Below are 72,089 nucleotides of genomic sequence, written 5' to 3'. Positions count from 1 at the left end.
ACTCTTTTCTCACCACGCCAGATTCATGACTGTATCCTCTACTCAAACTATGTCTTCCTTCTCCAGACTCCTTCATGACTCCCTCATCTCCTCTCCAGATTCATGATTCTTTTCTTTAGACTCCAGCTTCACGACTCTTCTCTTGACTCCAGCTTCATGACTCTCTCCTTAAGACTCCAGCTTCATGACTCTTCTCTAGACTCCAGCTTCATGACTCCTCCTCTAGACTCCAGCTTAATGACTCCTCCTCTAGACTCCAGCTTCATGACTCTTCTCTAGACTCCAGCTTCATGACTCCTCCTCTAGACTCCAGCTTAATGACTCCTCTTCTAGACTCCAGCTTCATGACTCTTCCTCTAGACTTCAGCTTCATGACTCCTCTTCTAGACTCCAGCTTCATGACTCTTCCTCTAGACTTCAGCTTCATGACTCCTCTTCTAGACTCCAGCTTCATGACTCCTTCCTCAAGACTCCATCATTACATCTCCCAATTCTCAATGACGCGAGCAAATTTTAAAATTTTAAATCCCCCCCCCCACCTCGCCATTAACGACTCTCGACGCCCAACCCAACCGCACGCCCCGTAGAGCGTGTATATTTGACTTCATCTCTCCTGACATTTTCCACAACAAACATAGAGTAGCCGGCCCTGTAAATAGCCGGGGTTTCGGGAAAACATGTTTTCAATAGCTAGTCCATTCTGTCGCCGATCCGCCCGTATCAAAAGCCGCATTATCGCGGTGAAATTGGGTTCCTGTGGCGGAGGCTCTTTGAGGGCGTACATAAATTTTTGGAACTCACTCTAGACTTCACGTGAGCCCCGAATTTAAACGGTGTGCTCGAAAACTTTTTTTATCAGCAAAGCTGCGACGGGCTTGCCAGTTCTAGGGAAGGATGTTTTGGCTTTTTTTTTTTCAGTTGGGATGCAGGAGTAATAAGAATATACATTGACATGGGTTCATAAATTGAGGCTGTAGACGTGTATAAGGAATATGTTATGTAGAACATATAAACTGTCCAGTTAACAAATCTAGAGGCAATACATCAAACTTACATATATATGATATATATGATATATATGATATATATGATATATATATATATATATATATATATATATATATATATATATATATATATATATATATATATATATATATAATATATATATATATATATATATATATATATATATATATATATATATATATTATATATTATATATATATATATATATATATATATATATATATATATATATATATATATATATATATACAAGACTTAAAATATATAAATTAAATATGGATATAGTGCCGTTACTGATATATTTACCAGTGGTCAAGTTCAGCGTTTCTTTCAGGTATTTATCTGACCTCAACCTCTCCTCTTCTTTGCACGTCCAAAGCAGTCTCATCATCCACCCCACCCCGACATAAATAGAAAGCAATTTAATTTTAATTACGAGTTCTATACCTTAACCATATAGGCCTATACGTTAACTATCCCCCCTCAAGTGACCATTCTCATACCGTCCCCAGAGCAAATGTATGAAAGAAACGCTGGTCAAGTTCTCCAAATGTGTTCTCGCTCTGCTATGCCATCGTTAACATGTGGATACCGATTCGCCAAAGAGCCGACGTCAGATCACAGCCGCCTACCTGAGCTAAGGGCAGTAACTACTTCATTAACCCCCACACTTAAAAAAAAAATTATCTGGTGCTTAATACGTAATTAAATCGCTAATCACTATCATGTAATTACTTGCTAATCAAAGGCGACGTTAGAGGGTAAATATAATTTTAGGGTAAATATAATGCACTCGTATAATGTTTGATCATGTACACCCCTCCCACACACATTACCACATCATGATATAAAAAACATAACGATGCAACACATGTGTTGGTTTTTTTTTTCTTCTTTTTGTGTTTATTTTTACTCAGACCTCTCCCGTGAAACACATCAATACACATTAAAATGAGATCCAGATCTCCACCCTACTAGGCCACTGAAATGATTTTATCAAGGTACTAGCGAGTGTGTTGCCTCTCCAAAGAGTTTTTATCTACCCTGTTTCAATGTTACCAAAAAATCCGCTTCTTTTTTTTTATTTTTATTTTTAAAACCTTGTTTAAGGTGGAATCTATTTAGATTATGTGGATAAAAAATGTTGATTATGATTGACTGGTATGTAGTTTGTTGAAGAAGTTCACAAATTTCTTTATGATGTTGCGCGTGATATTTTTTTTTAGAAATTTGCATGCTGACGTAGATATACATGTGGCTAATGAAACTGAAATTCGAACTCTATTTCTGTGAAGTCCTATTATCTATTTCTTGTTAATCTAAAATAATGCATTGTAATTAATTTATAAAACATTTTTAACTGAGAGTAAGTACTAAACCTTACAGCTTTAATCCCATGAGAGCCACTAGGAACAAAGATAATTTTACATTTGTATGTGATGCTAACATTATACGGAACTAAGATAAAGTAGTTTTGTCCACCATTTTGTATACAAAGAAGGAGTATTTTAATTTTTAATTTCTGCGAATTTCTTCTATTAAGAATAGTTAGGTGGCTAATTCGACAAATTTGTTCATTGTTCTATTGTTCATAATTTCAATACAACAAATTATTTTTGTCTGACACCGATTGAAAACAAATTTAAAAAAAACGCTATGTTTCGAAACATGTATGTGTTCACACATTAAGACTAAATGCAAATGCTTATTGCCTTAGAATAATTTCAGACAAAGTTTTGTGAGTTTTTAAAAAGCCGGAAATAATTCTATACATAATTCTGTGAAAATTAGACATCCTAGGTCGTATTGTTAATATTTGTTAACAACCGTTATGCAACTAATCAATATTGCTGTCAGATGACATGACCGTAATGACATAAAGCAAATAAAGCATGATATTCAATGATGATTTTGGTGACATTAACTTAAGTAAAGCATGCTATTTAATAACAGCACATTGACGACAAAAAGCAAATAAAGCATGTTATTAAATGACATGACCGTGATGACACAAAGCAAATAAAGCATGATATTCAATGAGGACTTTAGTGACATTAACTTAAGTAAAGCATGCTATTAAATGACAAAACCTTGGTGGCATTGAAGCATCATATAAAGACTGCTAGCAAATGACCTTGATAACATTGAAGCACCATATAAAGACTGCTAGCAAACAACCTTCATGACATTAGTCAAGCACCTAATAGATTATTCTCGCGAACGACGAAAACTGGACCACAATAATCAAAAGTTACCGACATCTCTCATTTATTCCGGCCGTCCAACTTGACTTGCAACAGTTTCATTTATATTTGCAGACGACATTGACAACCATGCCGTTGGGACCTCGCAGTTGGTACAGCGGTGGGGGGGTGGGGGGGGGGGGGGGGTGGAGTCAGCCCTAATATCATTGCAGATGAATATTTTATTGAAATATCATCGCACGGACTGGCCCCCACTCGGAGGTTAGCCAGGGTGTTAAACCCATCTGTGATCGTTTGGTACTGGCTGATTACAACTTTAGAGTTGTCCGCCCGTGGTATGATATTTGGGTTCTCCGTCGCGCGACCCCGAGGGCTGAAATTTTTTGAACTATTAGCTGGAAATTTTATGTTACTTAAGTAAGCTGGGGTTTATAAGGTAAATGTGGGGTGTGGGGAGGGGAGTGGTGACGCGTGAGGATGGAAAGTGGTGGGGGAGGTTTGAGTTCTTAAATTTAATACTTTAATTTCCAAAGTTTATTTAGATATCCCCTGTCGTAAAATGAAAAGTAAATTTTTATGCTAAGATTTCATATTTTATACAATTAGAATAAGGGGTCGCCCATAAAAGACGTTACACGCCTTATGGGGGGTGGGAGGGATCCGGAGAGTCGTGACGATGTGTGACGAAAGGTGGGTGACGATACGCTTTGCAAGTCTAATTGTATGAATATTGTATTTGAAGCGTTTTTTTTTCCCAAACTAAAACAAAAATTGCAGTTCTGGGAGGGGGGTGGGCTGAGGTGTGACGTATTTTTATGGGGTGGGGGTATAACATTTTGTGACAATGTGTTACTATATGAAAGGGGTGGAAATTTTTTAAAAATATGGAATTGTGACGTCACTAATGGACGCCCCCCCCCCCCCCCCCTTAAGAAAATTGTATAAAACTACATCGATCCATCAAGAAACAAATAATTAAAAGTCTTAATTGATCATTCACCTGTGGAAAAAAAAGACATTATACTTCGTCGATCCAGTGACAACTCGTCTTAAAAATACTCGTCGCTTAACTGCTATACATCCATGTTAATTTAATTCAGACAGGAAAAAAAATAATAATAAATTCTCTCCCTTGTCAATATCGCTTCTCTCCCTTCACTCTCCCCGCCCATTAAAATAATGAACTGTTAAAAGACTCCACTGCCCGCTGTCAAACTCCGGGCGAGTAATGTCCGAACCGGACACATTAGACGTGGACACTGGCGGGGTGTGAGTCCATAAATGGACGCTGTCCACTGTCTCCGGCAGTTTGAGTTTTACAAAGTGTGAGGGGGGGGGGAGGGGGAGGGGGGGGGTTCAATTTCGCTGAATGGAAACTTGGCCCCGGCAAACAATGGCCGTCGTTCAAGTTTTAATCCGTGGGCCACACACGATTATGCATCTGACTAGCGAGGTTAATTAAAATTCGCTGGTTACTGGTGCAATGAGGTCATCGAGTCATTGTAATGAGATGGTGTTAATTAGGATTCTGTGTTATTGTAGTTCGCCGTGCGTTAAATTTAAGACCGGGATATATACATGTAACGCTTGTGGTTCGTTGATATACGACGCCTTACACAGCTTGTGAAAAGTGTGTGTGTGTGGGGGGGGGGGGGGGGGGGGGCTTCACGTGTGATTGTGTGGGGTGTGATGATGAGAGCTACGAAACAATTTTTACATTTTTTACATTTTTTTTTTTGTTAAAAAAAGGTTAATTTTTTAGAAGAAAGACTGGGAATGACTAATTTAGTGATGTCATTAATTAAACATAAATCAACCAGTCGTAATTGCTACCTGAAATTCTCAAGTCATTAATCGTACTTGAAACTAAAATTAGCACCCCGTCGAACAGTCTGATTACCAAAAAAAAAGGGGGGGGGGTCATTTTTTAAATAAAAATGTTTTAATTATTTTGTTAATTACAAAATTAAAATTGTATCCTTATATAGAACCAACATGTGCGTCAGTTAATTATTGATCACTCAGCCATGCAGCAATAAATTACCTAATAAAACTCCACACCTGTTGCGGAGTCGTAGAGGTAATCCGTTACAAAAACACGAATTATGCACAGGCGATTATCTTACACTTATACCATTGTAGTTATTGTAATGATTATAATAGGCCTGATTGTAATGATTTAAAAGGCCTTTTTGTAATGATTTCAATGCTTGATAGTAATGAATTTGTAAATAGGGCTTGATTGTTATGGACCTGGTTGTAATGATTGTAATTTACCTGATAGTAATGATTGTAATACGCCTGATTGTAATGGACCTGGCCTGATTGTAATGATTGTAATAGACCTGATTGTAACCAAGTCTGATGAGACAGTGTTGACGAGTGGTAAAGCGTCAGATAGTTCAACGTTATGCTCCAGTGTACAGTTTGAGTCTGTAGTATATCGCTGAGTCCACCCAGGCGATTTTGAGTACCTTACCATCGTAATTGGACATAGTACTGAGCACAGATTTTCCTTCATTTTCATCGATTAGACTAGAGGAACGCTACATCACCTAGAGTAATTGATCGTTTAATCTTATATAGTGTTTTCTTTTCTATTATTTTTGAACCCCCCCCCCCCTCCCCCATCACCACATTCTTTTATCGTACAAGATACAACAAGCAAATATATTTCACACCAAAAAAATCGCACATGCAACTATATATTTTAAAGTCTTGTTGAATAGTATACAAATTACTCCACATCGCAAAAAAAAAAAAAAAAAAAAAAAACGACATAAAGTTGAGTTACATTTTTACAGCATCGATTCTAGTAACCAAATACCAAACCTACCAGCCCGGCTTACACAATCCTTACAGCGCCACGCGTCTTACCTGTTTGTGTAATTATTTTTTCGCGCTGTATCAGTCACTCGCGATGCGCTAAATTAAATAACGAGTAAACACAGATAGGCTTCAAAGAGGAACAGTCACTATTCCATTCCCCACTCGCTGACTGCCTGTGTTTCATCCAAGACTGATTTCATTTACTGCGGCGCTGAAAATTGGTTTTGTGATTCTCACCTGACAAAAATAACTCTTATAAAATGTGTATATCTTCACATCCTGACTTCTAACGCTTACATTTTTCAGAATGGACATACATAAATGGCGAGTATTTGTTTAGGTTTATAGCAAAAAACCGAAATTCTTTAAGTCTCAAAGCCATCTCTATATATAGTCGTAGATTTGAGACCAAGTCAACACCAACATTTTATAATAGTAAATAGGTTTTTAACCCGCCAGTAAAAGTAAATTTCATTCATCGTGTATTTTGTTTTCACTAAACATACATTATTTTTACATTACTTTTAAATGAAACAATACATCTGAAAATAATATATGAACATGTAACTGTAAACAATGTAACGCACATTAGGTCGTGTACTCTCAGGAAGCTGTACATACACTGGTTAAACACTAACAAAAGCGATATATTACTTTAGTAGATGTCCGGTTATTTGTCGACGCGGCCGAATGGTAGAAAGTTTAGACGCTAGCCCAAAGGCTACGAGTTTGGATATCGGTCCGAGTCTGCAGAACGTCCCAGAGTTCACCCAGCTCGGATGGGTACTTGACTCATGTTGGGGAATGAAAGTTGTTTGGGTATAATGTTGACCACACCAAGCCTTTACGTGCGGAGGTCATGATGTATATAGATTTTACAGAAGACAAATACAGAATGCCCGATTCTTTGTGAAACCAATGTATTTAAACGTCAATGGAGGCGAGCGAGTTGACGAGATTCCTTCCATAATGTTGTTGACATGGAATAAAAACGTGCTTTTTAGATTTAGACCGTAAAAAAAAATATAAAAAAAAACTTAAGCCTAAAATTAATTTAGAAATTTTATATTTTTAGAATAAATGCTATAAAAGTTGCAAATCCAGAGAACTTGAAAATAATTTGTTGAGTTTAAGGCTACATTTCTATTTATTTTCATCAAGCCTAAGTTATAACCGGATGTTTCACTTTCGTAAGACAAATATTGATTGGCTGTACAGTAACTTAGTGATCGATAACTATTGGTTTACAAAACTTTGCAGATCAAGTTTTTAAATAACAATGCAAATTTAAAACCCCATGACCTAGTTTTCTATTTTTAGCTTACAATGTGTACAATAAAATCTATGGCGACCTATCCAATAGCAGGATGCCATTGTTTATGTCGCCATTACACGTGAAAACCAAATTGTTTTTGCTTTTTTTTTTTTATTTAGTTACCGAAAATATTATAAACATCAAATACATCCAATCTTTAGTAAAGTCCGAAAAAAAACCAGACAGGCAGGATTTTATAACCATATTAATTGTAACTACGCTGTGCATGATTTTTAAATGAATTTATACACCTCTCAAATACCTTTGAGACTTTTCTCGCTGGTGTCCATTCGCAATAGTAGACACTACAAGAGCAATTAAACGTCAGAAAATTAATATTTAAAAAAAAATTAGCATAATAATTTGCACAATATTACTATTAGAATGAGATTTATAAACTCGTTTTTCTCGAGATTTCGTTTTCTTTGGACATTTGTCCTCTATATAGTTTATGTGAGCTCTACTTCATCTATCCTAGGATCATTAGGTCTATAAAAGCAATGTTACTCAATTTTAGAAACCCACTTAGATGCCCAGCAATATGCTACATACAAAAGACGGTGCATTCACTGTTTCAGTATCCCTATACACAAGCCAAACCATTTCATCTAATCACTTCTTATTCTCGACCCTAATGTCCCTACCCGAGACTTCAACAGTGAAACTGAACCGCCAATGGCAATTTGCACTCGGAATCAGTCAAACAATCGGATCGCTAGGTGACTCGCCCCCCTCGTCCATTTACACCTCGCTGGTCCCTCGTCGCCCCATCACCATCATCCCAGATCGGTTCGAATCAGGGGTCCCTGGCTCAGATCACGTACAGGGAGGGTGGGGGGAGGGAGCTCTTTCAAAGACTAGCGGGGCGGTGACGTGGGAGTTGTTCTAGGTGATTAAGGTCATTTAGGTCACGTGAACGCGCGAGACTCTCACGAGGGCCATCTACCCCGGTTTTTTTCGTTTGATTCGATTCTATGATGTAGACGGTGGTCGTCTGTTTCCTGGAGGAATGCGACGTCGCCCCCCCCCCCCTCCCAGTGTTTCTCACCGCCCTTGAGTATGAGAGGACAGTTTGGCCCAAGAGAGATCATCAGCCCTCGATCCAATGTTAAACTGGTACGGGCATTAGTCTAGAATCTAGGATTCCTCTCACGTTTTAATTTTTGGCATTGCTCTCCATAATATTTTTTTTCTGCTTACAATAGCCTCACTCTCAGAACCCCCCCCCCCCCCCACACACACACACCCACACTACTCTCCCTGGCATCATCAGTCTGGCTTCAATGTTTTACATTTGTCGCCAGTATTTCGACACGTCCACCGTAATGGATGCCTCGACATACGAACAGATCAACAGAGCGAGGGGGTATTTGTCTAAATGTCTGTAATTACGACATCAATTGTAATTAGTGAACGGTTCAAATAACGAGCAGGTGTGATGGAGATGTTACGATCTAGATAGTGACAGTGGCGTAGGTGGGGTTTTGTTATGGAGTAGGGTTCAAAATGTTTTTCCATCTTATATATATATATATATATATATATATATATATATATATATATATATATTGCACAAAAGGATATTTTTAAACGAAAGCCATACATTAAATGGTCGACCACATTAAAATCGATGACATCAAAATGGGCTATTATGAGATGGTTCATTATAAGATAGATTGTTATACGGTGCTGCTTTTTGTTTGTTTTTAAAGATGGGCAGTTAATAATATTCTCCCTTAAGCTGCGCGGTTTGGCGGCAGCGTAGTGATTTTATACAATGTATATGTCCATGTATAAGACTTTTAGAACACCGCGCAGACAAAATACACTTTGCTCAGTACCCATTTCCCCCATTGATGGACATTGGCTGTTGAATGGTGGATTATTATACGTAGAATAATTAAAAGACATACGAAAGTCACTCTTCTAGGAGAGACAACTCCAAAATCAAACAACTGCTGCCTTGTAGTTTGTTCTCAGTGTTTCTTCCAGACTTTTTTTTTCTCCGCGGGGGGGGGGGGGGGGGGGGGGGGGGGGCACTTGAAATTTTTGGGAGGGCGGTAGACTTTCTTCGGGGGGGGGGGGGCGGACACTGTTAAAAGTATATATTTTCTATATAAATTATATAAATTTCATTTCGTTCGTGGGGGGAGGGGGGGGGGCTTCGCCCCTCCGAAGAGATGCCTGGAAGAAATTCTGTTTGTTCTTGGTTGGACAAAGGCTACAGAAGCAAATCCATGGCCTCAATGGCGCATAACCAGTTGACACGTATCCTTAATTGTGTTGGAGGGGGATCCCTTCCAAACACTAAAATTAAGAACGAAGAAGAAGAAGGAAAAAAGACTGACTTGTAATATGGATTATTATAAGGTAGATTGTTAAAAAAAAACAACTAAGCATAAAAACTAAAGCAAGGACAGCATTCTGTAAAATATTTAGGTACGAAAAATCAACTAAATTTCATGCTTCTTTGAACTTTTAACTTGACGCGCATTACAATGAGATTTTCGTGGATCATCAGCTCGGAGAAGACAGTCGACGCATTAACAGTACCGTAGAGACTCCAATAAACGCCTACTTCGGTGCTCGAGGTAGTAGGGAGGCTGTTGCGTCACTTTTAACTGAAGCCGAACTCCTTGCAATAAGTGCGCTGCGACTATTAAAAAGAAAAATAGGGCTCGGTGTGGGCATCGGTCACATTCCCATAGAGACACACAGTCGGTCAAGTCAAATCAAATTTCACGGCTCCCTTGTGGGGTGGGGGTTGGGGGGACGAGATGAATCAATCGGCAGTGATGATTGTCGTATTTAACTGATGTGCTTGTCGGTAATGGCGCGGTCCATTTGAAGACGGTGGGCTGAATTATTTTGAATGAATTATGACCTCGCCTTAATGTCTAATCAATTAACCTTTAACCTGCGGTCAAGAGATGGGTGCGTCCCGCCCCCTGCGTATGTCAAATTTTCCCCTTGGTTCTCTGTGCTTGGTGATTTCTAGGTTTTTATACACAATTACAGAGGTTATTTATTAATGTTATTAATTTTTATTCGCCCAAAATAATACGATATTAGCAGAAAATGTAGCATCCAAAGTCAGAATTTTTAATTTAAAATATTTAATGCAAGAGTTTTTGTTTTTGTTTTTGTTTCTTTTGTGGTAAAAAAAAATAAAAAGGTTCCAGTACAATTCGCTCGCTAAAAAAATTGCGTCTATAATAGCGAAATAGAGTTCGCTCATATATACACAACTGTAGTCGGTCTGTCTGCTGGCTAATGCTGAGCGATTGAGTTTTTTAGTTGTTACTATAAATAATTGACGCTACCTGGTCGTGTGTAACGACGTACGACTAGAAAGATATGGGGAGGGGGGGGGGGGGGGGAAGTGTTAGTTGTCACTATCACCTAGATTTGTAAAAAGTAAAATTGATTAACATAAAATTTCGCTTTCTCTAAACGCCTTTTCATTCAACTGTGATAAAGAGGCATACAAATACCTAATCATCACACAGCTGAATGAACGTTTTGTAAAGAAATTATTTCAATTTCTTAAAGAAAAAAAAACGTGTTAAGGGGAGGGGGGTTAACTGACATATGACGTCATTTAAGGTGGATACTGAATTTTTGAGACGATGTGAGATGAAGGGGAAGGGAGGAAGGTGGTCGAAATTATCAAAATATGACGTCACCTTTTTATCGATAGCCTCATACAATAATTACATCTGACATCGACGTATATAAGAATCGCTAATTAGGAGACCTTTCATTTCATTTTGGGGCAAGAAAGAAAGGCTATAGGTCTATATAATAAGCCTACAGTAATGGGAGGGGTGAGACTAGATTTCCGATTCCCTCCCAGGATCCGACCATAAATTTACGAACGTAAACTGTTTCTATTAATGTAAAAAAAAAGCACATAAATGCAATCGATCAATGAGCCCCCCCCCCCCCACACACACACACTCTCTTCTCCCTTGCAACCCCCAGTTACCGCCAACCATCTTTTCTTTGGATAATTACAAGTTATGTACTATAGACACTATATGAAATAATTAATGTGTACTGCGATATTCATTATATAAATGTAGAAAGCTTATAAATAAATCTAATAAATTGAGTAAGTAGCTAAATGATGTGATTTTTTAAAATTGGCTGTTAATTTTCTACTAATGAGCTTCTAATTAACGCAAGAGTAACTAGCATTCAGACAAATGTCATCTTTCTCACGAATGTCGGTAGCGTTTAGTTTTTTTAATATATTTTTTTAATTGTTATTGTATCGCGTCTAAATCAAAAAACCTCACACACAAAACGCTTCACAAAAAAAATAGTCCCGTTTTTAATCCGCGAGTTCCGGCCGAAATACCCACGTTTAATCCACGTGGTTTTGTATGGGGGGCGAGAAACGCCCCTTTCGACATGCCTCTGACAATAGAGTTATCGTTCCTTGGCCAGCGCGTTTCTTGTTGTCCCCGCGCGCTAAGCGACATCGCCACATTTCCCCCCTGATGACGTGCGTAGATTAATCCACTGATAAAACGGCTATAGAATTATTTGAGATGGCCAGATAAAGTTAAAACTTCATCAACACAATAAGGTATCATTCATCATATTACAAGTTACCTCCGAGTTTTACGACCAGTCTATTTTTTTTTTCCTTAAGGTCTCTTTTTCATGCGATGTTTATTATGTATTCGTTTTTTTTTTATTATTATTAAAATTCGAAAAGCAGGAACGACAACTCAAGCCTAGGAAAGACAACCGGCTTAATTTTTATGAGAGTAATTGTCGTGAGGCTAGAATAGTAGTGTAAAGTATATTATTCCTGATGGGTGTGTATGAAGTTTTTGCAAAGAAAAGATAAGTGAGGTGTGGCTAGGGTAGGCTTGAAACCATAGCCCTGTAATATGATATTTGGGAATGATATTAAAATATTAAAAAATAATTTTTTCCTCATGTATTTTTTGGAAGCTTTCAACGCCGTTAAAAAAAAAGAAAATAAATATAGGTGTTGTTCTTTTCAAAAGCGATGAAAGTAATGACAAAGGAAAGAAAATGGAGCATTGTGTGGGTTGTTTTATTGCTAGATCAAAGGTGGGAAAAGTGGTTTTTTTTAACTACATTTTGGCAGATCTAGCAAAAGTCAAGCCAGCGGATTTGGGTGGGTTACGGTATGCATGACGTCAAATTGTGCTCACAAGCTCGAAGTCCGGTCACGTGATAAAAAAAGATAATGGCTACCTGGTCCGTAGTTTAAATAACCATTTTTTTTTAATTGGGGAGGGGGGTGGGGGTAGAAGAAGGGGTACTTAATCTTCCACCGACCAGGTGTAAACTCAATGTTAAAAAATCCAATTAATAGTTGTGTACAAAACAAATACCTATGAACATCGTTCCCGCTAAGGGGAAAATGCTAGAGAGCACCGTGTATTTGGTGTGCGAGGTGTTCTAAAAGTCATACAAAAGGATGTATTTATGTTTAGTTATGTAAAAAATGTCTGCGCGATAGGTCCAAACTTATTGTGCGGCCGCGCAATCGCACAGCTTAGAGGGAACAGGGCGCATGAATTATCCTATTTACTACTCCCCCCCCCCCCCCCACACACACACTTCTTCCCCTATCCTCCTCCATTCATTTTCTATAATCTAAACAAGTATAATTTTATTCTTTTCAAGCTCAATACACAGACATTACATTTTTTGTTTTGTTCTAAATTTTCAAAAAGTGTCTTACCCCTCTAGCCAATTAAATACTTCAGTATTAGAACCCGTAACTTTTCAGTTTGGTGATTTTCAAAATCTCTAGCCCTCGAGCAAGTTAAATTGCTAAATACTCAAACACAAAAAAAAAAAAATATTAAAAATTAATTTGTGTTTGGTATTTCGCTGCTAATCCGGTTAATGTCGTGGTTAATCTTTGTTTTTAAACTCGCGGATTATAAGCCTAATAGAATGAATTGCAAATGAGTTGAAAAGACATTTATTATTGAACTGGTTATAAAGAATGTATGTTTATTTCTAGATAAAATAAATGTCACGGCCACTGATGTAAAACGAGTTTTAAAGTAGAAATAAGATTATTTATGTTCGGTGTACTTTATTTGGATTTTGCATTAAAAACAAACTTATTATTACTTTTAAATGTAATTTTGGTGAATTTTAAATTAGAAATAAAATTATTCATGTTGGGTGTACTTATGATGAATTTTGCATTAAAAACAAACTTATTACTTTAAAATGTAGTTGTGGAGAGTTTCAAATTAGAAATAACATCATTAATGTTCAGTGTACTTTTGGTGAATTTTTTAGCATTAAAAAAACGTATTATTTGTAAATGCAATTTTAATGAATGTTTAATAACAAATTAAAATATTAATGTTCAGTGCACCGTAGTTGAATTTTGAATTAAAAATGAAAGTATTAATTTTGTATGTATTTTTGGTGAATTTTAACTTTAAAAACACCGTTCATAGGCCAGCGGGTTTCTTGTCATATAAGTTATGTTTATTGTGAGAACTAATTGTTGTGTGAAAATTCTCCTTACTAGTGAATTTATGTGTCTATTACCCTATAGTGTAGCAGTATGATGGAGAGTGCAATTGTCTAGAGGTCTCATGGTAGGTAATAGAGTCCTACACCTTTTTGTTTTCTTTTTATATAAAGGACGTCATACACTTATAGTTACCTGGTTAGAATGATAAAGGACGTCCTACACTTTTTGGTACCTGCTTAATATCGGGGTAGGAAAAACTCTTATAGTTACCTGATGGATAGATAAATGACGTCATACTCTAATGGGTATCTGCTGAATATCGGGGTAAGTAAAGGACATCATACACTTATAGTTACCTGCCTGGATAGATACAGGACGTCATACGTGACTGCTTAATATCGGGGAAGATATAGGACGTCATACACTACCAGGCTGATATTCGGGTAGGTGAAGAACGCCCTTCAGTAGTAGGGACCTGGTTTATAATTGAGTACGGTAAAGGACGTATCTCAATAAAGTGGTAGGCCTCTCCTAATACAATTAAAAAACGTCAGTTGTTAACTTAATGGCTGCATAATATCGGGGAAGGAACGGGCAGCTAAGATTTTACCCTTAGAAAAACACAGCCTTATTCATTAATGTAGGCCTACTCTACTTCATTTGTTTTCTATAAGCCTCCAGTCCTTTTAACTGTACTTATGACCTTACTTTTTAAACTAAATTGACCGCACGTGAAATAAAGAAAATTGCCTATCTATTGTGCTTTTCCACTTTCTGAAAACATTTTATAGTCCCAAAACATTAATTAAACATGTGTATATCTAATCGGCTTACAACCTCTTATAAAGTTATCCATAACGTTGAATTATGCCAGCCCAATATTACTTGTACGCCATAAACTGTTGGACTCAATTTGTTTATGGTTTTGGTGTGTCTGAAGTTAGCTCCCTTGACACTCCGGCGAAAGAAAAGGGGACATGATCGGTGTATTGTAGCGGAAATCAATTTTCAACCTCATGGAAGGTTCCGCTAAATTGTGCGCAATAAAAGCCTTTAAAAAAATCATTACTTCAACGCGAATAGCCCCTGTGTTGTTTTTTTTTTTTTAATTTATTTTATCCTATATTTCCCTCTCGCCAGCCGGGGCATTGGTAGCGCGAGACTAAGCCACGCCTTTTCATTGGTTAATTTGACAGGCTCGCTCCTCCCCCTTAAGCGTCGGCAGGGCGATACCAAATCGGCCTCCAGCATGGCGCTCGAAAACCGGATCCCCACCGCTCCTGACGATCAAATCGTCGCCCCCCGTTCTGTCTGACACCTTGCCCTCCTCGTAGCTGCCAGCCCAACATCCGGCCGAGTCGGCTGCGGGTAAAACGTTGCCGTCTGCTACAACGTCGGGCTGGGTTGTTTTTGGTGTAATTTCCTCGCGACATACCTCGGTGTTGTTTCAGACAAGTGGATCCTGCCGGGAGTTTTCTCAAAGTTCCGTCGTCGTATTGTTTGTTGACTAGACCTATCTACTAGCATTGGAGAGTTGTGTCTACCCGCTGGTAAAGTACTACACAGGATCACCTTGTTGTGTTTGCATTTTTAATTTCTTGGATTTATTTTAAAAACAATTTAAAAAACTGGTAAAGCCTTTTATTCTACGTCTCTGTTAAGTCTGTAGTCATTGTTAGGTTTAATTCCAAGTTTGCTGTTGTCTATTAGGCCTTTTTGTGCTTATATTATAATGCCTTGAATTAATTTTAAAATAATTAGGCCTATATATTAATAACGCCATTCACTCTACGTCTCTATTAAGCCTGTAGTCATTGTTACGTTTAATTCCAAGTTTGCTGTTGTCTATTTGACCAATACAATAAAATAGTAGTGTCGCTAGTATGCCTATTTATAATGAATATTTCTCAACCTTTATTAAACAATAACCGACCTACCTAAAAAGTTTTGAACGAATCGTATTTCCGATGACTATTTTAAACTATTTTTAAAACGCGCTGTTGTGCAGATCTACATTATATCTTTTGATAAGTAATGTTCTAAACCAGCTCTTAATTAAGCATTTGATTTGATAATTAAAGTTGTTAAAAAATTACACAATAATTAGAGTTCACACTTACCTTTCTTACGTACAAGTCATTTTCTTAATTACACTTAACTTGAAGATGCGCATTTCGTCATCAATAAAAACATAGGATACATAAGCCGCCGACTCCTGTATAAGACTGTACACACTCTTTTATTGTGATTAGTTTATCATACATACAAACACAGTGGTAATTAATAAAACAAAAGCTTAGTAGTTTTCTTTGTTATGCAAAATGTAACAAGTTAGTTGCAATATTAATTTTACATATCGCATTTATTATTTTACTTTAAGATGGACGGTAATAACTTATATACATATATATATATATATATATATATATATATATATATATATATATATATATATATATATATATATATATATATATATATATATATATATGACCGGCGTATCGAGGCAGTGATTAAGATGTAAATCCCGATGAGATGATTACCTGATCAATGAGCTGACCGCAGCTATCAATCAGGGACGAATAACTCACATACTTCGCCGTCTTACGCCGTCAGTTTCATACGACAGGGTGACGTCACCAATAGCTTACCTTACATCGACATACGCCCCCACCCTCCCCATCTCTTACCTCTACACCCCACTCCTCATCAAACGGTTATGTGATTGACGTGGCATGCATTACCACTTGAAGGAGTTCAATCTTAATTTGATAAATACGTCTGTTGTCGAATGTGTCGCCCGCAAGACATTCCGTCATTTAGATGTCATGATTAACAACTCTGTCAATTACTTAATATAAAATCCGTGATTAACAACTCTGTCAATTACTTAATATAAAATCCATGATTAACAACTCTGTCAATTACTTAATATAAAATCCGTGATTAACAACTCTGTCAATTACTTAATATAAAATCCGTGATTAACAACTCTGTCAATTACTTAATATAAAATCCATGATTAACAACTCTGTCAATTACTTAATATAAAATCCGTGATTAACAACTCTGTCAATTACTTAATATAAAATCCATGATTAACAACTCTGTCAATTACTTAATATAAAATCCGTGATTAACAACTCTGTCAATTACTTAATATAAAATCCGTGATTAACAACTCTGTCAATTACTTAATATAAAATCCGTGATTAACAACTCTGTCAATTACTTAATATAAAATCCGTGATTAACAACTGTCAATTTAATCATGTAGATGACGTCATTAACAAATTTGTCAATCAAATCAAATGGATGCCGTGATTAAAAACATTGTCAATCACATCATATAGATGCTATGATTAACAACTTTGTGAATCACATCAAATTCATGCAGTGTCTAAGAACTTCGTCAATAAAATCAATCACTAATTATCGGAAGAATGATATTTAATTTATTCTTGAGTAACCAACTTCATAGTGCTACTTTTATCTCATTCTATATCCACGAAACAATTTAAAATGCTAAAAAAAAATTAAACGTGTATTATACTGTTAAATAGACACAACCAAAAGACAGCTATAAGTAAAACTATTTAAGACAAATACAAGTTTAATATATTTCATTGACTAGTTCACAGCGGCTAGAGTTGACAACATTAATGATCAAAAGTTGTATGTACCTAAATCGATTATTTTCTCAAACAAGGAGCTTTATTTTCGCCAAAACTGTTTTATTTATTTGTTAATGTTAAATTTTAAACATGCACTTTATACCTGCTTTTTACATAATTAGCTAACTAAACTTTAAAAAAAAAAGTTAAATACTCTAGTTTAAAGAAAGTTTAGCTTAATAGTGGTTAGCCAGACACATTTGACGTATTTGTAAATTGTATCACTAATGCTCACGAGAACGGTAGCTTCAATATGTTGGGTTTGGCTTGGATTAGGGCTAGTATTAATAGTTAAGCTTGGGGTTGAAGAAGTGTTATTGCTCGTATATTCATTGATGGCATATCTGTTGTTGGTATTTACCTTCTAATTCATAACAAAAAACGAATCAAGTAAATTATGTAAGTTTTAAAAAGTCAATATTGATTTGCTAAAATTCCGTTGTTTTTTTCTTAACACTATTGTGGCTACCAACAGTCCGCCTTCGGGAATAAATATTTTATATGGATGTGGCAAACTTATGCAAACACAGTAAGGCTAATTTATAAAACTACTTATACGAGTAAGGCTAATTTATATAACTACTGTATGTGGTTATAGCTGATTTACACACCTACTTTTGTATGATTATGGCTAAGTTGAACAACTACTTTATATGTGTACGGCTAAGCTATACAATTATTTTATATCGGTATGGCTAATTTAAAAAAACTATTTTATATAGGCATTGCTAATTTATACAACTTCTGTAAATGATTATTGCTAATTTATATGTCTTCTTTAATATAAGGATAAGGGTAACCAATACTTCAATATATATATATATATATATATATATATATATATATATATATATATATATATATATATATATATATATATATATATATATATATATATTAAATCTAGCTAACACAAACAGGCTGACAATCTAGCTAAAACAAACTCACTGCCCCCCCCCCCCTCCACCCCAACAAAAGAAACCATCGTTGTCCTTTTGTTTAAACCGGTCTTATGGTGCCAAGTGTTCTCAGCGACCCCCACCCCCAGCCTCCCCCACAGCCTCACCCCCTCTCTGTATTTTCGTGACATGTTTTCAGCTATTAGATTAAGGTCTTGACAAAAAAAAAAAAAAAAAAAAAAAAAAAACACATAAAAAATGTATTTCCCAGCGATGAGTATTTAATTACGAATTATAATTGTGTTAATGAAATGGGGGTGTTATGAAATACAAACGATCCCCATTGTGCTTGTCTGCACATAATATTCTTGTTTGGCTAATCTGTTATAGTTTGTTCGTTGTGTTATTGTATGCACACTGTTATTGTATACACTGTGTGTTATTGTATAATGTGTTAATGTATACATATAGTATTCATGTTTACAAATTCTGTTATAGTTTGGTCGTTGTGTTATTTTGTGCACACTGTTATTGTATACACTGTGTGTTCTTGTATACACACTGTGTTATTGTATACACACTGTGTTATTGTAATCACTGTGTTATTGTTTGCACATATAGTTCATGTCTGCACATTGTGCTATAGTTAGCATATAGGCCCATTATTATTGTGTGCAAACTGTGTTATTATCTGCTCATAGTATTCATGTATGCACATTATGCTATTATTAGCATACAGGCCTACCGTTATTGTAAGCTCACTGTCATTATTTGCACCAGTGTATGTTTATATTTAACTTTTAGACTTTCCGATTAAGTAAAAAGTTTGGAAAAAAAAATTACCTGCAGCATGCTACTGCATTAATCTAAATGTTTAAGAACAAAGATTAATTATTGTAATGACTTTTTAATCACACCACTACAGTTTTAAGACATAGGGCAGTAGGATTTCTATACCGTTAAAATGGAATTAGGAATTTTGAGGTTTCCTTAGATGCAACTTTAAAGCTGTATGATAAATCACTATTTGGTTTAACTTTGTTTACATTTACTATTCTAATCCGTAATTCCAACAAGATTCGTGCGAATTCTCTTTGAAGTTGCACAATTCTGAATAGTCGAATCTGTATAATTTATATTGTCCATTTAGTATAATTTCTATTGCAAGCTATGTTTAAAAAAAAAAAACAACTTTCCCAGATAGTTTTTAAAAAATGTTTATACATTAGAATACTTATGATAAATTCAGGAAAAATAATTTCAATTTTTAATTATAAATTTTCCATTACTGCATTGAACGCTTTTAAAAGTCTACAGATTAAAACACATCAATAACTCGTAGGTCGACTAATTATATTTCTATGTCGCATTATGACCTGAATTTTTACCGAAGTCAATTAATTATTTACCTTTTGTAGTCAAACAATGCATTATTAGCTTACACACTAGATCTAGGTGATGTTTGTTGGTTGGATCTATGTCTGCGGAGATTGTTATACAATATGAATCAAAAGTTTATTTTTACACGGTATCGATGTTAGGTTTAAAGTTTCAGGTTAGGTGGATACAGGTTCGGAGTTAAATTTAGACTAACGACCCTTAATATGCACTGCCAGTGATCAAAGATAAACCGCTTACCTGTCATTAGCATAAGCAAACCTGCATCTGTTTACAACGTTCCGCTTGAATTGACAAACTATGAAGAAGGGTTGAAAGCAAGCATTGTTATAAGGCACACATCTTTGTCCAGCAATATACTGCTCTGTTTTTTTCTGGGACTACATTACGTACCTACGTCTATCTTCAGAGACTTAGATTATTCTTTTTCCTCTTTTTTTTAATTTTTAATTTTTTTTTTAATTTTTTTTTTTTTTGAAATAGCAATTTTATGACTGTCAAGTTCTCTGATTTGTTTTCTTTGTATGTGTGATTCACTGTTGTATATTGATTCTGATATCGATGATTTTCTCCAGGTGACCGGGGATTGGAGACCCTAAAGCTGGGTACCTGTTAGAATGACCATGTCCAAGGTGGAGGAAGATGAGGGTCGAGACAACTACGAGCCCATCAAGCGACTGGCCATGGTTCAAATCCAACCGCCGCGAAACCCTTGCAAACCTTTCACATCGTTCTGCATCAAAGACATTCTGGGGGCTCCCAACGCTGGAGCGGAGGATAAACACAACTCGTTTGAGGACCGCTCGAACACCCAAAGCCAAGCGCACCACAAACCCCACAACCACCAGACACCACAACGGGACAACCACCACCCCAGACACAAGACAGCGCAGCGTGCGACAGAATTAAACAGGCTGCACGCTGACATGAGAAACAACAGCGGGCAGAACGTGGCTCGGGGTAGGAATTCCTACAGCGGCAAAGAAGGCCAGCTGCTGAACCTCTGCAAATCTGAATACAGCCGTGAGAGCTTCAGAGCGGCGCTGTCCATCAGCCCGCCCCTCCGGTCTCCTATCAACGGCCGGGGTAAGTCCATGCTCCCGGGGCTCCCCTCCCCTTTACAACAACTCACCCACAGGAGCATGTTACACCTCAGCCCTCAGACCAAACCCGTCAACCTGACCACGAAAATTGTCCGACCTTGGGACAACCTTGACCCGGAAGAGACCTCCCCGGTGTCTATCCGCACCTCCTCCACGCCCTGCGCGGGCGCCATCCTCACGGCCAGCGAGGCGTCGTCCGATGACGAGGACGAGGAGATCACTGTGGACGACGATGACCCTCCTCCTAAGGTGATACCCACCAGCAAGAAATCGTCAGTGTCGCCCCTGGACGCGCTCATGGCTATGACCAGCAAAACTTTTGAAGGCCTTGAGGGGTCAGGCTCTGCTGGTGAGTCTTTTTATGCTAATTTATTTCTACATTTTCAAACTTCTGCTGTGAGCACTACTACCTTATGCACAAACCAGACCAACATCAACAAGTAGCTTAATATCTAAAACTACATCAATAAACCAATTTTAAATGTTAATTCGTCTTAAAATGAAAACCAAGTTAAAAAAAACAAAACAAACACTACGCACGTATATAAAGTATACATCAATTCTATTTATAGCCTACACATTTTTTTTAAAATCACACATAAAGGATAGTAACAAATATACAATAACACAACATTCCACCTTAAATTTAACACAAACATAACATGGATCAAAAGGTATTTCTCATCGTTAGCAGCAAGATACCAAATTGGCCTGTACATTTAATTAATTTAATTAATATATAAATATGCCAGCAGCTTCACGTAATAATACACCCAATTAGTTAACTGTTTTAGAAAATTACGACTCTGGTTTTTAATTATTGTACACACGTTAATACAATGACCGGCAGAATAGTTTTAATGAAGGTAAACAACCATAGCAAGCATTACAAATGACGAATATACCCGCTAATAGACATTATTTTAATGCTATTATACTAGTTCTTGTTAGATTAATTCCTACCACTGTTACTTACCAAGACATTAACTAAACGGTACATGAAAATCGTAGCTAGGTTTCGATACCGATTATAATTCACAGCGAACGGTAAACCAACAAAATATCGATGATTTTTATCTATCGTAAACATCAATGACTATGAATAATATCGAATAAACATAAATATACGATATCAATCACAATTCACAGTCAACGATACATAAATACATTAATTAAATGTTGTTATACTGTTTAGTATCATTCATCTATTGTAAACAAATTTATCACCGAATGGCTTCAAATAAATATTTTAAAAAGCTTTCGTCTTTCAAATTAATTCATTACGATGAACAAGAAACAAACTTACCTATACCATTCTAGATTACAAATTTATAAAGAAATTAACTAAACATTATTATTGATTTACCTTTGTATATGTAACAATAATATTGGAAGCATCACCCACTACACATCAAAAGAACCTTAATTTTAGCTTGTACATATAGCACTAAAACATCAATACAAAGCCTCACTTACCATACATCAATACATTTTAGCTTGTACATACAGCTTTAAAACATCAAAACTATTGGATGCCCCACTCACACACATTTTAGCGTGTACATATAGCCCTAAAACATCAATACAAAGCGTCACCCACCACACATTTTAGCTTGTACATACAGCCCTAAAACATCAATACAAAGCGTCACCCACCACACATTTTAGCTTGTACATACAGCCCTAAAATATCAAAACTATTGGATGCCCCACTCACACACATTTTAGCTTGTACATATAGCACTAAAACATCAATACAAAGCCTCACTTACCATACATCAACACAACATTTTAGCTTGAACATACAGCCCTAAAACATCAATACTATTGAATGCCCCACTCACACACATTTTAGCTTGTACATATAACACTAAAACATCAAAACAAAAAGACACCAATTACACATCGATAGAACATATTAGCTTTTAAATACAGCCCTAAAACATCAATACTATTGGATGCCCCACTCACACACATTTTAGCATGAACATACAGCCCTAAAACATCAACACTACTGATGTACTCACCTCTCACGCAAAACGTTCACGTTACCCGACACCAAACGTGTGAGACAGTGAAAAAAACAACACCCCACGTTTACTTGAGTCTCATCTTTCCCCAGACGTCCGCAAGTAGCAATTGTCGTCTGCGCATAAATCTACTGCCATCACCTATACAGGTGATTGATCTAAAATCCTTGTAAAATAAAGTGCAGTCGCCTAGTTTTTTAAGTCACGCAAACAACCTATTTCTAACCACAAGGAGATTTATTTTCTAAAGATCAATGACTTACAACGAAAACTTAAATTTCGTAGTTTTTTTTTTTTGATAATGAAAATAAGCGACGTCATTATCAATTTATGCATTCATCAATCATCAAAAATAATTTTGGTATTTTACGACTTCAATTATTTTCTCAAGCAGATAAAAAAAAAATTATGGTTAAATCAGTTAAGGTTTTTTATTTTTTATTAAATATTTGGCATAGAATGCATTAAAAATCTGGCCATATCAAAAGTATCAATACGTCATATATTTTCAGCAAGTGGACGATCGTGCGATATGTCACTTGAAATTTTTATGAAGTCATTCATGGCTCCCGTATTACGGTGGTCGCGGAGGGCAGGGGGGGGGGAACACGTGTTAGTTGGCTTTCGCCGAGAGGGTCTGTTCGGTCTTGTTAGACGGGCCATTCATTACAAATATAAATACCATTTGGGCACAGCCGTGTCAGGCCGGCACAATGAACCGGAGATTACCGGCACGAGATACTAACATATGGCTTGATGCCGGTGTACAAGAGCTTGTGCGCGCCTTTCTTGGTTGTCTTGAATCTTGGATGGGCCGACTGTACCGGTGCGCACCTAAAACTATCACCCACAACACCAGTGCGCACCGACGTGCGAACGCGTGGGGTGTGCAAGTTTACGAACACCGCGGCTACTGCAAGGTCATTCTCATAAAAATGACAGGAATTCGTCCAGATGGTTTGATAAAATTCTCACTCTCGCGGGTTTTTTTTTTTTTTTTTCAAGTGGTTCTCGCGAGATTGGACTGATATTTCGTGTGGATAGGCCATCTTCACGCGGTCAAACTCTACCTTAATAGACTGGTTAACGTGCGAGAAAGGGTTGGGGGGGGGGGGGGGGGGGTTAAAGGATAAAGGTATATACTTCAGAGTATTAACGGTCCGCGAGGTTTGGAGTGGTCAGCCCAGGCAGCTGAAAAAGTGGTTAAACAGATTTTTGCCGATTCCCACCCTCGGCTCTAGCGCCGGGCCAGCAACGGCCCGCGGTCCGACGGGCTTTCCTTTGAAGGTCTGAATTCCTCTAGTGTATCGTTTCCCGGGTCGCTGCACCCTGGGAGGCGAATCATAAATCTCAGACAGTTTATAGTATGTTTAACTGGCCAGTGGTCAGTTTTTTTTCCTTAATAAAGTTTTTTTTTTTTTGGCGTGTGTGTGAAAACAAATGGTGGTCTTGACTTCGTGACCCTTGTTAGCGAACTTAACCCTAGCAATAAACATTTTAGTATCCTCTTTGAGTACCGGCGTGCCATACATTAAGCTACATTAAGAACTTAAAATTGCGGTGAATTTAGTGGTCTTAATGTTGTAATAAAGCTTTTATGAAACTCAATGTTTTGCTTACATTTTTTATTTAAGTTGAAGGTTTTAGAATTAAATCAAGTTTTATATATTTTTTATTTGTTTAGGATTTTAAAAAAAGAATTTTCCGTTGAAATTTGTGTAAGAAAAATAAATGACAAAATAGGTTTTTAAATATTTTATTGTTATTTAGAAGAAAAGATTTTCGGATTTAAAAAATTCAAGTGTTTATATACAACCAAAGCAAGCTTTAGCTATTTATCCAGTTCAATGGCCAACAGTCTATTACTTCATTTTCTTTTGTCAGCAAAAAAAAATTAGAAAAATATAACATGTTACCGTGTTTAAAAATATTAACAAAAATAGAATATAACAGGTAAACATTTATTTTTTATTTTTAGGAAAATATATTTTTAAAAAATATAAACGAATTCCCCAGACTTGATTCATGAATTTGAAAAACTTTTCCCAGAATGACTTTCGACAAACTCTTGTGTAGACTGTAGTTAACGCTGTCTTGGAAAATATACTCTTACTAAAGACAAATGGTTAGCGCTTGAAAGATGTCTTGTGCCATTGTTCTGGAGCCAGAGACTCATTAAACTACTAAACACTAACTAAACAGTAACCAAAACCCTAACATTAGCATCGGCTGCGATAGACAGGAACAGTTTATAAAATTGTTTTTTTCTGTTTTGTTTCTGTATTTGCTAAGAGCAAGAGTTATGTTTTTATTTACTTGCCCGTGAAACGTGAACATTTTAGTTCACAGACTTAGGTCTAAGGTCTTGTTCTATCCATCAGTTTAACAATAGATAAATATGTTCTGTAAAGTAAAGTTATGTTTGTTCCTTACGGTGTGTATATATATATATATATATATATATATATATATATATATATATATATATATATATATATATATATATATATATATATATATATATATATATATATATATATATATATATATATATATATATATATATATATATATATATATATATATATATAAGGATGTAGTTTGCAAAACGCTAGCATTTAAAGACTTCACCACATTACGAAGCGTCTTAAAGGAAATATAATTTAAAAAACTGTTGACTTTCACAAAGTAAAATTATATTCTGAGTTAAGTTAAATTAAAGGCCATTTAGAACTGAACTAACATCAACGTTCTAATTGGAGCTTGCATCTTATTTAAAACTATCTTAAACTGATCTGGTATTAAAATTACTAAGTCGACATTTTCTCCATGAACTTAGTCTTTTTTTAGAGCCATATACATTAAAACATTCATAATTTAACACAAAAAAAATAATAATTAATTACCTGCTACTTAATTGTTTAAAATATCAACAACGCAGCGCAAAATAAATCTTGGTAATGGAGTTATTGCCTTGCTTATTTCCCTTTAATTTAAACAAACCAAATTATTTCCCTTTAAAAAAAAACTTATAATTTATTCAGTATCACATGGTAATAAGCCCGCAAAGCTTACGGCTAGCGGATTGTAAATGTCTTCTCCCGTTCGTCCCCCCTCAACGCTCTGCGCATTCTTTAACGTGGCTTTCTTGTAATTAAAGGCAAAAAGAATTATTTCGCTAATTGCTCTATTATGAGCTTAATAAGATGGGGTTCGTGTGCCGGCAACAGTAGCCATTAATCCGACGCTGGGTCTACCGTTATATACTGGGTCCCGGGGACATAAATTGTGGTCAGGTTGGGAGGAAGCTCCTAGCTCAGAACGTGCAGAAAATTTTCTATTCGTCCCGTCTTATGACGACTTCAAGAAAAAAAAAATGTTTTGTTATTTCATTAAAATTTTATTTCTTGTTTTGTATTATATGCAATTTTTTAGTACCATTTATAGACAAAAAAATTAATTAAGTTGTGTGTGAAAATAGATTCGGATTTTAATTTTGTACATGTTGAAGTGCGTTAAGGTTCAATTCTTTTTCGCTTTTTTTAAGTCAATGTTTTAAATTTTATAAGTCAAATGCGAAAGAGAAATAAATATTTAACACATTCTCTACATTCGTAATGTTTTGATATGTAAATTTAATAAAATATGCTAATATATGGAGCACTGCTGATAATGTGAGATTATGCAAGCATAAGCAAGTCTGTATGAGTCGTGCATGCTATTTTCGTGAACATATTCTACTGATATTTCCTTTTGGCTGAACTGTTAGCGGAGTAAGATTATATAGGTGGGAAGACAGATATATTAAGACGAGAAAAATGGCCCGTTGAGGAAGGGTACAACGGGCGCTAGGCTGATAGTGCTGTCTCTTTTCTCTAAACTAAAACCAACCCACCCCCCCACACACACCACCCCCACCCCACCCCCCACCCCCACACACCACCCCCACCCCCACCCCACCCCCCACCCCCACACACAACCCCCACTCCCACCCCTCACCCCCACACACCACCCCCTCCACACACCGCCCCCCCACCCCCACCCCCCAAAAAAAAAACATGTCTACCGTCCCATTCAACGAAATATAATTATATACTTTTTCCAGTGTCCGCCCCCTCCCAGAAAATTCTACCCCCGCCCCCGAAAATTTCAAGTACCCCCCACCCCTCTCCGGGTAGGAAAAAGTCTGAAAGAAACACTGAAACCAACCCACCCCCCCACACACCACCCCCCACCCCCCCCAAACACCACCCCCCACCCCCCCACACACCACCCCCGATCCCCCCCCCACCCACACACCACCTCCCCCCCACCCCTCCACCACCCCCCACCCCCAAAAAAAAACATGTCTACCGTCCCATTCAACGAAATATAATTATATACTTTTTCCAGTGTCCGCCCCCTCCCAGAAAATTCTACCCCCGCCCCCGAAAATTTCAAGTACCCCCACCCCTCTCCGGGGAGGAAAAAGTCTGAAAGAAACACTGAAACCAACCCACCCCCCCCACACACACCACCCCCCACCCCCACCCCACCCCCACACACCACCCCACCCCCCACACACACACACCCCCCCACCCCTCCACCCCCCACCCCCCCCCCCCCCCCCCTTCCCCAAAAAAAACATGTCTACCGTCCCATTGCAAGAAAACCACTTTTTAGATTAGACACATTAATTAGGCGGTAATTTTATTATAGAGTATCGATGAGGAAATTTCTTTTGAGTTGGGGAGGGGGGGGGCTCAGACGTTCTTACGCGGGGGGTGGGGCTTCGCCCCTACCCGAAGAATTGTATGCAAGAAACTCTTCACGCAAACCATTTAGATTAGACAACATTTCCTTGTTTTCAATGTTTACGCGACAATCAATGACGTCATATGACTGTGTGCACTCTCTGGTTTGAGATTATGTTCTACTCTACGCTAAATGTGTCGACGTCATATTTCGTTTTTCGAATTACTGTGCATGTTTTTATTTTGCTTGTGTTTTCTCTAGAGCGTTCTTGTCAGATAGATAGATAGACAGACAGCGAAACTATTATATAGAATTATACTTGTATGAAGACAGACAGTTAAGATTAGACTTGTGTGAATTCATAGACAATATGGTTTTTGTGAATTCATAGAAGATATAAGATTATAGCTTTTATGAAGTGACTAACTCAAATTACAGAGAACGGGTGTGAATATACATATATATATATATATATATATATATATATATATATATATATATATATATATATATATATATATATATATATATATAGGTATCTATATATATACTTTGTAAAAATATATACAGAAGATAATTGTGTCGACAACTCAGAATTATATATATCAGTGTCACTAAAGGTCTATTTTTACAAAGTGTATTACTTGCTTTAAAAAACAAACTAGATGTGCAAATGAAATCAATCATGACAAAATATAAATAAAATTAAATCTGTTGTGTTTCGATTTCCGAGCCGGCTAAAGAAAATAGAAATATGAAACAAAAAGTGTCGCGTTAATTAATTAACGCTGGATCTGCGCGGCGCTAGCACCTGGACTTAATTAGAGCATTTGTACCTGTCATGTTGGCCGCATACAAAAGGAAAAGTAGACATTAAAAAAGGGACGAAACACGAATTTGGGTGAGGGTTACAAAGATGCATTCGTCCCCGCTCTCTCAGAACGAGAAACAAACGATTTTTCACGGAAATCCTGCAATTTTTCATTTCACGGCGCATAACGTGAAATAGAAATAACAATTCAACTATGGTAAACTGTGCTTTTTGCTATAGTATGCGAAGAACAGTTAAGTGCTCTAGCTGTCTTTTATGTGAATGATATTGAATCTGTTAATACTAATAAAAAATATTACTATAATTTAAAATAAATTAAATCATCCTTGCAAAAAATGTGATATATATATATATATATATATATATATATATATATATATATATATATATATATATATATATATATATATATATATATATATATAAATGCTCATATTGTTGTTAAAACAAAGCTAAACGCAATATAGTGCATCACCTAAGGTGTCGTCCATAAGTGACGTCAAGCCACGCTTTTTAAAAGGATTGTTACTACCCTTTATCCGACATCACACACCGTCACAAAATGACGTCGCCTTTCTATCTGCCAACTAACTTGAAATCATCGATTTCTCGATTTCTAACTAATTTCTAACTAATATACTAATCAATTTTTATAACAATTTCCAAAAAAAAAAAAAAAAAAAAAAAAAAACTTTCTACAAACGCGGATTAAAATTTTAAATTAAAGTTTTTAACATTATGTCTAACAATTTAAACCCCTCCCCTCCCTCTCATCATACATCGCCACTTTAAAAAAAATCCCAATCTCCCTGTATTTAGGTGTTTGACATCGTTTCTGAAAGCACCGTCTCTTCTCATTTCTTTCTCTTATTGCTTGCATTTCGCTTGTAGTGCCTAAATATATACAGAAGAAAACTTCGGATCGTGTACGGTTCGCCGTCTCTATAATCCACATGTTTACCTTCCCACCCCCTCCCCTCTTCCATCCACATCGCCCAAACGTAAGACACTATTTTAAAAGCATATCACGAATGGAAGTCTACGTCACACTCATTACGCTAATGATAATTATGTTAACCACGACGTCACGAAAGTAAAACTTGAAGATGGGGGCGAGATAGAAAGAAAAAACACATTATTTATATCCGCGGCTAGACCGTATTCAAGTCCGTCATAATTCAAGAAAAAAAAAATTAAAGGGCTATAAACGCTTGCTTCCCCTGTCTAGGGGAGACAACCATATTTCTTAACGAGTTTGACCTTAGAGAAGCCTGTCACTGAAAGCCCCACAGACCTAGTGTGGCGGAGAATGTTAATTAATTGGAATTAAAACTTTTGACGTGCTAACTGGCCTATGACGGTAGAACACTTTGTATGTAAGGTATATAGATGTTTAATATGTGGGGTATAAATACGCATAGGTTTTTTAGATATTCAAGACGTAATATATACGTGCGCAACACATATAATAATACTGATGACTCTTTAATTAAGTGCGGAGTTTGTTTTGAATTCTTTATTTGATATAAATGACATCTATTAAGGAAAGTTATCAATAATTTATAATCAGCAGAGAAATTGTTTTTACAGCAATTTTAGTGGATATTACAATCTTTTACGTTTGAATTATTTTTTCGTCATAAATGAGTTCACACATATTTACAGTAATGTGCAAAGATTACTTATGCTTACGTAATACAGCTAGTGAGTTAGGGTTAGATTCAAGTTAACATACAGGCACAGGTACATTTTTTTTTATCAAAACTGCTTTTCCATTTAAAACTCACTGAAGAAAAGATCAAACATTCATACATGGGAACATCATACAAGATTTGGTACATTTTTATCTAACATCTAATTACAGCTGACGTATGAGTGTCATTATAAAATGCTAATCACACTAGTATTGGTGTGTTAGCTGTATAACTGTATAAGCAGATGCCTCATTCAAATGTAAACAATATATATATATATATATATATATATATATATATATATATATATATATATATATATATATATATATATATATATATATATGTATATATCATCACCTATCTCAACAAACTATCTAGTCGACTTCACCTTGCTGATGTCACTTGACTTCATGGCTAATGTACTCTTAAAATCAGGGGCATTACCTATCTATCCGGCTGTTATATACTAGTGTAAATCTCGATTGTCGTTTTGGAAAATCTAAAGTCAATTTAACTAAATATGAAGTATCAAGGTTTTTTTTCTATTAAACTTTTTATTAAAAATGAAATTTTAATTAAGCCCGTATCAAAATACTAATTAATAATAATTTACATTTAATGTAATTTCTACACTCCGCACGAAAACAAAAGAGTTAAGCTTTCACTGTGTTGAAACTCTAAATCGGCTTTGTGTTCACCTAGATCTATGTGTATATCGGTTTACTAGCCTATAAAGAAACACTACTCCAACCAGCTTGTATTCAAGGGCCGGAAACGTCTTCACAAACAATCGTTTCAATCTGTCAATGGAGTAGCCTCCCCTTTCATCAGTACATTATGATAATTAGCTGTCCATAAAGGATCAATCATCCCACTCGATGTTGTGATCGGGGAGATGACTTCAGGGGAAGCTATTCTCATTGTTCAATCGGCTTCTCTCCCCCTTTCCGTATGTGTCCTGTTCACCTTCGACTTGGGGGGTGGGGGTTTGATCCCTGCCCCGGGGCACTTTGCCTTTGTTTCGAGATAGGGCGAGGGCAGCTTTAAATCTACCTATGCTATTAATACATCGTTAACCTATCCTTATTTACCTGTTGTGATCGGGGTTTTACCTGTGTTACCGGAAAAGGGAGAAAAAAAAATGTTTGCGAACAATAACAAACTCAATCGATGGAAGAGATAGAAACTATATGGGGAAACAGGCAAGTTATGGAGGATCCGTTTGACTGATTGTATTTTGTGTGTAGAAACAAAACAATCTCGGGTCATGGACACATGAGTTCAGTTCAAATTTTTAAAATATTTTTAGACAGATTCAAATTTTTTTTAAAGGAAAATTATCTCTAAAAAAATATACTTTAGAAAATTATGTCCAAAAAAAAAAAAGATTTTAATGTGATGGTGAAAGAAATCCACAATAGTGCGGGGGGGGGGGGGGGGGGAGGGGGGCGGAAGTAAACAGAGGACTTCGATTTTTGTTGTTGTTTATTTTTAAAATTTAAAATTGTCATCGTGGAATAATGTGGTTTTAGTTGATGTATTCTAGATCTAAATACGCTGATATGACATTGTAACTATATTGTGAAGAAATCTTCTCTAATTCCCTGTAAAAAAAAAAAAATTAGAAAAAAACATAAGTATTTAATTTTGTTAAGCAATTACTAGATTTAATCACGATTTGTGAAATCGATAAACGTTTGGGTAATAAACCCTGGACATTGTTTTGTATCTATACGCTGGTCTCGGTACAAGAAGTGAAATATTTCCAGCTAAGTAGACGGTGTTTGGTGGTGTACATGGTTGTGTGTGTGCCCCTTCCGTAACTAATGTAACATCTGCAGTACTGACCATAGCAACCGAAAGGGTATTGAACCAATTGTCCTTCATGAATAAAAAAAACTGAAGCGAAGCCATACCTTACACTACAGGCAAGCAGCTTTACGGAAATGATAATGGGCATAGGCAATATAACTTGGTTCAAATGTCGGTAACCTTTTTGTACTAATCCGTTACTTATGAAATTTAATAAGACGTTTAGAATAGCCGTAGGTGAGGACGGGTTAGTGAATGTGGAAAGTGGGGGCGGGGGTTACTGTGTAAAAACAAGATCGCGACGAATAATGGTTTACTTCTGTCTCACACAACCACACATCCACACTTCTCCCCTCCCTCCCCCACCCCCTTCTACACTAACACCGTTGTGACTATTTTAGATTTTATTTTGAAGTAGTTAAACCACAAACGTTCATCTCCGTACACGTATAGAATGTGTAAGCCAACTTGTCTTTACCTCCCCTGAATAAGTCACCTATAAGCTCATAGTACACAGGGAATTCCAATCCAACTTTTAAATATGAATAAATAAATACGTCCTTAAACTTTATTAAGGACCAACGTTCTCTCTAAGGATAAACGCGTATCTTGTGAGCACGGTGTTGTCAAAGTCTTATCCTATGATATTTGTATTTTACAAAATGTCTGTGCCGCAGGTTCATATATAGTGCGCGGCCGCACAACCGCGCAGCTTAGTGGGACCACACAGTTAAGGACGTACATTTTGGACAAAGAACATAATGATTTCAAAACTCTCTTTGTCGACCCAGTCTAGCTTAATTAAGCCTATACGTGGTAACTAATCAGCCCGGCTTAACCATACATTATTATCGTGTACTCGTGTACCTAATCTGTCAGGGTATGTTGTACTGTTGTGTACTCACCAGAATCCTACACACCCCAACGTGTCGACCCACTGACCTTCACCACCACCCCATTCCCTCAACAACTCACTCGTTTCCAAAAAAAAAAATTTCACTAATTATTGCGGCTGACACCTCTGCTAATTGGCAGAGTGCAGGTCCACCCAGCAGGCAGTCTCGTTCTGGACTGGCCGAACTGACGGAACAAACGTCTGGAAACATTGGCACCAGCCCATCATTTTTCCGAGTTGTTGAACGGACACAGTAGCATTCACCCATCATTTGTCCGAGTTTTGAGCGGTGGAAAATACCCATGGGGCGGCCGGTCGGCCTAGGGTAATTACCGGAAAGTTTATGGGAGAGTGTGGCGTCATTGGCGTAAGATGTATTCGAGTTGGTGTCTAATGCTATGAATGCTGAGAAGTTCTGGATTAATATTTGATGGCGTACCGGTATCCGGGAAGCTATAATATACTTGGCGTTAGTATTGGTATGAGGGAGTTTGTATTTATACATAGAGAATTGAAATTAGTGAGATTAATAAGACATGGTATGTAGTATTTACATGTGAATAGGAAGCACAATTCATAGGCAACAGCACGCGTAAATGTGGAAGCTATGAGTCAGTACATAGTAGGATAACAAGTTTGTACTTTGATGTAGATAAATTCATATTTTTCATAGAATTTTATAAAATTTAGTCATAATCCAGCGGAAATCAAAGAAAATTTGGCTCGACTATTACAACGAAGGTTGTATTCGTAAGAGAAGGAATTTCAATATTCACAAGATCGCGTTTGATCTTATGGAATTCAGAAGATGCTCATTCATTCAATAAACGGATCTGTATTTTAGATTAATCATCATATCCCAGAATTCACTAACTCGCTTGTCGTGTGTAAACTATCATGTAGCTTTAGTAGGGTTAGAACAGTGCTAGGGTCTTCTTGGTGCTTTCCTATTTGTCTTTATTGCTTCTAGCTTCTCTTATAAATCCGTCGTTTTGGCGAATTCCGGAGCGGTGTTATGGTGGCGCGGCTTCCATCCCCCCACCCCTCCCCCTCCCCACAGCATTGAGTTATTTATGAAGTTCGCGAATATTGCATGTAGAGCTGAAATAAAACTTGAAATAAAATTGCACGCGGATCGCAGAAACCTTCGCAAATTTTTTTTTGACGCGCGATACAAGGGCAATAATCCATTTCAAGGGAAACAAATAAAAATACATTGTAATTTTTTTTTTTTAATCTAGAGAAGTAATGGTTATTTGGCGCATGCAAAGAAGAATTCATGGTCATTAACTAGCTTAATTAGTACAAAATGTCACAACTAACCCTGACTAAGCGGCCAATCTTTATATCGATACCACTCAAACGAACCACAGAAAGGGAATCGGACCGAATAAATTATGCTTTAGATATATTTTTTTCCAAATAATGTGTACATTTGATGCACTTACATTTTGTACAGCGTGCTGGGGCACTAGAGCTGGCCCAAAAGTTTCCAGTTTGGATTCAAGGTTTGAGTCTACACAACAACAGAGGCGGAGCGACGGGGGGGGGGTACATATGTCCCCGGGCGCCGAGAGGGGTCTCTACGCCTCTGCACAACATCACTAAATCCAACCAGGTGTGACGGGTTCCTGACTTAATTCACTTAAAGTAAAAGATGACTCGACATAGTGCTGACTTTACTATCCCGTTATATGCCGAGGTCACAGAAACAGATTAACTCTACTTCACCTACTCTTTTCACCGTCAGGTCCGAAAGCGTTACTTACTTCTAATAAACTTTCAGTTACAAAAAATATATATTTCCCAAGCAGATCATTGTTGTAGGCCTGATGTCTAAATATTTTTTCGACTTGGCAAAAAAATAATCATAAAATAAGAAATTTCTTTTTTTTAAAAACTAGATTATTACCAACATGAAAATTCTAGATTATTATTCCAGTATGTACGTATGTAATCATGCATCTTGAAATACAATTAGTTTTATTTATACGCACGTTTTCCATTTCATACTCAAAGACATTTTTTTTTCAAAAAATGTCAATTGACATAAACGTGCCCGGCATCCACACTCCTTTACCCCTCGTTATAGGTCTAACGATAGTAAGATCGGCACTCCCAGGGTGCACTCCGCGGGGCCGGAGATCACAGGTCCGCGCTTTGAGAATCCCATATCTCAGTTTATGGGTTATTTTTCCTGCGCGGGTTTTAAAGAAAATATAAGTCCCGCTTTATGTCCCTTTAGACATCGTGGTTTAAAATCTACGGCTCCTTCGTCGTGGAATGATCTTCGTGGTGGCTGGGGTTGGGGGTGGGGGGGGGGGGGGGGTAAGGGAGATGAACCCTAGTTATTATTAGAGCGGATTTTTCCGTTTCTATTTTGGTGTTATATTAAGTAGATGTTCATGTTTGCTGATGTGTTTGTACGTGTTTGATTGATGAATGACGGTAGTTTGATTTATACGAGTATTGAGTCAGGTTAATTAGAAAATGAGTACGGTGATGTATCGACAACAAAGAAGTCAAAAAGGTCACGGAAGAGTCGGGTTGCTACTAACGAGTGTCTATAAATAGGTATCAATTAAAAAAAATATAGTTGCAATGGTTTTTTTTTAAAAAATAATTTTAAATAAAAGAGAGCTGATTCTTACTCTTACGTGGGTCAAATCAAAGGTTTTTATTTAAAATTCGTGGGGTCATAGTTGAGGCTAATTCTAAAGTGAGGTTTAGAGTTTAGGGTCTACCGTGGAACCAACTCCAGTAGCTAGAGTTGATGCCGATTCTAAATTAATTTTTTTTCTCTCCTTTTTTCGGGCTAGTCTATAAATGTGAAACATTTAGAATTTTAATAAAACTAGAATTTTTTTTTTTAAACTTGAATTTTGTTTTAAAATTGAAAACATTTTTTTATAAATAATAATCGAGTTACATTGGAACATACACACCAAGTGTGTATACCATTGCTATTTTAAGCATAAATATAATTTTTAGAACAGTTAAAATTGAGCAAAATTTTCAAAAACTCCAGTTTCAAAACGGAATAAAAATATTTCAAGCATGTTCAACATTCCGAAACAAAAAAGTAAATAGAAAAATCCTCTCCCCCGGATGATCCCGTAAAACCGGCAACTCACGGCACCGCCGGCGAATCAAGCCGTGTGGTGCCGGCAGACTCAAACACAGGCACGCTCGTTGATCAGGGACCCGAGCTGCCGTATGACAGAAAAAAAAATGGCGCTGCGCCGGTAATAGCCGCCCCCTTAGCCTCGTCTCTTTGATGTCTCAAATTGGTTTCTCGACGCTGGAGAGTTTTCTCGTGTACTCTTCTTCTTCTTCGATCACCCAGGGTAGGTGTAATGATCTACGGATGCCTAGTTTCTTACCTTACATTTATTCCTATTGTTTACTACCGTCGCTAGCGATAATTACGTCTTAAGAAGAAACGGAGGGAAATAAATTACGTGTACTGCGTAGAATGTATTGCAGCGTTACCCAAAAGAGTGAAGAACTACACGGTTTGGATAATAGAGAATGGGGCATGTTCTGCCGTGCGATTTCATGTTTTCAACATGAGTCTTAGCCCCACCAGTTTGTGTGTGTTTTGTGAGTGTGTGATGTGTGCGAGGGACACAGTGTGTGTGTTGTGTGTGTCTGTGTGTGTGTGCGTGTGTATGTTTGTGTGTGTGTATGCGAGAGACAGAGTATGTGTGTATGTCTCTGTGTGTATGGTGTGTGTACGAGAGACATAATGTGTGTGTATTTGTATGTGTGTTTGTGTGTGTCTTGTGTGTGTGTCTGTGTGTGTGAGTGCATGATGTGTATGCGAGAGACAGTGTGTGTCTGTGTGTGTGTGTGTGTGTGTGTGTGTGTGTGTGTGTGCTATATAACGAGATGTGTGTTGTGAGCAGTAAGTGGGTGGGGAATTAGCGCCTGTATATTCCATTAAACCATCTTAAAGGGAGTTCCCGAACAGCGCATGAAGTGGGACCGTGTATGCTGACGTAGATCACTTCTGATAATTTTTTTTTTTTTTTTTTTTTTTTTTACAAAACTTGTCTTGTTTGAATTTTGTTTCTGCGTAAATAGTTTAGGTGCATATGCGTGTATGTATACATTTATATTTTTATTTTTGAAAAAATAAGCAAATCTCTAAAGATTTAATTTACTTCGATTTAAAAGTAAATTTAAAACATTCGGCGCGAACGTACGAAACGAAGTGATTGTGTAGTTTTAAAAAGAATATCTAGACTCCAGTGTTTCTATGATTTACTAGTAATAAAATTATCAACAAGTTGTCGCCTACACTTACTAAAATATAAACACAAATATGTTGTACGCACTATATTTTAATACGAAAACAGAACAAATATTAGTTCACATTTTTAGTATTTACATGATAACAACTTAGTCGTTTCCAAATGCAATTGCAATACGCAATCACAATTAAAAAAAAAAATATCAACAACACAAATGACGAATCAATCGACAAAAGTGGAGTACAGTAATAAATCCAACCTTTAGTGTAAAATATCTTGTTTCCCTACAGTAAAGTATCCGGACAAGGTAAAAACAAAAAAAGATTCCAGCCTAGACGCATATTGGCGGTCGGAAGGGGGTGGGAGGGGTGGAATTTGAAACCGGAAGTTCTGTAGAAGGTTGATGACAGGACAGAAGTCGAGCTGTAAATACCTTCAGTCGAAGACAGAGCTATCCTGTTTCTAGTTGACAGACTGCTCAGCAGACTTCTCAGGAGACTTTCAGCAGACTTCACGCTACAGACCTCCCTAAACTCGCTGTAGACTCACCATCACTGGCTCTTCTTCTGGCCAATGTCGCGTTGGAATGTCACAAAAAGAATAAAATCGTCATACATAATCTTGTAGATAACGTTATAATTTAATTCAATATTCTGCTTAGCTGGATACACTCAGGGGTGGTTTAGCTGTGTCCAAGAGGCCATGGAACATTTTAAATGGGCCTTCAAAACCAGATTGGTGGGGATTTTTTTTTTACCAGTGTCCTATAATAGAATCTTCTTAAAAATGGGGTGTTAAGTTGCTGGTAGTTAACTAAAATACACACATGGCTTGCTAATGCCAATGCTAACCCTAACCCTAACCCTAGTCCTGCCATACGCCGAATCCTAATTTCTAACCATAAAACTAGCCGATAATACAATACTATAAACAACCCAACACATCTTATTTTGGAAGAGTCTATTATCGGACATTTGTACCTTCAATCACCCCTAGAGTGAAGTTGTCATTGTGCATTTCCCCCAATGTAGTCTAATTAACCATTGGCATGAAGGGATGGTAAAATACCAAAATAATTATTTTTAAATAAAAATTTTAATATGATTATTACAGCACCGCTCCTAAGGGACCATCGAGATTCTATCCTGGGGTGGCATCGGTATTTTTTCAAGCCAACCAGCGGGCCAGTTCACCTCTTGATACACGCAAAAAGAAGTGTTAACAAGTTTAGTTTTAGAATTGGATAACGTTTAAGATTTTACACCAGGGTTTGCTTGGAGTTTACGTATCTGTTTCGGCAATTAAAAGAGCGTGTATCATATTGCGTCAGTCGTTTGTCCCCCTCGCGTTAAACTGAAAAGCGCCGAGGTATTTACTGCCAATTAAAACAGCCCGCGGTGTGAAAAGTGTTTAGCCGTACCACCTCTAGAGTACATCATAAATTTAGGAATTTAGGATTAGTCCAAGACAAGCGGTTCACGCGAAACTGAAGTAGAAAAGACGCAAGTTAGTTTTTGACAAACAGTGAAGTCCTCGATGAAAAGAATCGTCTCAAATTTTTTTACGCTTAAACGGAACAAAAAAAAATGTATCCTTTTTATTTTTTTTCCCTCGCATCTTTTACACTTCACACCTGCAAGACAAAAAGTAAAAAAAAAAAAAATTCTAATGAAAAGATGTTTATCACCAAGAATGATAGAAACTTTGTCCTTAAGAAACCTCATTAAACGTCTTTATCTAGTGGGTCCCGGCGCTAGCTTTTGTAGAACTGGGGTCGCGGGTTTGCCGAGGCGCTTCCAGTCGGATAAGTCGGGTGGTTTTTCATCGCATGAGCTCGTCCTTTTTTAAATCGAATAGATTGGTTATCGCGCGTGATTTATTGTCTATCATTGTCTGGCAAAACGCTGGGGCGGGCGAGACGGTTATTGTATGGGGGTGAGGGGGGGGTATGCTTTCTGAGGCAGCAACGGTTATAAGGGGTGGTGGCTTACTGTAGGCGCAACGGTTATTGAAAGGTTTAGATTTGCGGGTACAAAGTTTATGGGGAGGATTACACAGGGAGCATGCGATGTTATCGTGGGGTGTTCTCGGGGAGGGAGGCTGATAATCCCCTACGTCTGGCTTGTTTTCATTCGGATACAGAGGACGTATGACGTATCTTAAGCCACATACACAGGACTTTTGACGTATCTGATATCACATACACAGGACGTATGACGTATCTGATATGACATACACAGGACGTATGACGTATGACGTATCTTAAGCCACATACACAGGACGTATGTCGTATCTGATATCACATACACAGGACGTATGACGTATGACGTATCTGATATGACATGCACAGGACGTATGTCGTATCTGATATCACATACACAGGACGTATGACGTATTTTATCACATACACAGGACGTATGACGTATCTGATACCACATACACAGGACGTATGTCGTATATTGTCACATACACAGGACGTATGACGTATGACGTATCTGATATCACATACACAGGAAGTATGACGTATCTGATATCACATACACAGGACGTATGTCGTATCTTAAGCCACATACACAGGACGTATGTCGTATCTGATATCACATACACAGGACGCATGACGTATGACGTATCTTAAGCCACATACACAGGACGTATGACGTATCTTAATCCACATACACAGGACGTATGACGTATCTTAATCCACATACACAGGACGTTTGACGTATCTGATATCACATACACAGGACGTATGACGTATTTTAAGCCACATACACAGGACGTATATCGTATCTTAAGTCACATACACAGGACGTATGACGTATCTGATATGACATGCACAGGACGTATGGCGTATTTGATATCACATACACAGGACGTATGTCGTATCTTAAGCCACATACATTTAATGTATGTCGTATATTAAGTCACATAAACAGGACGTATGTCGTATCTTTGGAAGAATCTGGTGACTACTGCATTCATAATCACGACTAACATAACTTGTAATAAAACACTTTATTGAGACAGGTTATGATTCTAGAAGTGTCATTTGTCGGGAAAAAACTGTCTCAAAAATAATTTGCTTATAAATTCTAATTTGTGTTGATTTTTGACACCCAAACTAAAATCAGTTGTAATCTAGGAACAAAAGTACATGGTTGAACTTTGGTTTCACTTTGTGGTATACACATGGTGCCCATATTTACATACTTATCAAAACCAAAAGTGTCACGTAATGGTATCGTATACTCGCCATAACAATGAATTCGATTAATATTAGAGTTAATAATAGAAGAATTATAGAGTAGTTCAATGATTGAATAAATATAAGGTTTTTTTTCCTCTTGATTCTCGCCACCACGAATACAGCAGAAGCTGGGATTACGAGTACAGGTACTCTAAAAAATGAGTTAATTGTCTGCCCTTTTTGCTTTGTTTCCACTGGCTTTCTTAGTTGACTGTTTTCATTGTTCTGTGATTGTTTCAATACCCTCTTTTTAGTCTTGGCCTTCTGTTCACTCATTTGCTAAGTTAGTCACTGATAGGCTACATTTCAGGGAATGGCTACAGTCCATTTGTGGGCAACGGTTACTATATAGACATTATTCTGTCAAAAGACGGACAGATGTTCATAGACGAGGGACTGTCTATAAATGGGAAACGGTCCGCTTGTGGGAATTGCCACTTGCTTGGGGAATATGTCAATAGATTAACAAATATCAACCTATACTAAAATATGTTTAAATACAGTGTTTCTTTCAGACCTTTTTCCCTGGGGAGGGGGGGGGGCATTTGACATTTTCTTGGGGTTAGAGGGGGTGGTGGGGTGGGGACGGACGGACGGACAATGGTTAAAGCATAAATTTTCAAAATAAATTATATTTTATTTGTGGGGGCGGGGAGTAGTAGGGGGGGGGGGGGTGGGCGGTTGACTCTGTTTATGTATTGCTAGTTAATTATTAATTCTGCATTCATTTTCCAATGTCGGTCGGCAGATTAATCAGAAACTTCTATTGACGAGAAAAAATTCATTAACTGGCAAATCTACACCATATCGCCTCATTCAACGACCAATGCCTTGCACGATTCCCATGAAAATAAAAGATAATTTATCTTTCTAACGACATGCCGTGAAAGAAGATGGTAGTCACACAGCGTCGATTTCAATATTAAAACAACACTCAATTATAATTTGAGTGTGGCTAGCGTTATGTTATTGCTTGTAATTGTTGTCATAGTTTTTATTTAGATGGCTCGTTTTATGCATTATACACTAGCTGTAATACACGATTTAACATTAACATTTTATAATTGTGGGTGTGTTAGTTATAAATACCTCAACTAGCTGTCTCTAGTATTAGTTGATATATTTGTATATTTAAGACGTCTACATGTATTGTATTACATTTTCCGACGAATTCTTAAATCTAATCTGTCATGTAGACTAATATATAAACATGTAACATACATTATGTATTGTCTTTATGTTGTGTAAGCAGTCAGTTTACTATTTTTTTTACAGAAGCCATTACAAAATTTATGTATTTCAATATGTTAAAAACAATAATAAAAGCCATTAAAATGTTCCAATACTTCGACATTTTAAAAACATGGAATAAATACCATGGGTCGAGGTATTAAATTTTATTATCTAATTAAAGTTTGAACGTTGCAGTTTTGTTTTAACTAATGGTGTTTAACCAGAAGTTATTTTTTTTATATTTAAGGTTACTAATTTTAAAAATATTTTTAAATTTCTAATTGTAGTAGAGAAAGTATTGTATTTAAAGTTTGAAGTGAAGAGATGTTGTCTAATATGTTTAAGTCTTCTTATAGCCATTTCAATCGTTTCTATTATAAAATGAAAAAAAAAAGAAACATCACTTTTCAGGCATTAGGATGCTGAAACTTAGCTTAGCGTGTCTCCTACATTATTTCACTGTGACCCACGCTTAGCGTTGCTCTTAAACCTGTAGCGATATCCCCCCCCCCCCCAAAAGAAACCATACCCTCACATCTACCACACTCCACACACACATATTCTCTCACATTTACCCCCACAACGAAACAAGATATCTGTCTATATCTCAAACAGCCGAAAATTTACTCAACATTGTGGGATAATTTTTCAAAAGCCATTTTTTTCCCCTTCTGTTTCTCCGAGACCGATCCACCAAAACGTTAGCAGGCTATATTCAGCAGTTAACACAGGGATCTGCTGTAAGGCCAACCGCCATTTTTCAAGATCGTTTAAAACGGAGGAGCAGAGCGAATCGTTTTAATCTCTTTAGCAGGGTAAGCGTTGGGCTAAGGATTCGCTTTGATGCTCCTCGGAGGCAAAACAATTCGCAACTTAAAATGACGGTAATAAATTCAGCCGCTGGTTGGGCCGTCTGTGGGGTGGTGTTTCGCTTGCCGCCATCAACCAGAGATCAACCTGACCACGGGGAGGGAAAGTTGTTCGGATGATACTGGCATTGATGCTAGCATGGGGGTTTTAGATCCCTGTCTTCGTTATTAGAACGTTACTTGACTTATTCTTAAAATTTCAAGAACAGACAGTATAGAGTTACTGTAAAACGGTGTACGGTCGGTGTTTAAATCGCGTTGTACGATCGTGGGTTAGGATTTTAAAAACATAACAGAGTGTCGTAATTGGTGAAAGCGAAGGCTAGCTGGCCTCGATCTGGACTCTGGTTCTGGGTATGAGTTGTACACTGGCGCATCGTTTGAGGTCATTACGTCGTCAGTGAAGACATTCAATACCCTGAGGCAACATTTCTTGCAACTGTGCATGGAAAGTGAATCGACAATACACGGAGCTGGGCATATATATATATATATATATATATATATATATATATATATATATATATATATATATATATATATATATATATATATATATATGTGTGTGTGTATGTGTGTATGTATGTATATAATGGTACTTATATATATATATATATATATATATATATATATATATATATATATATATATATATATGTGTGTGTGTGTGTATATTAGTGTATGTATGTATGTATATAATGGTTCTTAACTAAATGTGAAACGTTGAACTACTACCCTCTAATTACGTGTATTCTCTGTATAAAATACACAATTTACTACTTGGTCCATTTAAATTTCTACAACATTTGCTCCTCTATAAAAGCTTGAAAGGTTTAGTTATTGTATTAAAAAGAAGTGTTTCCCATCTCAATTAGGTGAAAGTACTGAAGATGGCCGTAGAGCATTGCTGCCTATTTACGCGGGAAGATGAAAGCTCTATCCCTCCACCATTAGAAGCTTCTTCAGTGCCCAAGGAGAAGGAACCTAGCCATTTAGCTAATTAACATAAGTACCGGGCATGCGCTGTTGAGCTGTGTGGGAAAAAAAAGATCTAAATGACAAACACTTTAGTCCAATAGTTTCAATCATATCTCTTCTCTAACGGGTATTTTTATGCCGGCCGTAAGTCGTTGGGTTAATAACCGGCTTAATGAATGAGCGGCATAGACAATGGTTCGCACATCACCGGTGCTGTTTACCTTCCCGGCATCTGGCTGTGTTTATCTTTAATTTGACTCTACGGTGCATGGGTGCAGAAATACCCCAAAAATTCTACCCTCCCTCCCCTTCCCAACTTTAGGAAAGCGCGGGTCTTTATTGCTTAAAAGCAATCTTCTTCTTTTTTTATTGTTGTTAAAAAAAAAAAAAAAAAAAAAAGAAAAAAACATACTTTTGTCTTTGATACCAGAAATATCTAAGGTAATAAGGCCAAAGAATCGCGGAAGAATCTCGCTTACTCTCGCGAGAGGCAGCGAGAAGAAAACAAACACAGTGATTGTTATAACCTCGAGTTCGGAAAGTATTTTTTGTATCTATTCGTTTGCTTTAAGAAAACATATTTTAACGCATTTGAAAATAAACGGTTGGATATTGTGTATTGAATGTTGGCGTGTATGAAACTGATACCGGCTGGTCAAGCTAATCATAACCTGTGTTGAGCCATCAGAAATTTTAATGACACACTACTCACAAAGTTTTTCTCGTTATAGTAAAATATATTGTGTTTACAGCAGTAATATTTCGTTTTGTAAGATTTATTTTTCCTCCATTGTTTTCAATAGCCCCCTTTTTTTAAAGATTGTTTTTTTAATCATACTATTTAATTCTTGAGTTTGAATCCGGGTTCAAGTAAGTAAAGAGTCCCTGAGTCTACCCAGCTTTTATGGGTACCTAACTCACGTTAGGGAGAGCAAAGGTGGCTGGGCATAGTGCTGACCACATTATCGTTTTCATACGCTGAGGTTAAAGAAACAGATAAACTATACTCCCTTGCCCAATGGCGTCAGGTTCGAAAAGGGAACTTTACTTTTTTAAAATACAATTTAACTCTTAGGAATATTCTCCCACATCAATGATAACAAGGCACATGGGTAAACACAGTTACATATACCAGAGAAACAAATCTGTAACATAAACAAAGAAATATATTCAAGTTTAACACTAAAAAAATCGTTTAAATCCCCCTCCCCCTAGAATTAAGCATTTTTCTTAAACTGGTATAATTTTTAGTATGTTGAGAACCTAGTGTAATGATACTTTATTTCTTTTCAAATGTCGCTCTATACTTAGTCTTACAAAACAATACGAAGGCCGAGGTGTAACCATCCTAAAACGAGGCTGTAAACCCGTGGGCGAGCGCCCCCCCCCCTCCTCACTCATGAACAGAGAGCTTTCTTCAGATGTTTAACTGCTAACTGTTCTCAGCTCTCCCTTGTTAAACAACAAACACTCCAAATTTGTTTAACCCACAAAGTCGCGTTGAAAGAGGAGGGGGTAAAAAAAAAATTCCCTTAACGAGTTTTACTAATCACATCATGATATTGTTTGGTGAAGGGGGGGGGGGAGGAGGTTCGGGGGGGGGGGGATGAGGTTCAGTGCACCCTCTATAAACAAAAACAAAACAAACAAAAACAAAAATCTGGAGTCACTCACTTAAGGGCACAAACAATCTGCAAGAATTCTATCAACACTTGGAATTCTTTGAGATGTATCCCCCCATCCTCCCCCTACCCCACCCCCTCGTCTCGGTACCCTGCCTTCACTTTATCAATGTCTCGTACAGTTATTGCCACAGGAACGTCGGGGAAAGATTTGTTTGTTACGATTTAAGCTAAATAACATTACGCATCAAAGGCATAGAGGAGGAAAGGGGGGGGGGGACGAACCTAGAGTTGGCTGGGGGGGGGGGGGGGGAGTGTTACGTTGGGTTTCAGGATTCCAGACCAATAAGCATCAATTTCTGTGCGCGGTGTAACGACGTGGACGTTACCTGGGGCAGGAAATGTGGTCTGGTTATGGCTCGTATTTTACGCGGACTGACAGGGGGAGACGTTTTTACATTTAAACCATGTGTGCGGTGAGGAGGGCAATCATATTTATTCTCTTCTATCTCCCACTTAAGGAGATGCCTTTAATATATATATATATATATATATATATATATATATATATATATATATATATATATATATATATATATATATATATATATATATATATAATATGCTGAAGTAATAAAAACAGGTAAACTCTACTCCATTAGCCCCATGGACCATCACGTTCGAAAAAGGAACTTGCTTTTATAATGTTAAGTAGAGGATTGGAGATTTATTTTACTCACAACTAGACAGTCTAGTTCTAAACCTATCATAATGATAGGTTAAGACAAGTATTCGAATTAAAATTGGAATAAAGCTTAAATTACTCGTTTAGTTAATGTAGTCAGCAGTATCGCCCATTGTTTTGAGCCTGGTATTACAACTTAAATTAAACCTTAACTTAAATTATATGTTTAATGATCTTGTCTGGTATTATTTACAATCAATCTAGAAATTACGTTTCTTGGTGAAAAAAAAAAGACAACCTACCCTATACAACCTATTAAGACAACCTACTCTACACAACCTATTAAGACAACCTACACTACACAACCTACTATAACAACCCACCCAACCAACCCACCCCCACCCTCTAACCCACCCTTCGACATGATACCCCCCCCCCCCCCCCCCCCATCCTACTGAAGCACCACCAAGCGTCAATCAATATCCTAGAGCCAGCTGTCCACTAATCAGACCCTGTAATTACAATCTATGGTCCAGACTACAGCAAGCGAGCATTTCTGCTCACGGCAAGAACCGCGTGTGCTACGTCATCAATCATCGAGCTTAATCGTGTGTTGTGGCCGTAACAATGGGATCCTATTTGTCTGTCATCCGTCAACAATGTATGATAGTCAATTCTTTACTGATACCTTATTTACACATAGATATAAACAATGCTATACATAAAACAACGGTATAATATCAAGAATTTAAATGTACTAAAAATTACATACAATTTTCTTTTTAACGATATTTTAATAAAAGCTTACGCTTTTATCACACATTAAATTGATTTATTAAGCTGCAACTGCTCCTTATTAACGCAAACCTGATTAAAAAATACATGCTAATCGTAGTGTAGAGAACTAACATAGTTTGTATTAGTTACACTAGTTTCGTTTAACTATCAAATGTATATATATATATATATATATATATATATATATATATATATATATATATATATATATATATATATATATATATATATTGATATCATATACTAGTTATATCATATACTAGTTATTTTACTTCGCCTAACCTTAACATCCTGGAAAATCCATTGATGAGGAACAACAAAAAATTCTTTCTAGTAGACTTTCTGTTTTTTTGATTCCTTAAATTTGAAACTGATATTTTAGCAGGAATTTTAATGAGTTTATTTTTTTATATATTGTTTGAAGAAAAAAAAAATAGGGGTGTTGTTGGAATGGGGGAGGGGCGTTCTCTGAAATCTTAATGACCAGGTGAGAAATGGCTGGGGGGGGGGGGAGTGGGGCGTTCTCTGTTGGGAGTTAGAGGGTTAATAAATAAATGTGCTCACACTGTTGACACGCCGCCCCGGTGGTCAGTTGGTGGTCAGTTGGTGTCATTAGCAGACCTCTGTGATGGAGCTAATGATCGAGATAGGGAGACCACTGGTGCTAGAGTGGTACTACCGTGTAGAGTTCCTTCCCTTGAGGGAGAGATAGACCTGTGGCAAGTGGTAATGAGTAGAAGATTTATATTAGCTCGTTTATTTTAGATTATTTTATGTTTAAGTATGTTTGTGTGATTGAACATTTATAATAAAGTTTTATATGTTTGCATCTTTATATAATACAGTTAATGTGTTGTTAAGTCATAATCGCATAAAACACTCTTTGTTTTTTTTTTAGAGTCAGCTGTTAACATTTACCACATTCACTTGCTTCTATGTTGCTTGAATAAACACACAAGTTATAGGCCTATTAGTAACACTACATGTATAGAGGTTTGGAAACATGAACTCTACTTCATCTGATCTATGTATTCTTAGATCTGGAAGGGGAACTTACTTTCTTATATTATAAAAACATTGAGAGTAATTTTATACACTAGAAACAATAGCTTAAAATTATCGCGCTACAAAGCTTATTCCGATTGATTATTGATCTATACTTACCAGCGATCTTTCTTCGAAACTTTGAGTTCATTAATATTAAGTGTCATGTATGTAATATTAGCAAATTTATCGATTATGCCTTACTTACCTAGGCTAATTAACCTCTTGTCTAATTAACACAATCAACCAATTAATCTAAGCTAAGGGAAGATTGTTGTGATTGTTTGATTACGTCTATGCGAATTTCGAATCCAGATCCTGCGAGGGTTGGGATTCGGGGCTCCCCCCCCCCCCTAAATGAGAATATATCGTTTGTGTCAGGGGCCCCCCTAGTGTGACGTGCACGAGAACGTGACGAGGAGATTAGCCGGGGTGTTATCCAGTGGCTAATCTTGTTTTACGAGGCGAGTGAAGAGGGCGAGAGTGAGGGGGAGAGGTCACTCCGTGAGAGGGGTAGTTGGGCGAGACGTTGAGTGAGTGAATGAGTGATAGGGTGAGTATGGCTGAGTGATTTGTACTTTTTAAAATATACCCGCAAAACTGTATTAGAGCATGTTCTGTTGTATTTTTTTTTCAAATTGAAATCTTTTTATATACCTATGATGACATAGACTAGGACGCATATACAATTAGTCAATTTAATGATAATTAGGGTAGGATTGAGCGAGGGGGGATTCTATGATTTACTAAGGATTTACTTCATTAGAAATAAAATACAATAAAAACTGATTTCAAATAGAAATAGATTTGGGCTTCAAAAGTACATTGTAAATAATTAAAATGAAGGCTCTACTATATGTTAAGTGATTTACGAACGAGAGTTGAGTATCATGATGAGAATATTCTCCCTTGGGAAAAAAACGATCGATTGGTCAATTTATTCATTAATTATTTTTTGCTCCGTCACATATGCTGATTTATGATCAGCTGTGTTTCGTTTAAAAAAAGACAACAACCCTATTACAGGTTTTAATATGATATACTATCATGCTCATAAAAAAAATGTGAGATACAAAATCAAAAACTATCCCTCTGTACATCTTCAGCCAATCAGAACTCAGTGAACCAAGCCGAAAATGCTAACACTTTCCCGCGCAGCAGGGGTCAAGGTCATAAAGGGCGATTATGCAGATTAAACAGTTAGAGTCATCTCCACCTGTCAAAATTATTATTAATTTTTTTTCTTCTTTACTTTGGTTTATCGTTGTCCTGTATCGTTGGTTTGTTTACGGGAGCTAAAAACGTCTAGAGAAAGGCGATTGTTCAGACAAACTAGTGTATGATATTTATTGGTTGATAAATAGCAAAGCCTGGGAAAGTGTGGAAGGGATGGGGTAGGGGAGGGTGGAGGAGTTAAGTGTTCAGACGAATGCGGGAAAAATGAAGTTACAATTCACTGTTTGAACGTAAGTGAATGAAAAATGATGGTATACAGATGTTTTTAGCGGCTAGTTCACCCCCCTACTGTCTTCTCGTTAGAATTTTTTAAGGCGAAAAAAAAAAAGAAAAACGAAGAAGGGAGAGAATATTAGGATTTAAAGAGGAAGGGGAGAGAATCGTTGGATGACAGGAGGGGGTGGAAAGGGGGGTAACCGTAAGAAGCACTGAACGACTTACAAGACGAGTCGCGGCAGCTTATCAGCTGTTCCGTTCAATAATCCGCTCACCCGCGCACGTGCGGTTCGGCCATCTTGTAGAACAACAGTATCGCGCGGAGGCCGGGCGATAAGCCGACGGGCCTAGAATTGGTGAAGATTGTTTTAAAAGACGAAGCACGGAATCACTTAATTAACTGTGTTTCTTTTTTTTTTTTTCACTTGTCGTTAGAGAGAGAAATCCATCTAACAATGTTTTATCGGCGTGTGCGAGATTAGGTATCTCGTTATCGGAAATAGGTCTCGTTTCAAATCGTTACGCGAATTAAAAAAAATAATAGCTGTAGAAATTCCATTCTTCTTGGATATATTTTATTTTCATTGGCACCATTAAATTTTACAAGGAGATGTTATGCCATTCATGTGATTAGAATTAAAAATCGAAAAAGCAAGCGGGTTGAAAACTTGGGTATTTCAACCTAATTGGTTGTATAGGGTAGCGGGAAATACGGATGGCAATCGTTCCGTTTTGTTTAACTCGTTTTGGTGTAGAAACTATGAGAACGTCACAGGGAACATGATGATAACTGTTTCGATGTAAAGTAAATAGTATTTTGAAATTTCTTTGATGTTAACGGTTATAAAGGTACTTGAACACTGAGGTAATTTAATACAATTTGAACTTTCATGTAAGAACTTACGTTGTCGCTTGCACGTTGGGTAAAGGAGTTATACACACACACACACACACACATATATATATATATATATATATATATATATATATATATATATATATATATATATATATATATATATATATATATATATATATATATTAGACAGTTTAGCCACCAAATCTTGAGAAAAAAGCAATGAACTTGTGCTGTAGACATAATGTAATTATCTGCGCCAATTATGAAGCTCTCTGTCCCCTCCCCTCCCCCAACACTTAATATTACTCACTTGTTTGCTAAACGGTGTTAACAACGTTGGCAGAAAACTTACATCCCACCTCCTGAATGGCCTCACGCGCATGCGTGAGTGCTCATTAACGAACCCAGGCGGGCTCCGTCCTCGGTGTTGCATATTTGCAACAGGGTGTTGTGTTTAAACACCTAGAGGGGTGGACGGGCTGGGGGTATTGAAGCTGGGGCGGAGCTCTGTTTTTAAAAAAAAGTTAATGAAATGAATAACACGGCGTTAATTAAATCTGTGAGAGAGCTCGCTTCGAGGTTTAACTCGATAAAAAAAATTGGATATTTCTTAAACGCTGTATCTTTTACGTTTGTGCGATGAAGTGGGGGGGGGGATGGGCGGGTATGTGTGTGTTAAAGTGACGGGGGTGAGATGGGGGGTAGTTCAAGTTCCAGGTTTGTGTATTTGGGAGCTGGCAATGAACTTGAAAAATCTTCCCCAGCTGCAGTTAATTTTCTTCCAAGTATTCATGTCTCATCACCCCCCCCCTCCCCCCCTCATTGAACACCCCTGCATACAGACCTCATCTATTTCTCCCTGTCCCGGGTGTTAGCCCCACGAACAGCTCACCTCCCCACACGCGCAGATTGTGACAATTCTTTTATTTGTTTAGCGAAAATTGTTCCCATCACACTGATGCCTCTCCCGGCGCTTAAGCGTGTTTAATAAAAACACAAATTTACATTATCAACAGCTTAGGGATTCTTCATTTATTTTTTTCGATTAAAGATCTTTTGAGGTCAAAGACATTCATATTTCATAAGGCAAATTATCTACATTTTTATTTAAGAAGCGCTTCAACGGAAAAAAAATTGTCGGAGGCAAATTTTTTTCTGTGTGATTTGTATACAATTTATATTGGGTAAACTAATTGTATTAACTTTCTTCACAATATTTTATGGTAAAATCAAAGAATCCTGAACGTATATGATTAACGGATAAACGTTATGACGCGTCGCATGATCTCTACAAGATATGTAACGTTTTGAACATAGATCTTCATCAGCCAACAAGTTTTTTCTTGCTACTAAATTAGGGGGAAATTTAAAGGAGTTTTTTTTTTTGCTTTTATTACCTGTAATAAGAGAATGGTTTATTTAAAAAAATAATATTCAGAGATCAATTCTTTTTTTTTCTTAATAAGATTAAAAATACTACTTCGTTTTCAGCTTCGATTAAAAGTAGCTGTACTTTAAAGTTACTTTGAACTTTTAAAACACATTGTAGAATTACCCCTATTGACATTAGAAACAAAATATCGATATCGAAATATGTTTTAAAGCTAAAATTAATCTAGGAGATAGATCCATATTCCGACTTTTAATAAGTAATCCCTATATAAATATATATATATATATATATATATATATATATATATATATATATATATATATATATATATATATTCATTTATTTATTTAACAAAACAAGTCTTCATAAAGTTTTCTTTTTATAACTGTTACTGCATAATTTCTTTAGTACCTAGACGAGAAACAGTATTTGAAGTCTCTGAGGATGGGCCAACAACGTGTTCGTAAAACCTTTTGTTCTTTATTTCAAAGCATTTTTTGATCCCATGTAAGGATGAATATATATCAAGGAACACGCTAAAACCTGTCCAGGGGATGTGACAGACGATAGTCGTCTGTTACCCCCCCCCCCCCACCTGTCTATACCACCACTCCCTCTACTTAGCGTCGACTTGTTAGGCCTTCATGATGGGCTCTTAGCTTTTCTAACAAGGGAAGCTGTAGTACTTTTTTAAAAAGGGGAGTAGTAGTAGTAGTAGTACTTTTTGAAAGGGGAGTAGTAGTACTTTTTGAAAGGGGAGTAGTAGTAGTAGTACTTTTTTAGATAGGGAAGTAGTAGTAGTAGTAGTAGTACTTTTTGAAAGGGGAGTAGTAGTAGTAGTAGTACTTTTTTAGATAGGGAAGTAGTAGTAGTACTAGTACTTTTTGAAAGGGGAGTAGTAGTAGTAGTAGTAGTAGTAGTAATTTTAAAAGGGGAGTAGTACTTTTTGAAAGGGGAGTAGTAGTAGTAGTACTTTTTGAAAGGGGAGTAGTAGTAGCAGTAGTACTTTTTTTAGACAGGGAAGTAGTAGTAGTAGTAGTACTTTTTGAAAGGGTAGTAGTAGTAGTGCTTTTTTAGATAGGGAAGTAGTAGTAGTAGTAGTACTTTTTGAAAGGGGAGTAGTAGTAGTAGTAGTAGTAGTAATTTTAAAAGGGGAGTAGTACTTTTTGAAAGGGGAGTAGTAGTAGTAGTAGTACTTTTTTAGACAGGGAAGTAGTAGTAGTAGTACTTTTTAAAAGCGATGTAGTAGTACTTTTTGAAAGGGAATTAGTGGAAGTAGTACTTTTTTAGACATGGAGGTAGTAGTAGTGGTAGTACTTTTTAAAAGAGATGTTGTAGTACTTCTTAAAAGGGAAATAGTAGTACTTTTTAAAAGTAAATTATTGCACTTTTTAAAAGTGAGAAAAAAAAGTAATTTTTTTTTTAAAAAAAGAGAAAAAAGTAGTACGTTTCAAACGGAAATAATGTTTTTTTTTTAAACTGAAAGTAGTTGTTTTTAATATGAGAAATATGAGAAATTTTAGAAGGTAATAGAAGTACGTTTTAAAAGGGAAAAGAAGATATAGTTTGTTTGTTTTTTAACTCAATTCTTTTAATTTACAGTTTTTTCCCCCGAAAGGAAGGAAGGAATTACGCTTCTGTTTTTAAATATTTTTTTTCTAATGAACCTTACTTCTAAAGTCTGATGTACACACCTCGTCGTAGTCTAGTCAACGCTCTCTTAATCCTAACCCTATACATAAGGCCGATACTATCACACAAAAAAAAAAACGAGTTGAATTTGACACACCACAATGTCTGTTCCTCTCTGTGTATTTATTTTTGTACCCCATCCAAACAGAAGTGTGCCAAAGACATTAGCTCGAATATTCATATGTCGTTATACATGCCCTGACATTGCAACTCTGCCCAAAATGTACATGATTGATCGCCTATGCTATAATTCCCACAGTAGGCCATTTATTTTACACATAACTAAATGGTGTAAAAATACTTCCAAGAAAAAAAAAATGTGTCTCCATTAGAACAATTCATAGGTAAATCATAATCAATAATTTTTTAAAAAAAAAAAGCAAATGGAGCGCCATTGAATTGATTTAAAAGTATAAATAAAAAATATAATTCAGTCGTGTTTTAAGGGAAAAAGGGGTTTCCCTATGCAGAAATCAAGTTGATGAATTACCCCGCGGTGTAGAACACCCTAAAAGAGCTATCTCTAATACGCACAGAAGCTAATGCGATGTAGAGCTTCATATTCCGCAACCGTTCTTCGTTGTGGAAGATACGACGACTACTTTAACGCTGAATAACAAAACAAGGTTTGCCTTGCATTGTTGCAGAGCTGGTATGGGAAGTGGGAAATGGAGGGGAATTAGTGGGTGGAGGGGGGAGGGCGGAATTGGGAAACAGGGATGGTGTGGTGCGGGGTAGCTTCAGCAGCGAAATGACAGTTCGACATTAATCAACCCTTCTTAACGAGTGAATAACTTCGGTTTAGAATATTTATTGCTTGCTCTTCGTAAAACGGTTAGGTATGAATTTTTTTTTAAAACGCTGTTTGGAGAATAATGAGGCGATGGAGTAGTTTAGTGTCAAGATGGACTGGTTTTATTTTTATTAATTTTTTTTTTGGAGGAGTAAGGGTGGGGGTAGGAATGGCAAGCCATGAAGCGTTAAATATGTATTCAAGACAGGTTAAATAATAAAAAATAGGAATTCTGATAAGTGGGAGGTCGTGTTAGTGGGTGGTGGGGTTATGTGTGTGCGGTAAGGGGGGGGGGGTAACTGTATGAGAGTCTGTGGAGGGGGGGGTTGAAATGAACATCCATATGTAACACGCGGGCTTGTTTTATTAAGACAAATAGCCGCATTCCGCACCACAATGCGCAATCGAATTAAAACGTAAATAGAGATGCATAGCTTTGAGTGCGAAAACGTATTTAGTTGGGCGAGAGTTGTCTCGCTTTAATACCCAGGCCTATCCGAGGGTCGACGGCAAGAGAGGGAAAAAAAATATTCCTTATGATGAATGGGAAGATGTTTTATCGACTATTCGCCCTGCCATCCCCTCCCCCTTTCCATCCACAAACAATGTTATTCCTGACATTATAATTAGGCTTGTGGAAAAAGCGTTATTTTGTTTTTGTTTTTTTCAATCCTGCGATTAGTCTGTTACGTAAGGTGCGCATGCGCGGCGGTAACGTCAGAGTAAGCGCTACGGTGTGAGGCATTACATAAATCGCTTGTAAAGAACGACTTGGGTGTTTTAAAACATAAATATTAATTGAATTTACCGGGGGCTTATTAATCCGAGGTAAAAAAAATGAAAGTAAAGTTACATTTTTAGACTTGGAGTTTAATTAATAGGATAGATGAAGTAGAGTTCACCTGGTTCTGTGACCTCCAGATTTAAAGGGATAGTGTGGTCACTTCTATGCCCCCCCCCCCCCCGGCTTTACTTTTCACTAACGTAAGCCAGGTACTCGTCACATCTGGGTTGACTCCGGGATAGGGGGGGGGATGGGTCCTACCGACTCGGGTCTACATTGTTGCTCTGGAAAAAGTTTAACTCTTACTTAAATTTTGTGAAAAAAATTAATGTAAAACATACTTTATTATTTTTTTAAGTCGCTTTTTTCATTCAAACGTCACCCTTATTCGATGAACAGCAAGATTTGTGACAAACCCACAAAAAGACACCGTGAACTAAGTCCAAGATTATGATTTTAAAAAAAAGTATTTTAATCCAATACTCCGATTTAGAATAAGGAATATTTTAATTCATCTCTTTATTTCCCCCTTGAAATGTAGATTGTAATTTCCAGATTTCAGATTACGTTTTTTTTACTTTACCCTTGGGTTGTTAAGATAAGATTTCTTTACTCCAGGATTTACTTAAATATATTTGCCATATGAGACTTTGTTGATTACCAACCAATACGACTGTTGCACATTAGCAAGTACACTATACTCGCTTTAGTTTTACCGTTTTCTCCATCGGCTTGTGAAGACTGATACAGATTTACAATAGTAATACTTCATTCTGATTTGTACTTTTTTCATTGAAAAGGTTCACTTATATAAAATATTATAAAAAAAAACTTCTAATTCCAGTTGTTGTTTTTATAACCTGAACATTTCAAAATTAAATGATGTTTCATTGTTCAGCGGATATATTATTTGGTTAGGATAGACTTAATTTTTTTTAAAAACATAATGATGTGTGCTAGATTTTTTGTTTCGATCTTGAGATCATCGGGTTAGCGAACCTGCGGTTTGCCGCTAGACCACGCCTTCCCCCTTAAGATAAACTTAAAATTTCAATGGAAAAAACGTTTTCTGTGCAAGGAAACCAGAGTAAAATATTGGATATAAATGTGTCTACTTAGAAAGCAAGAAGTTAAAGTTAAATTAAGGTTTTTAAGTTTAAAACTACTGTTAATTATAATTTACAATTGTTACTCGTGATCCATAAAATAATACATTTGACCTCATGTTAACTTACAAAATATTTATAAGCTGATAAATAAATAGAAGAACCCTAAATATTCTAATAGGACTAATATATTTATTTTAGATGCCTGTTTGTATTTTGTTTTTACTTATTTCCCTTGCATTGTTTGTTCTCTGAAAAGGGAAGTAATAAGGAAAATTTAATATTAAATTTAAAAAAGGCACCACAAGCAAAACGTATGTGTGTGTCTGCGTGCATGTGTGCGTGGGTGCGTGTGTGTTCATGTTCATGTGTGTGTGTCGGGGGTCGCATTCATTTAAACACAGGTTTCACAAACATAAAAGTATATTACAGCAACAACAAAAAATCGGTTCCCAGAAAGAACCGCAACGGAAAAAAGCGCAACAGAAAAAAGCGCAAATCAAAAAGCGCAACGGAAATAAGCGCACACGGAAAAAAGCGCAAAGAGAAAAAAGCGCACACAGAAAAAAGCGCAAACAGAAAAAAGCGCAAACGGAAAAAAGCGCAAAGAGAAAAAAGCGCACACAGAAAAAAGCGCAAACAGAAAAAAGCGCAAACGGAAAAAAGCGCAAAGAGAAAAAAGCGCAAACAGAAAAAAGCGCAAAGAGAAAAAAGCGCACACAGAAAAAAGCGCAAACAGAAAAAAGCGCAAACGGAAAAAAGCACAAAGAGAAAAAAGCGCAAACGGAAAAAAGCGCAAACAGAAAAAAGCGCACACGGAAAAAAGCGCAAACGGAAAAAAGCGCAAACGGAAAAAAGCGCAAACAGAAAAAAGCGCAAACGGAAAAAAGCGCAAACAGAAAAAAGCGCACACAGAAAAAAGCGCAAACAGAAAAAAGCGCAAACGGAAAAAAGCGCAAACAGAAAAAAGCGCACACAGAAAAAAGCGCAAACGGAAAAAAGCGCAAACAGAAACAGAAAAATGCGCAACCAGAAAAAACACAAAGAAAAATGTGCAAAAGAGAAATTTAGCACAAAGACCATATGGACTAGATGACTAGTGAGAGTGTCGTTTGATCACGTGATCTACTACCATTTAAAGCGTACCACTACCATCTGCATTCCCATCACCACGATACAGGCGATAATCACTTTACACAATGCCTATTATTTTCTTGGTCAATAATTATTCAAGGGGTCCATTCTCTAATAGGCAATCTATGTCTCTTTCGTACTTTCGTGTTGGTTTATTGTCGAACCTGTCCTCACCTCACATCACAACAGTTGGGTGACGCTTACCGTGTAATGTTAAAATAAATAGCATGTAATTGAGTTAATTCGAAGTGAGTGTTCACACTAGCCCAACGCACTAATTAAGGTTGTCGCAAAATATAACATATATGTAACATAATATGTCAATGAATTTTCATTTAATAAAATATGTCTAGTGCAGTTTACGAAACTAACGAACTTCGTCGATACTTTTTAGGTGGGTAGGTGGGTAGGCGGGTAGGTGGGTAAGTGGGTAGGTGGGTAAGTGGGTAAGTAAGTAAGTGGGTAGGTGGGTAAGTGGGTAGGTGGGTAAATGGGTAGGTGGGAAGGTGCGTAGGTAGGTGCGTCATGATAATATTAAATACATAATTGAGAGATACTTCATGTAATGTCGATATCAATGATATTTTGATGTTTATTTATACGAGAATAGTAGTTGAATAATTATTGACCAAGAAAATAATAGGCATTGTGTAAAGTGATTATCGCCTGTATCGTGGTGATGGGAATGCAGATGGTAGTGGTACGCTTTAAATGGTAGTAGATCACGTGATCAAACGACACTCTCACAGCAGCCCTAACAGTCATGTATAAATGTGTCATCTAGTCCATATGGTCTTTGTGCTAAATTTCTCTTTTGCACATTTTTCTTTGTGTTTTTTCTGGTTGCGCATTTTTCTGTTTCTGTTTGCGCTTTTTTCCGTTTGCGCTTTTTTCTGTGTGCGCTTTTTTCTGTTTGCGCTTTTTTCCGTTTGCGCTTTTTTCTGTTTGCGCTTTTTTCTGTGTGCGCTTTTTTCTGTTTGCGCTTTTTTCCGTTTGCGCTTTTTTCTGTTTGCGCTTTTTTCCGTTTGCGCTTTTTTCCGTTTGCGCTTTTTTCCGTGTGCGCTTTTTTCTGTTTGCGCTTTTTTCCGTTTGCGCTTTTTTCTCTTTGCGCTTTTTTCCGTTTGCGCTTTTTTCTGTTTGCGCTTTTTTCTGTGTGCGCTTTTTTCTCTTTGCGCTTTTTTCTGTTTGCGCTTTTTTCTCTTTGCGCTTTTTTCCGTGTGCGCTTTTTTCTCTTTGCGCTTTTTTCCGTTTGCGCTTTTTTCTGTTTGCGCTTTTTTCTGTGTGCGCTTTTTTCTCTTTGCGCTTTTTTCCGTTTGCGCTTTTTTCTCTTTGCGCTTTTTTCTGTGTGCGCTTTTTTCTCTTTGCGCTTTTTTCCGTGTGCGCTTATTTCCGTTGCGCTTTTTGATTTGCGCTTTTTTCCGTTGCGCTTTTTTCCGTTGCGGTTCTTTCCGTTTGCGCTTTTTTCCGTGTGCGCTTTTTTCTGTTTGCGCTTTTTTCCGTTTGCGCTTTTTTCTCTTTGCGCTTTTTTCCGTTTGCGCTTTTTTCTGTTTGCGCTTTTTTCTGTGTGCGCTTTTTTCTCTTTGCGCTTTTTTCTGTTTGCGCTTTTTTCTCTTTGCGCTTTTTTCCGTGTGCGCTTTTTTCTCTTTGCGCTTTTTTCCGTTTGCGCTTTTTTCTGTTTGCGCTTTTTTCTGTGTGCGCTTTTTTCTCTTTGCGCTTTTTTCCGTTTGCGCTTTTTTCTCTTTGCGCTTTTTTCTGTGTGCGCTTTTTTCTCTTTGCGCTTTTTTCCGTGTGCGCTTATTTCCGTTGCGCTTTTTGATTTGCGCTTTTTTCCGTTGCGCTTTTTTCCGTTGCGGTTCTTTCCGGCCACCCAAAAAATCGGATACAATAGCTTAAATTTTAAGCAATACCATGTAAAAAAATGTTGTGTTCCAAATATCCTCAAAACCCAGCATTTGTACTAAGAATTAAAACTTATTCAATTTAAAAACAACAGTTTTCCAAAACTTAAAAAAAAAATTTAAAAAAAAAAAATAATAATAATAATAAACCACAATCTGAGGGTTATCTGTTTAAAAAAATTGAATTGAGACTACGCATTGAACTTAGTAAAAAAAAAAAAAAAAAACAACTAATACAACAGTGATCAGTAATCTACTGTATTAGTATCGTTTTACGAAAGAAAGAAACAAAAACCCAGTCTTGCTACGATGTGCTTCATTGAACACATTCCTAAGTGTTTGGTCACCTTTTGTCTTCAGTCCCCCCGACATGATCTCCGCCAGTGAGACTTGTCATATCGACCTCTGATTCATACATCACCATTCCCTACCCCTCACGCCCGCCTTTGATCCCCCTGACAACTCGGAACGAGACATGAAAGGCTCGGCCCTCCCCCCTATTAGCCCTGCGTGGCCCATTTGAGGCAACGCGCCACATTTACTCTCCCCCTCCCCCCTCCCCTCTACCTACCACAAGATTGATAGCCTGCCTCTCGGAGATGCGTGGGGGAGAGGAAGGGGGGGGGGGTATGGACGACGTCTTTATACGGAGTGTACGGATACTCAGAGGCGGCTACGTAGGTTTTAGTGTATGGACGTTTTACTTACATACCTCAATCACATAATGTCGCCGCAGGTTTTAGTCAATGGACGTTTTACTTACATACCTCTATCACATACTGTCGACGTAGGTTTAAGTGTATGGACGTTTTACTTACATACCTCTATCACATACTGTCGACGTAGGTTTTAGTGTATGGAAGTTTTACTTACATGCCTCTATCACATACTGTCGACGTAGGTTTTAATTAATGGACGTTTTACTTACATTCCTCTATCACATACAGTCGCTGTAGGTTTTAGGGTATGGAGGTTTTACTTAGATCCCTCTACAACTTACTATTGACGTAGGTTTTAATTAATGGACGTTTTACTTACAACCTCTATCACATACTGTCGCCGTAGGTTTTAGTCAATGGACGTTTTACTTACAACCTCTATCACATACTGTCGCCGTAGGTTTTAGTGTATGGACGTTTTACTTACATTCCTCTATCACTTACTGTCGACGTAGGTTTTAGTCTACGGGCGTTTTACTTACATTCCTCTATCACTTACTATCGACGTAGGTTTTAGTCTATGGACGTTTTACTTACATACCTCTATCACATACTTTCTCCGTAGGTTTTAGTCAATGGACGTTTTACTTACATACCTCTATCAGATACTGTCGACGTAGGTTTTAGTCAATGGACGTTTTACTTACATACCTCTATCACATACTGTCGACGTAGGTTTTAGTCAATGGACATTTTACTTGAACACCTCAATCACTTACTTTCCAAGTATATGAATTTCTGCAAAATATCCCAATTCTACTATATTAAAACACAGTACATTACAGCGTTGAGACCAATATACCTTACCCCTACACATGATCACATCTTTGTTGTTAAATAATCAGTTTTTTTCACAATATGTTAAAAAGATTTTTTTTTAATAGTCTTGATTAGTTTTACGAAATATATAGTCTATAACAGTATAGAAGATGAACATTCGTTTTTCCCCTTTACACAAACAGACGAATGTCCAACTGTTGGTGGATTTGGTGTTCGCCCCTGTCGAGTCAGCACTTTTTTAAAAATTCCATGAAGTTCGACAATGTGCGCAATTGTGGCAAAAGGACGTCATTCATAAATGTAGGGTATATAATAAGAAAAACCATACACATACGCACATAGACATAAAACTAAAAGACTTCGAAACATATGGTTTCGAAAATATTTCAAATTTTTAAATTATTTTTTTGTTGCTGTTTTTTTTTTTTTTTTTTAGATTTTTACTTAATTTCAGTTGAAAATTTAAACATGTGTATTAGTTTTCGACATTTTGTGCTGAGTATATGGGATCTATTGCTTATGACAGCGTTAACTACATTACTCTTGACATACCAGCTTGTAGTGAAAGTTATATTTTTTTTAAACAGTGGTAAAAATTAGTCAGAAAACAAGGGAATAATGGGAAGGGAGTAAATATATAAATACAAGGGGAGAGAGAGAGAGAGTGGCACAACGAGAAAGGGAGAGATATGAGGAGAACGTCAGAGAAAAGAGAAACATGGAGATGGAGAGATTTAAAGAGAAAGATAGGAGTGAAAAAAACCCACAGAGAAAAGAGAATGTCAGTAATAAAGAGATATAAAGACATATTATACGATTATATGCAAGTCTTCATAAGATTATATACAAGTATTCATACAATTATATGCAATTCTTTACAGGATTATACGTAAGTCTCCATACGTTTACATGCAAGTCTTTACACGATTAAATGCAACTCTCCATACGAATGTATACACGTCTTTTGACGGTTAAATTAAATGCAATTCTTTTTACGATTAAATCCAACTCTTTAAACGATTATATAAACGTTTTTACACGATTAAATGCAAGTCTTCATGCGATTATACACAAGCTTTTATAAGTTCACATACAAGTCCTTTTACGAACATTTTGAAGCAACAAAACACCAAACACCTAGCCGGTTAAATTTTGTGTTTGTCAGTGTTGAATACCGGCCGAGCGTTAATTCCCCAACCCCAACACAGTTAAAAACAGGGGATTAACGCGGACTTAGTGCACCCTTTGTGTTCAATGTACCCCCGTGTCAAAGTTTATTTTTTTCTCTCTCTCGGCTACACGAAGGTTATTTATAACCCGGATATAAGCACGAGATAGCGATCCTCTCATAAGCAATTCAATCCAATCATAACTGAGGGATTGACAAGCTTCGCATTCCTGGTTAAGGTGATCTTTAGTTGAACTGGTTAACTATACACAAATTATAGGATATCTATTTTTTTAAGGGATTAGATTTTTTTTTAAACTTCAAGGTTACCTTGTCATGTATATCCAATGACAAAATTACCTTTGAAGGTAGACAAAGTTTTAATGTACTTTTTAACACCCCCTCCCCCTGTATTATTTCATGAAGTCTGACCTATCTAAATGATGTAGGCCTATATTTAAATATTACAAACTGATTAGTTGATTAAAAAAGCGAATGTCATCCATTTTTAATTATATTGTTATTTTAGTGGTGCTAAACTGTTTAATACACATTAATCGCTGGTTATCTAAATCAATTACAACGTTTTAATAAGTCAAGTATCCTTTTTAAGCTTATGATTATTTTATTACATCACCCCAAAACAGTACACAAAAAAAACCACACTATTTTTATCAGGATGCAAACAGATTAGCCCGTTCTTTATTTGCTTGGATGAAGAGCTCCATTTAATTACAGGCTAAATCACCCGTTACTAAAAAAAACTATTAAAAAAACAGTATAAGTTTGTTTTACCCCCCCCCCCCCCACACACACACACGCACACACACACACACACACACGCACACACACACACACACACACACACACCCTCTCCAACAACCCGGCCATGTTTTACGACATCAACTCACGGAAAGTTTCAAAAACGAAAATGGGGTGGGGGAGGTAACAATCACAGTTGGGGATTGGGGGAGCATTTAAATGGGGGCTCAGGTTCCCCTATGAAACTGACGACTTTAAAACTACGTCATTGTTCAGCAGTTGATAAAAAAAATATATGGCCGTGCGGCGTAGCTAAGACCTTACGACAAATATTTTATCACCTGGTTGAGCCCTGGAGATGGTCGCGATAGGTTAGAGGGATGGTGTGTGTGCCCTTTAAGCTGTGCGGTTGCGCGGCCACGCAGTAGTTTTCAACAGCCGCGCAGTCATTTAAAAAAAAATACAAATATTATTATGCTTCAACTAGACATTTAGAACACCGCGCACACAAAATACACGATGCACAATAAATTTTTCCCTTAGAGCAAGGGTCTCCAAACTTTTCAGTCCGAGGGCCACATTAACTATCAAATTTCAATTCGGGGGCCAGTTAGTTCCAGAAATGTCTTTGATTATTCTGGGCAAAGTTCCTCAGCCATCACCAACAAACGTTTTTTTCCGTGGACAAAAAGATCTCCGCGGGCCGGATGAGAGGACCTCGCGGGCCGTAGTTTGGAGACCCCTGCCTTAGAGGGAAGGTTGCTGAATGGAAGAGTTTAGTTTTATTTTGAAAGGGAAAGGGGGGGGGGTTGAAAGAAGTGGGAGCAGAGCTGAACAGTAGGCTGAAAAAGGAATGTATATGCTAAAGATAGATGCATGTCTTACTGGCTGCATATGATCAGATTAGCTGGGATTGTCAAAGCTGTGTATGAGAAAACTTGATGTATATGATTAGACTAGTTGCATATGTTATAAATAGCCGCATTTTTAAACTTAGCCGCATATGTTAATACTATCAATTGTTTTTTTTTAAATGGTTTATATTCTATTGAAAAAAGCTTGGAAGGCCTATTTTTTTTTTAAATAGCTCATTTGCTGAAATAGGAAGAAAAGTGAGACTAAGAAAGACAAGTCAAAAAAGTAAAAACTCATTCAATGTTAAAAGATCTTAGCCTTTTTCTCTGATTCTCCAAAATAAAATACAACCAACACTTATTTTATATTTTAAGTACTAGTGTAGGTAAAAATAACTTTACGATCATTCTATTATGACTAGATGGGAATGATAAGATCAGGTTGCATCAACACCTGCACACGGAGCTAAACTGAAACAAAATATGCTGATGTTTAATGAGCCGTTAATGCAGTTCTAATTATGAAAAGTGCGTCACGTATAGAGAAGTCGGTCTTGAGGATGCAAAACGATAGTTGTGATAGTTCTCTCTATCACGGTCGTTGTAAAGACTTAATCAAAGCGTAAAAATTTGTCTAAAGACCAGTGAGAATATATATATGACTGATAATAATTAATATACAATACAATATTGTTTTCTTATTGTTATTATTTAATTGAAAAAAAGAAATGTGTATAGTTTTGGGCTTGTGGGTACACTGCATTTTCTTTTTGTATGTGTGTATGTGATATCATTCATTTCATTCAGGTAATACAGACTCGCTCGCTTTATTAATTTTAATTAATTAATGACTTAATTAATATTTCACTTCAATTTACTTTGCTTATTCCTTTGTGGCTCCTAGGTAGCGTAACTCTCGCTGATATATATATATATATATATATATATATATATATATATATATATATATATATATATATATATATATATATATATAATGCACAGAACACACATGTATTAATTACGAAAATGTCATATACATTTTCAAGTTTAATTTGTTACCCCCGAGAAACGAACCATACATACAAGTCCAAAGCACTTGGCGTTGTGTTTCGGCCCAATTTAGCAGCACACGATTGTGCTTCACTCAGCTGAATTAGGTTCCATGGCGTGACCGAGAACAATCTGACGACTGCGTGCGAGGGCTCTTGTCTTGAACCCTCTGGTGCCTGGTTCAACGACTTCACTTCACGGTGAACGGCTTAAGTCTTCAAATGTCAAACTTTACCGAGCGACGCAAGCGAGAGATCATATATCCACTTCAACAGACGATACCGTTGATATATATATATATATATATATATATATATATATATATATATATATATATATATATATATATATATATATATATATATATACATATATATATATACATATATATATATATATATATATATATATATTTATATATATATATATATATATATATATATATATATATATATATATATATATATATATATAGATATATATATATATATATATAGATATATATACATATATATACATATATATATATAAAAAAATAAATATATATTTATACATATATATATGTATATACATATACATATACATATACATATATATACATATACATATACATATACATATACATATACATATACATATACATATACATATACATATACATATACATATACATATACATATACATATACATATACATATACATATACATATACATATAAATATATATGTTTAAGGTTAACAATATAATTATATCACTTAAAAATATACAGAGCTTTTTAAAACTTTGAAACCGACAATTTAAATTATCCAAACTTCAATGAAATTTTAAACTCAGCTCCTGCGCAGATTTTTAACAGAGATAATAAAAATAAAAATGGCTCTTCTCTGAAAAAAAAAAAAAAAAGAACTGCTGCCGACCTCTGTCGTAAATAAATCGTCGATAACAGAAATTTGATATCGTTGTACCGCTAACCGAAATGATCTGCAGTATTTCTCCCCCCTGTGTTAACGAACACGATCAAGCGATATGCCTTAAGTCCACTTAGGATCTACCCCGTACCGAAGCAGCTGAAAACACGAATAAAATAAAATCATCAAAAAACACTTAAAACCGAAGGGATTACCGCTCAATTTTAACGGGAATTCCCGAATCATATTTCACTATTATTGTACTAATCGCGCGGTGTAAAAATATCGCGGCGGCTTAAAAATAAAAAGTGGGGGGAAGATTTTACTCAATTCCTTGAAGTATTGAGCACCCAAATCTTAGCTTTGTGTTTTATCTGTTGGGGCTATCTTAAGGTGGGTTCCTTGTAGCGGTGTGTGTGTATGAAGGGGGTGGAGAGAAGTGAAGCCTTTGCAATCATACAAATAAATTGTTGACTTCAGATCGAGGCTGGCCTATTTCACTGGAGATGGGGAATTAGATTTGAACATTTCTCTCCCACTGTGTCGGCTACAATAAATCTGAATTGTGAAAAGTGATACTAAAATCTGAGCTTGCCCCCCCCCCCACCCCTTCATGTACACCCTACACATTCATTCGTCGTTCAACAACTGTTTGTATAGTTTCCAAAAAGTATTAAGTTGTTTGAATTATTCATTTGTATTAGTTATAAATATTTGTATAGTTTCCAAAAAGTATCAATTAGATATAATTATCTGTATAGTTTCCAAAAAAAGTATTAAGTAGTTTGGGATACTGCGATATAAAATGTTTATATAATACAATTTTACGCTACTGTGTGTGTTATATGTTGTACATTTGTTTATCATAATGTGAAAATAATCAAAACAAAAAGCTGTCATTTAGGGGCAGTAACTGGTGGTGTTACGCTGTTGGACAATGACAATTAATTTTTTAGTTCAGTTATACTTGATTTACAATAACAGTTATAGTTAACTCACAAAGTAAATTATGCATAATTTGCAAAGTAAATTATAACTTATTTTCAAGCTGAATTGTAATTAATTTACAATTATAATCAGTTTGCGAAACCAGTTTACGATTTCAATTAATTCCGTTATAATTCATTTACAATGTCAACTATATTTAATTTTACACAACGATCGTAGCTAATTTTAAAAAAATAACCCTCCATAAGTTCCAAAGTGTATATTATAGTCTGAACAAAATATTTTCGTATCACCAAGCAGACTTATCCTTGTCGTATTACCACATCACGTGATACTTTCAACGGTGATCCCATTTAATACCCATATTGATGCAGTGCAGGATAAAAGCAATAAAACATCCAATACAGCAATCGTAAATATCTAGTTAATTAACTTGAAAAATTATCTGCCTTATGATTGAATTGTTTTTTCAAGCAATGACAGTTTTTTCTGGCCAACCTATTGTACTTTGTAATGAGGAATGAAAAGCACAAAGCAGTCGAGAAATACGATATGTGCACAAAGTGGGTGACTAGACGTATTTATGTGTCATTATCTTGACGTGATCTTTACGTGATTTCGTCATGCTGTTCAGCTTCATAATTAATTGTGTTAATAGACATGCTTCATATTGGAGACGTGGTAAAAACAGACATAATACTAGAAAAGTAGTAAGGGACATGCGATTTAGTAAATAACAGGTAAACTATGTACGTTTTTACAACAAAAATATCAGACGCATTATAGCAGTTTCACAATACTTCACTTTATGAAATCCAGATTGTTCTTCTTCGTTCTTAATTTTAGTGTTGGAACCCCCTCCAACACAATTACTGTCTACTGGTTATGCGCCATTGAGGCCATTGACTCCGATTTCAGCCTACTTTTCTTTTTGGATTTGCTTCAATAGCCTTTGTCCAACCAAGAACAAACTACAAGCAGCAGTTGTTTGATTTTGGAGTTGTCTCTCCTAGAAGAGTGGCTGTCCCCAACTAACGAGCCTCATCTGACCAAGGGTCCGAACTCGGGACTTTTCTGTTTAGCAACCATGAGCTTTACCGACTCGACCACGCCGACCCCTTGAAATCCAGATAATAAATAAGACATTTTATAACGCATAATAAAAATATTACACTTTGCAAGCATTTTTTTTTTAAACTTGAATAATAATAACCTGGTTAATTATTTTTTTGTTTCTTATCAGCAAAAAAAGTTTTAATTACTATTCAATTGTTCACACTCTCGATGTCGAAGCTTGTCACAAGCATGAAACGACAGGTTATTTAGCATATCATTAATTTGGTCTCACACTGCGCTCGTCATAAACCTACTCGCGTAAAGCTGCCAAAAATAACAGACATAAAACGGTAACAGATGCCAGACGAGATGTGTATCTTTATATCCGTGATCCGCATTTGTGGATTAGCTGGATATAACGTGAGAACCTTGACGATCGTGGGATCCATTAACAATTGAACCCAACAGAGAGTATCGTGTTCCGCTCCCCTTTTTGACAACCCCCCACTGCGTTTTGTTAATGTCCCTCTCTCATGAAATTATCATTTATTAATTTTTTTTATTTATTACAATTACCTCACAGACCTGATTTCAATGCCGGACCCCCACGGGGCAATGCGCCCCCTGGGGTGAAGTCTGACCCCAAACAACCTGTTGCCTACGGTATACACAAGTGTAACACGATACCTAGCACCTGTGCTTTCTAGTGCACTATCAAACGTATCGATACTGCGAAAATGGTAACCGAGCCGAAGTAGATTTTTATGAAGTTTGAATAGGTTAAGTATCGACGCTAACAATTTAACATGTACTCGATACTGAAGTTTATTAGAGGGTGTGATATTCACGTGATTACGTGAGGTATAAAAAAAAGAGCAATTAACTGAAGAGTTGGTTTTTACAAGAAAATTATGTTTTTGGTTATGTCGACGAGCTATCTCATTATTATGGTAATAATGAAATGTATATTAATAGCCCATAGTGGGCGTAGATAGAGTTACGCGAGATATTTAAAAAAATATATTATATTCCATGTCACCATTTACAACCGATTGCTGCTGATATGGACATGCACTCACATATTTACATAATAGTTATATAATGTTTATACTTTGGGAATAGGGCTGGTAAGTAGGTCACCAACCTTTTCTATGGCTCATGCAGGTTTTATTGAGCAATAGAACTGGTTGGTGACCTACTTACCAGCCCTATTGTTTATCGAAAAACACAGCTACCAATAACAGTGATTTATTCTCCGAAAAAAAATCTGAATAACCCTGCAACTCACACACACACAAACTCATTTTCTTCCTCAGATTTGAATAACAATGTACTTACAATGGAGTTTTTTTTTTAAATTTCAAAGTTCTGACTTTTCTAAAAACACAACTCATATCCTTGCAACTTCTACAAAATCTTATTTCCACTAACCCATCTATTAATAAAAAAAATGATTATATTTTATATTTTATTTCACTCAACTTCTATTCATTTCATTGTTTTTAACTTCCAGACGCCAAACGTAAAGACCAAGCCGCCTTGTTCGGCAAACACCAGCCGCCTAAGAAACGCAGAAAGTCCAGAACCGCCTTCACCAACCAGCAGATCTACGAGCTGGAGAAACGGTTCTTGTACCAGAAGTACCTGACGCCCGCCGACCGGGACGAGATCGCTGCCAGCCTGGGTCTGACCAACGCCCAGGTCATCACGTGGTTCCAGAACCGCCGAGCCAAGCTCAAGCGGGATTTGGAGGAGCTGAAGAACGACGTCACCGCCGCGAAGAAGCTCCCGATTCAGAAATCGATTCCCGGGTCGTTGGTGGAGATGGAACTGAGAAAAGTCCAAGAGAAAACGTTGAGGGATAGTTTCAACAACGGGGGTCTGCAGTCCCCTTCGTCGTCGTCTTTAGCCAGCCTGAGCGACGACGCCACCCCCGCGCACAGCCCGGGAGACCACAGCGATGAAGAAGACCCAGGGGTCATGCGGCTGCGCGGGGAGCAACCGATGGAATCCGAGTGCTGTGATGACAATGACAATGACGTCAGCGAGGACGAGCGCGACGCCGAGGACAAACCGGATATGACGTCGTTCAGTAGCTGCGGGGCAGACGATAAGCTCGCGGCGAAAAGTAAATGTGACCTGATGATCAGAGACGAGTACCACCCGGGCTCGATGCGGGATAAACCCATCGAGACAGAGGCGGAGGTGGCGTCGTGAAATATTCATAAATATTCAAGTCTGAAACTTCGTCGTTACTTACATGATTTTTAAAAACAATTATTTCAATGGACATTTGAATGCAGACATTTACGTAGACAATAAACATACACTTGTATGTAAGAATAAGTAAATAAGTACATATATATATATATATATATATATATATATATATATATATATATATATATATATATATATATATATATATATATATACATTAGCGGCTTGTGTACAGGAGAGTGATAAACGTTTTAATTAGCGATAACAGTTTTAGAACGGCCAAACTATAAAATAATTATTGTATTTTACTTACACGTTGTTTTTTTGTTCTCTCTGCTATTGTAAAAAAAATGTCCCTCTTAGCTGTGAGGGTGGGGAGGGTGGAGTCAATACACTCCCCCTCCCTCATGCATTAGCATCATACGATCACCCCCCCCCCCCCCCCCCACGTTAGAAACATGCACTGTTTTTTGTCTCACCATTTCATGATGTGATAGTGTGTTTAAATGTTGCTCGGCACTGTTTTCTCACGCGTAATGTGCGCTGTGCTTGATCTATTTATAGAAACTAAAGATCTTTCGTTGAATTGCCCGTGGCGGTGGTCTTGTCACGCCCGGCTGAACATGTGCTCACCCGGCTAGAACTATGTAAATTGATTTCCCAACAAAATACAATATGTTCTCACTTGATTGTGGGTTTCGTTAAATCACTTTCTTTCATTATTTCTATTGTTTTTCTGAAATTATGGATTACATTTTTAGCTGATAGAATCACAATTCGGCATTTAAAATATATTTTATTGATGATAAAATTAAAATTTCAGTTGCAATTCCGAAAACCTTCCTATCTCCCGTGGCTAGTGAGTAGAGCGCACGACTACGTACCCATAGGTCCTGAGATTGGCTTGATTAAGTATTGGAAAATAAAGGTTCGATTGATATAGTCGTGACCAGATAGTCGTTCCTTGGTTAGTCTGTCTAAAAGTATAAATTAATTTTAAAATTTATCAGAAGAACTACAGGTTACTACTTCTTACGATAAAATACATTTTTAATATAGCAATCTCCCCAATAATGTATTGTAATTGCTGTCAACATTTTAAGCTAATTTAGTCTATAAGCAAGAGAGAAGAGAAAGAGAGGAGGGGGGGGGGGGGGGGGAGTGTGGAAGTCAGGAAAAAATGTTAGGGGACAGATAATGTTTGATAAGATAACTTTAAGATATCGAAAACCTGTATCTTAAACAAAATGTGTATGTTAAATAATGTGTGTGATTGAGGAAACAAAAGACGTTTGAACATGTTTCTTTTTTAAAAAAATATTCTCTGCCTCATAAATTTTAATAATTAATTGAATGGAGTCATGATTTCTCCTGTTATATTTCGACGCGTGTGTATACTGTACAGTACATTATTTTTTTATGCTCTGATGTTCAGTTGTTGCTTACAATGTGATGTAACCAACTGACTTAAAATACTTTGGTTTTTTTGTACTTCACTTTGTTTATTGTTTTATCAACTGTATTTGTGGTACGTATGTTAGGCTAAGGGCACGTAGGTTAGGCTTAGGCCACTATGTTAGGCTAAGGGCATGTATGTTAGGCTTAGGGCACGTATGTTAGGCTTAGGCCACTATGTTAGGCTTTGGGCACTATTTTAGGCTTTGGGCACTATGTTAGGCTTTGGGCACTATTTTAGGCTTTGGGCACTTATGTTAGGCTTAGGGCGCTATGTTAGGCTTTGGGCACGTATGTTAGGCTTATTGTCAAAAGGTTAAGGTCTATTATGTCTGTGAATGCTGACCCTTAATTAATCATATATGTATGATCCCAGTGTATGTTAGCATTACTGTCCAGCGTTATGTGTCGTGGAAATAAATAATTATGTAGAAATTATAGCTATGTATCGATGTGGCTGCTTAATATGTAATGTAACAAGATGTTAAGTGATGATTTAACGCATACTATGTTTTTCTTCATTGTTTACATTTGACAATACTCAATTTCAATGTTTATGATGTTTTTTGTGAAGATGAAAAATACACTCATTAAATTATTTGTTAAATTAGTTCGTTTTTTTATCCACCAGTTTGTTGGTATTACATTATGTTTTGATAATGTCTCAAATGTTAATGGATGGAAGAGGCTGGTTACTTGACGGTGTGGTGGATAGTATACACTTTAGTACCGTCACTGCAGGAGCTTGGGTGGGGGTCGGGGGCGAGGGGTGGGGTAGGTGACTAGTGTTGGATGGATGTCTATGTAGGTTGTTGGGTGATAGGTTCTTGCTGGACGTTGGATGGGCGACTGTGTAGGATGCTGGAAGATGTTGCTGGATGGAGAATAGTGGCTGCTCCTTAGGTGGAGAGCCTTGATTGATGCTTGATAGGGAAACTGTATTGTCGCTAGATGTAGGGTAATGTCTGATGTTGCATATAACGTCGTGTGTGTTGGATGTAATGTTATGGCCTACACTGGATTTATGTTTGTATATGATGTTGGATGTAATGTCGTGTATGATGGTGAATATAAGGTCATGTATGATGTTGGAATTAAGGATGTGTATGATGGTAGATGTAAGGTCGTGTGTGATGTTGGATGTCGGGTCGTGTATGATGTTGGATGTAGGGGTCGTGTGTGATGTTAGATGTAGGGGTCGTGTGTGATGTTAGATGTAGGGTCGTGTGTGATGTTGGATGTAGGGTCGTGTGTGATGTTGGATGTAGGGTCGTGTATGATGTTGGATGTAGGGGTCGTGTGTGATGTTGGATGTAGGGTTGTGTGTGGTGTTGAATGTCGGGTCGTGTCTGATGCTGGATTGCATTAAATGCAGGATGGG

At 36.8% G+C, this 72,089-nt stretch overlaps 2 protein-coding genes across 2 annotated transcripts in view; one reads left to right on the top strand and one right to left on the bottom strand.

Moving 5' to 3' along the window:
- The window catches only part of LOC131950920 (uncharacterized), a 543-nt gene extending 89 nt beyond the window's left edge, over positions 1-454 (bottom strand). Inside the window, exons 1-2 of the mRNA XM_059313133.1 lie at positions 270-454; positions 1-92 (exon numbers count right to left, since the gene is read on the bottom strand). The exon at positions 1-92 is cut by the window's left edge and continues 89 nt beyond it. Coding sequence (XP_059169116.1) covers positions 1-92; positions 270-454 — 277 coding nt within the window. The remainder of the gene's footprint in view (positions 93-269) is intronic.
- Positions 455-20,423: 19,969 nt separating this feature from the next.
- Positions 20,424-69,312, top strand: LOC131950923 (transcription factor LBX1). The gene is made up of 2 exons (XM_059313137.1): positions 20,424-21,290; positions 68,547-69,312. The coding sequence occupies exons 1-2, from the start codon at positions 20,456-20,458 to the stop codon at positions 69,248-69,250; spliced, it is 1,539 nt and encodes a 512-aa protein (XP_059169120.1). The 5' UTR covers positions 20,424-20,455; the 3' UTR covers positions 69,251-69,312.
- The last annotated feature ends 2,777 nt before the right edge of the window (positions 69,313-72,089 follow it).

This window comes from Physella acuta, unplaced genomic scaffold (assembly GCF_028476545.2).
Source record: "Physella acuta isolate Inbredline_101_S28 unplaced genomic scaffold, ASM2847654v3 ptg000788l, whole genome shotgun sequence".
NCBI classification, from domain to species: domain Eukaryota; kingdom Metazoa; phylum Mollusca; class Gastropoda; family Physidae; genus Physella; species Physella acuta.
Note: the sequence above shows the minus strand (reverse complement) of the source record. Positions and strands in the feature narration are given on the sequence as shown.

What these genes read in the sequence shown, in the direction of transcription:
- LOC131950923 (XM_059313137.1), top strand. Translation starts at nt 20,456, where the DNA reads ATGACCATGTCCAAGGTGGAGGAAGATGAGGGTCGAGACAACTACGAG. An exon ending in TGAGGGGTCAGGCTCTGCTG is followed by an intron (nt 21,291 to 68,546) that starts GTGAGTCTTTTT and finishes TTTAACTTCCAG; the next exon opens with ACGCCAAACGTAAAGACCAA.